A 72,089-nucleotide genomic window follows, 5' to 3' on the forward strand; every position below is an offset into this window, starting at 1 on the left:
TGACTTAAGTCTTATGAGATTGACTTGGTTAGGATTTTAATTAGGGTTTTGACATAAGTCTTATGAGATTGACTTGGTTTCTTTAGATTAGGGTTTTGAGTTATGTCTTATGAGATTGACTTGGTTTATATTTTTAAATTAATTTTATTAGGATTTTACTGTACATTAATTAATTTATTAATTTAGAATTTAAAATTTTTATAAATTGGGAAATTACTGTTTTGCCCCCGAAGAGAACGTTTGTTTTTCAAGTCGATTTTCGATCTTTCAGGATGTTTTGGAATCGATTTTTCGTAAGAAATTTAATGGGATATATTGATTTATATTATTTATGAATTTTTTTGGCGTGAAATGATTGTCAACCGTTATGAGGGGCATTTTCGTAATTTTATCGAATTTGGTGAAAATTGGAGAAATGATTATTTGATTTCATTTTGTTGTTTTATATATTCGAATAGATTTTCCTGAGCATAAGGGGGCTCTAAGGATGTTTTGATGTTAAGGGTATTTTGATAATTTGGTCATTTTTTAATGATTTTTATCGTAAAACTTCTTTTTGTCTGTAAGATGATGATTTCTATGTTTTTAGAGTTATATTTTTCTAGCGTAGCGTGGCTTCTACAATTTTGTTAGTTTGAGATACCTCATCCGAATTTCTAAAACATATCTAGTAACAAAATAAAGCCTTTGAATAATCATCCATCATTGGGAATCGTTGTGATCGGGTTGACAAGTTGATTAATCAGGTGAATGCAAAAATGGGGTGTCTACAATCCAAGAGATCCCACGCGGAACATTTCAATACGTATATCTTCTCATTCAACTATTCAACCAGAGCGTGTTATCAACAAAGTTCTCGAAGACGTCAATTCAGCAACAGTTCCATCCAGCAACAGCAGTAGCTGCACGTGGAGTACTTTGTCATACAGGAGAACATGCCAGAATTTGAAGCTACATAGGAGAATGCAGAGAACCTACAACCTTTCAATTCAAAGATTGAAGAGTTTGTCAAGACAATGTAACGAGGACATCTGCAGAATAGGTGGGGGAGTCTGTGACGGCCATAATTTCTGTCACCTAGAGTTAGATGTAAGCTCGCCCCGGAGCTACCCGGGAGTACCCATGTAACAGTATGTAAGGCTCAATATGAAGCCATGTTAGCCCCCGTCTAGGGCATATCACTACTAAATCTAAGAAATAAGGGAGCGCCGAACTTCTTCGCAAGAGGCACATACTATTCCACCTCGGGACTCATTACCACAGGTCGTGCCTTTGTAAAATGAGAGAACTCCCCAGCCCAAACGATAGGTATATCCAGAGATGTAGTTGTAGAATTTTCAACGATTACGTCAACCGAGATTTGAAGGTTTTTTTCGATCTGGTTAAGGTCAATGAGTGGGTTTTGAAGACTTGAAAGATTTTGAGTGTCATGTAGTGCCCAAGAGATATTGGATGACGGTAACTACATTCCAGTTGGATGGGGGTGCTAGTCATCAGTAACGTTTTGAAAGAAAAGTATTAGGAGATAGATCGTTTGAATGGGTAGACTTCGGAAGGATGTTTGTTGATAGATTTATATTCGAGACTACTCAAGAAATCAAGCACTAAGAGTTTTTGAGATTAGTGTAGGGTAATTTATCAATTACAAACTATGATATGATGTTCACTAAGTTGTCTTGATATGTGTCTGAGCTTAACCTAACAAATCTGTAGAAGGCCGTAGATTCTTTAGAGGACTATAACCTTATTTAAGGGCCAGGAGGTCGATGATTGAGATAACTAATTATATAGATACGATGAGTCGAGCTTAAAGGGTAAAATAAGAGGAGATGGAGTTACAGACTTCCAAAGGACAAATTATTCGACCTTAGACTTATTTTCCTCCCAAATCAGATCCGACCAAGAGGCCGATGTATTCAAGGCAAATTTGACCCGGGTCAATGTATCCACAATATAGAACTCCTCCACTACCGAGTTGTAGAGTTCTCCTATCATTGAGTTATAGAACAGCTAGAGCTCCAATAATGCCAACAGGGCCAAAAGATCCAACAAGGCAGGTTCAGAGCATGCAATCTCTAGTTACTAACTAACTACTCCATAGAAACCTATGAAAATAAGATCGTTGACATGTTACGCGTGTGGTCAGGTGGAACATATCAGGAGAGAATACCTTCTATCATAGTCACGAGCAAGGGTTGTGACCTAGAAAAAAGAGGTGTTGTTTATTACATATGTTATGTCAGTGTGGTGACGACGAAGTTTGATAAGGTATGACTTCAATTTCGATAACGAAATTTTTATTAAAAGGGGGAGAATGTAAAACCTTGAGTTTTCGATTCGTACCTCGAGAAAAAATAAATAGTAAAATTTTGAAAAAAATCCTGAAAATGGGACCTAGGGTAAAACTGTAAGATTTTGTTCTAATCATTTTTAATGAAATCTGACCTCACCATTGGATTCAAAATGGTTGAAAAACATACTTTAGCCTATAAGCAAACTCAAATGAGAGCCCAAACAAAAAAGTTATAAAATTCGATCATACCATTGGGTTTGTAATAAAAAGTTATTGAACATGAATTATTTACTTGTCATTTTTAGAGATCAAAAAGTCGAATTATCGTTAAAATAGAAAACGACGTCAATTTTAGGGTCCCATTGGGCCAAAAATATAATTTTTTTTAGAGACATAATTTGTAAATATTGATCATACCATTAGATTAAAAATAAAAAATTAGACAAAATACAGTATTCATTCGTCACTTTTGGAGTCTGAACGGTTAAGTTATCGTCAAATGAAACAATAGGTAAAATATCGATTTCATCCCAAAAATTTATATAAATAAATTTTTAAAAAATTTCACTATTCATCGTCATTTAAAACCATCCAAAAACTAGCCAACATGTTCTTTTTTTAAATTTTGATTTTTCCCTCGACTTTCCAACTCAGATTCGTCGCAAACGGTCCGTTTACAACCTTCGACGCAGAAGGGAAAAACGTTCGCAGCCTCGACCTCTATAAAATCCATTGAATTTTCTTTCATTTACTCAAATTTTTCATCCCGTATCATCAAAAAATAGCCGTATGTGATAAGGGGGTTTCGTACCTTTGACCGTAGATTTCATCTGTTCTGGGGCCAAATCGTCTTCCGTCACAGAAGATAGAAAAGATGATGATATGAACCTTCTTGGATTAAGACCTTCTCTTAATGATCTCTTCTAGGAACCCTTTTATTCGAAGGCTTCGAATATTCTAGAATTGTTTTAAAACAAATTAAAATGTTGATCGGACTAAAACCCCAAGGAAACTAAGTCCTTGAAACCTCAATCTAATGACACCACAAGGATTGATCACTTCCTTGATAAGTCGAAGAGTCATGTCTTTTCTTCAAGAACTCGAATGAAAACTCATAAAGAACCTATAAAGAAAACATGAAACAAAACTAAAGTTTCTTTGAATAAACTTCAAAATCTCATAAGATGTAAATTATCAATTGTGTTTCAATTACAAAATGAGGTGTCCTTTTATAGACAAATTAGATCAAGATTAATTCTAATTAGTCCTTGAAAAAATAAAGAAAGTCTAATTAGTCCTTAGGAAATAAAGAATTCAAAACTAAGGACAATTAGAACATAACAATTCCCAATTAACCCTGGCATTCAAATTGATCTTCCAAATTGATCTCTTGCATAAAAAGATAGTTGACCATCCTTGATGAAACTTTGACATCTCCAAAATTAGCCTTAGAATCTTCTAGAATGGCCTCTTTGTATTGGACTTCCACAATCAAGCCTTGCAATGCCTCTTCCATCTTCTTTGTCCTTGTCCTAGTCATCGGACCGCCAATTCCTTGCAATGGTTCTTGAGAAGACTTGGAAACAGCAACTCGATCTCCATTAGATGATATCTATAAAATCCCTAGTTTTGAATTCGTATCTCGAGGAAAAATAAAATATTTGAATTTTCAGAAAATCTTGAAAGTGGGACTTAGGGGTAAAACTTTAGGATGTTTTTGATCATTTTTACTAGATTCTGACCTCATTATTGGATTCAAAATGATCGAAAAACATACTTTAGCCTATAAGCACGCTCAAATGAGAGTCCGAATATAAATTTTACAAAATCCTCGATTATAGAGTTGGACCAGGCTAAAATAGTGACTTTTCGATTACATCATTAGGTTCGTAACAAAAAATTATTAAACATGAACAATTTATTTGTCATTTTTAGAGATCAGAAAATCAAATTATTATCAAAAACGAAAATGACGTCAATTTTAACTGTATGTAAATTTTTGTTAGAGATAAAATTTATAAAAAGTGATCATACCATTAAATCCGGAATGAAAAATTAGATAAAGTAAAGTATTCATTTGTCAGTTTTGGAGTCTGGATGGTCAAGTAATCGTCGATCAAAACAATTGCCAAAATATCGAATTCGTCCCAAATTTATATAAATAAAAATTTTAATTTTTTTTTTTAATTATTCGTCTTCTCCAACTCATCCAAAACAGCCAACGAAATAACAAATTTTCTTCGATTTTTTCCGATCTTCTACCTCAGATCCCTCGCAAACGACTCACCGTCGACGACCAACGCAGAAGGGAGAAACATCCGCAGCCTCGACATCTACAAAACCAGCTCAAATTCCTTTCGTTTTCTCATCTTTTTCACCCCGTATTGTCAAAAATTAGCCGTATGTATATACAGGGGTTTCGAAACTTCGACCTCGGATTTCGCCTATTTCGGGGTCAAACCGTCTTCCACCGCGTAAGGGAGAAAAGACGAATGCATCGAGATCTTTAAAACCACAGGGTCAGTTTTAAAAATAAACTGCCTCGAAGTACTATCCACCTCGATTTCCATATTGTTCGTCTCGATTTCCACACACACGCTTCGATCCTATCGCCTAGAGATTGTAAAGAACTCTCAATTTCTATTAGTAATCATAGATTGTAAAAATTACATTTAGGATTTTATTAAAATTTGTGGTGAGTTTCCAAAAATATAGAATTCAATTGGTAATTTTGAATTCACGTCAGAAATTGCATGTTTGATATGTTTAATTGTATTTTTTAACAAATTATACGTGTGTAGGGTATTTTACAGGGTAATTCCGCCAGTTGGGTTCTATGCACTACTCGGATCCCATTTTGATATAAATTTTGTATTTTTAATGTTATTGATAAAAATGAATTTCATAGTTGAAAAAATGATTTAATATTCAATTAACTCAATGAGTTGATGGATATCAGAAAGTGGATATTTTGTTTAAGAGATTGAAAACTGTAAAATTCGAAAAAAGGGAAAGAGGGTATGAAACGGTAAAATGTCAGAGTCACACCTGAGGGGTGATGTCTGCATTTTACATTATTGTGTTGTGTGTAGGTTGGTGAACAGATATCCGGGGATAAGGTTACTGGTTACATGTTTATTTACTTTCTGTTAGCGCGAGGTGCTGTTTACTTTTTCGTTCTGTTATTTATTTTAGGCGGATTGGCCACACTTTCATGGTAGGAAACTGGATATCCATTCTCAATCTTTTATTGTTAATTTCTCTTTTCCTTTCAAATGAATATATATATATATATATATATATATATATATATATATATATATATATATATATATATATAACTATTTTGTGAGCTGTTAAAGAGTCTGTGAATGCCTGAAGGAATAGTGCGTCATATCATCCGAAGTGGTGTACTATCCTGGGATGTACGGTAGGGACTACTAAGCTCATACGTGGTATGGAACGCGTATGAGAGTGGAATCACAACTAGAATTCGGGTTTATTCCCCTCTATCTTTACTAGAGAACTTGTAATGTAAAGGTGACCGTATACGAATGGTTTCTATATTTGGGAATCACATGTACGCCTAATAGGCATAGACGAAGATCATTAGTTAGTGATTACTAACAATCTATAGTAATCGAACGTTTTGACACATCGAAAAGAGACCCATTGCTTACAGTCCCGTCAACACAGCCAGCCTGAGCGGAATAAATGGTCAACCAAACGTGGTAAATGCAGCGACCAGTTACAAAATCAGGAACTAAAAGCCAATAAAGAATTGTAACATCATGTCCGGACTGGGAGCAGTCCAGTCGTAAATCTCAACTCTCTAATTCCACTACTCCACCATGTGTATTATGTATATGTTGTCTGATTTTAATATATAAAATGAAATACAAGTTTAATATTTCCAATTGATCAATTAGATTTGTATAAAAAGAAAATACTATAGTGAGTACTGTTGGTTGATGTAATATCAATTTTAAAATGTTTAGTTGCTCATCTTTGACTATATGTACCAGTTAATCGTAGTTTCTTCTGTAAAATTTTGTATATTTTAAAATGATTCAGTATGTTTATTCGTTCATGTTAGGAGAGGTTATTGACAGAAATTATTTTCTTCCTTACTGGGTAACCATTGTTACTCACCCTTTCCTTCTCTAATTTTTTTAGTTTCAGATCTAAAGCTTGGCGAGACAGGTGTAGAAAACGAGTGAGAATCATCTGGTGGGTCAGATAGACAGCTAGAGTCCGTCACTTGATGAGTATTGGGGTTATACCCCTAATGGTGTCAGATTCGTCTAGGAGTATTATAGTTTTTTTTTATCGAGCGTTAGGAATTTTATTAGAGTCAGGAAATAGTTGTATAATTATGTATTTTGCTATCCTTTCGCACTCTGATCTATTGTACGTTATTAGATTTATCTAGGCTTCCGCTTTTGTTATATTTTGTATATATATATGCAGGATTGTATGTCATTTATTAGATACAGGTTGAATGCCTTGGAATGCTAACATAAACAGAGAAGACTATGCCGAAATTTCGAGGTGCTACCTAGTACCTCGGGATCTGACATGGAGATTTGTATTAGCGTTTGGTGGAGTGCCACAGATGGTATCTGAGCATAGTATTAGATCCGTATGGGATACTGATCTGCTATGTTTTGGAGAGTTGGCTGATACCATAGATATTAGAGCGATAATCGTAGAGTGTCATTAGAAATTCGTTATCTGAGCTCATTAGTAGTTCCATATTGGAATTATGAGTTCTTCCGTGTCTAGAAGTCTATAGAGCCTAGTAAGCCTAGGATAGGATTCTAGGTTTGTTCTGTTAGTAGTGGAAATGGAGTCCATTACTAAATTTCAGGCTACGATAGCAATTCATAGTTACATAGAAGCGATTTTGGCCTTATTCTCATAAGTGCCTTGTTACGGATAAACACAAATAAGAGGAGCTAATGAGGCAAAGGCCAAAATGCAACAGAGTCGAGGTAGATTCTTGATCAGACCACTGACTCGATAGCACAGTTAATGTCATTGATGAGATAGATGGCTAAGTCTCATGTCAAGTTCAGAGAGGAAATATGAATAATACAACCACGACTACCTCGAAACCAAATGGAAAGAAGACAATTAGTATCTATTAAAAGATAAACAATTACGAATCTAGCAAATTCATCGGAAAAATACCAACATGAGGAGTGAGATTATAGACATACCTACTCAATGGATGGAAGACTTTTATAAGAAACAACAACATATTGTAAGGTGCACATATTGTAAGGCAAGACTAGCAATCGAAAGCGAGAAATGGTACAAGACTTATCACAATTGTAAGGTGCACCACTAAATCCAAGAAATGAGGAAGTACTGGACTTCTTCGCAAGAAGAAAATACTATTCTACCTTAAGGACTACTACTACAAATCGTGCTTTTGAAGAATGAGAGAATTCCCCAACCCAAAGGACAGGTAAATCCAAGGTTGTGGTTGTAGAATTTTCAACGATTACGTTTACCAAGATTTGGGGGTTTTTTCAATCCAATTGAAGTCAATGAGTGGGTTTTGAAGACCTAGGAGATTTTGAGTGCCATGTAATGCCCGAGAGATCAGTGGGTGGCAGTGATTACATTCTAGTTGGATGGGGATGCCAGTCATTAGTAATGTTTTGAAAGGAATGTATTTGGAGATGGATTGTTTGAGTGGGTAAACTTCGAGAGGATAGATTTATATCCGAGACTACTCGAGAAATCAAGCACTAGGAGTTTTTGAGGTTAGTGCAAGGAAATCTATCGATTATAGACTATGGTATGATGTTCGCTACGTTGTCACGATATGCGCTCGAGTTTATCTTGGCAGTTCTGCAAAAGGTCCATAGATTCTTTAGAGGACTATAACCCTACCTAAGGACCAAGAAGTCAATGATTGAGACTACCAATTATAGAGATACGGTAAATCAAGCTTAAAGGATAGAACGGGAAGAGAGAGAGTTACAGACCTCCAAGTGGCAAATTAGTTGACTTTAGATTTCTTTTCTTCCTAGATCAGATCCGGACAAGAAGTCGATATATTCAAAGCCAACCTTCCCCAAATCAGCGAACCCATAGTATAAAACTCTTCCACTATCGAGTTGTAGAGTTTTTCCATTACCAATTCATAGAACAATTAAGACTCCAATGATGCCAACAGGGCCAAAGGAACCAACAAAGCAGGTTCAGAGCCTACAGACCCCAGTCCACCAACTGCCCACTTCCCAAAGATCTACGAAGACAGGATCGTCGACTTGTTACGCATGTGGTCAGGTGGGACATATCAGGAGATAATGCCCTCTATCACAGTCGCGAGCAAGGGTTGTGACCCAAAAGAAAGTACTGGTCTTCGACAAAGTTTTGGAAGTAACAATTTTTAATTATAATATTAAAAAGTGGAGTTATATTCAACACTAGTTCCTCTAGATCATATAATTCTGCTGAAAATTTGCATAGTTGCTAGAGCTAGAAATTACTGACACGGATCGAGTAATGAAATTACCTATACCATTGGGAGGCTTGCGAAGAAAGAATGAGATTTTTGGAAGATCCTTTAAGAACTTGCAAAACATAGGTGTTAGAATAGTTGTAAAGTATGAGAAGACGGATGCGATTTGTAAGGCTAGTGATGTGATTATATAGCAAGTGAAAATATGTGTGATGTGGACAAGATAAAGTTAAATGAATAAGGTTTAATCGACATTACAATGATATTTAAGTAGTATCTAGTAGAAGTTGTAATTTTGGGAGTAGAGTAAGAAAGTGTGTCTTGCAGTATAATTCTACCACCGCAACTTGAGCAAGCCTTCAAGGTGTTCTATGTGTCCATGCTGAAGAAGTATTTGCCAGATCCTTCACACGTGGTTAATTTGCAAGATAATTTATTGGATGTGTTTAAAGAAGAAATGTAGTATCATTCTATTTTGTTAGTTTCGTCTCAACTAGTTAACTCCAACTGATTTCTAGTTGTAGTTTCGTCAAGTGCTGTTCAATTGGTATGCTAGTCTTTATATCAGTAGTCTAGTCAATTACTCTGTATATTATACGAGTAGATAAGCAGGTGTTTCTTGTATATCCTTCATGTCGAGAACTACTTCCTCGAATATCAACATAGGGAGTCGCGTATCTTTCCTTTCAATTGAAGATAGCTTAACTTTGGGAGGCCTAATGACTGAACTATTAGATGAAGCAGTTCTTGCTTTACGACTTCTTGAATCGATTCTCCTCCTTTAAAAAGATAAATCCTCCTTTCCTTTTCATCTTTCTATCATCAGTGTCGACTCTAACTCTTCTTTTGCCTTCTTCTTTCACGATCGCCTTCCAGTAGAGAAATTCATTATTCTCGTTTTCGTTACATGATCAATGCCTTCTACAGACAAGCACTCACTTTGAGACTTCGATCGTGGCTCATTTTTACTCCTCGAAACGAAAGCGCTATAAGTAAAGATTATGACTCCGTAGAAGCAGCGGCTACCACCTGTCTGTGCCCACATCCATCCTAAAGAGAGAAGGTCTACAATCAAGACATACCCTTCTTATAAGATAAGGTCTATTTGTTTATACGAGAAAAAAAAAACACACGCGTGATCTGATTAAATATTGGCTTTTCATATGCGAGTCACAAAATGCCCTTGGTTATACGGTAAAACTATACATTGAGAAGTAATATTCATGCAAGTAAGGGTAAAACATAATAGACGGTGTAATTGATGAGAAAAATAAGATAAAGAATAGAAAAGGTGTGAGAGAATTGTTGTTGATAGACATTGGTGGGGGAAGTGATACAAGGCGAATTGATTGTTATCTTAGGGTTATACAAATAATGGATTAGTTGGAGTATGAGTTTGAATTAGAGTGATTAAATTAATGAATATGTTGGGTTGATGAAATATGGGAAACATAAATCTACGAGTTATAAATGAGATTGGCTTGGGATTAAGAATATATGATAATTGAAAATAGGTGTTGTTTAATATACATGCCGTGTTAGTAGAATCACGACAAAGCTCGATAAGGTATGATTTTAATTTCGGGATGAAATTTTTATTAAGGGGGGAGAATGTAAAATCCCAAGTTTTCAATTCGTATCTCGAGGAAAAATAAAATATTGGAATTTTGAGAAAATCTTGAAAGTGGGACTTAGTGGTAAAATTTTAGGATGTTTTTGATCATTTTAAATGGAATCTGATCTCATCATTGGATTCAAAATGATCGAAAAACATACTTTAGCCTGTACGCACGCTCAAGTGCGAGTCCGAATATAAAATTTACAAAATCCTCGATTACCGAGTTGGACCAAGCTAAAATAGTGACTTTTTGCTAGAGAAATAATTATTAAGATTCGATTATACCATTGGGTTCATAACGAAAAATTATTAAGCATTAACTATTTATTTGTCATTTTTAGAGATCAGAAAGTCGAATTATTATCAAAAACGAAAATGACGTCAATTTTAGAGGTCACCTTTGGCAAAAAATGTAAATTTTTATTAGAAATAAAATTTATAGAAATTGACCATACCATTAGATCTGGAAAGAAAAATTATATAAAATAGAATATTCATTTGTCAGTTTTGGAGTCCGGATGGTCAAGTTATCGTCGATCAAAACAATTGGCAAAATACCGAATTCGTCCCAAATTTTATATGAATAAAATTTTTAATTTTTTTTTAATTATTCGTCTTCTCCAACTCGTCCAAAACAGCCAACGAAATAACGAATTTTCTTCGATTTCTTTCGATCTTTCACCTCAGATCCCTCGCAAATGGCTCGCCGTAGACGACCAACGCAGAAAGGGAAAACGTCCGCAGCCTCGACATCTACAAAACCCACCCAAATTCCTTTCGTTTTCTCATATTTTTCACCCCGTATCGTCAAAAATCAGCCGTACGTATATATACGGGGGTTTCGAAACTTCGACCTCGGATTTCGTCAATTTCGGGGTCAAAGCGTTTTTTGCCACAGAAGGGAGAAAAGACGATGGCATCGAGATCTTCAAAACCATCGGGCCAATTTAGAAAATAAGTCATCTAAAGTATGAGCCACCTCGATTTTCGTGTTGTTCGTCTCGATTTTCATGCACGTCCTTCGATCCTATCACTTAGAGAGTGTAAGAAACTCTTAATTTCTATTAGTAATCCTAGATTGTGAAAATTTCATTTAGGATCTTATTAAAAAATTTGTGAGTTTTCAAAAATATAGAATTCAATCGGTTATTTCAAATTCAAATCAGAAATTGCATGTTTGATATGTTTAATTGTATTTTTTAACAAATTATACGTGGGTAGGGTATTTTATAGGGTTAATTCCGTCAGTTGGGTTATGTGCACTACTCGGACCCCATTTTGATATAAGTTTTGTATTTTTTAATGTTATTGATAAAAATAAATTTTATAGTTGGAAAAATAATATAATATTCAATTAACTCATATTGAGTTGATGAATATCAGAAAGTGGATATTTTGTTTAAGAGATTAAAAACTGTAAAATTTGAAAAAAGGGAAAAAGGGTATGAAATGGTAAAATGTCAGGGTCACACCCAAGGGGTGATATCTGCATTTTACATTATTGTGTTGTTTCTAAGTTGGTGAACAGATATCCAGGGATAAGGTTACTGGTTGCATGTTTATTTACTTTCTGTTAGCGCGAGGCGCTGTTTACTTTTTGGTTCTATTATTTATTTTAGGCCGATTGACCACACTTGCATGGTAGGAAACTGGATATCCATTCTCAACCTTGTATTGTTAATTTCTCTTTTATTTTCAAATGAAAATAACATATATATTTAACTATTTTGTGAGCTATTAAAGAGTCTGTGAATGCTTGAAGGGATAGTACGTCATATAATCTGGAGTGGTATACTATCCTGGGATGTACGGTAGGGGCCACCAAGCTCATACGTGGCATGGGACACGTATGAAATGTAGTCACAACTGGAATCCGGGTTTATTCCTCTCAATCTTTACTAGTTAACTTGTAATGTAAAGGTGGTCGTATACAAATGGTTAGTATATTTGGGAATCACATGCACGCCTGATAGGTATAGACGAAGATGATTAATCAGTGATCACTAACAATCTATAGTAGTCGAACGTTCTAACACATCGAAAAGAGACCCATTACTTACGGTCACGTCAAATGACTAGCCTGAGCTAGATAAATGGTCAACCAAACGTGGTAAATGCAGCGATTGACTACAAAATCAAGAACTAAAAGTCACTAAAAAATTGTAACATCATGTCCCAACTGGGAGCGATTCAGTCGTGAATCTCCACTCTCTAATTCCACTACTCCACCATGTGTATTATGTATATGTTGTCTTATTTTAATATATAAAATGAAATTTAAGTTTAATGTTTCCATTTAATAAATTAGATTTGTATAAAAAGAAAATGTTATAGTGAGTACTATTGATTAATGTAATATCAGTTTTAAAATGTTTAGTTGCTCATCTTTCACTATATGTACCAGTTAATCGTAGTTTCTTCTGTAAAATTTTGTATATTTTAAAATGATTCAGTATGTTTATTCGTTCATGTTAGGAGAGGTTATTGATATAAATTATTTGCATCCATATTAGGTAACCATTGTTACTCACCCTTTCCTTCTCTAATTTTTTTAGTTTCAGATTCAAAGCTTGGCGAGACAGGTGTAGAAAACGAGTGAGAATCATCTGGTGAGTCAGATAGACAGTCAGAGTCTGTCACCTAGTGAGTATTGGGGCTATACCCCTAATGGTGTCAGATTCGTCTAGGAGTATTATAATTTTTTTTTATCGAGCATTAGGAATTTTGTTAAAGTGAGAAAATAGTTATATAATTATGTATTTTGCTATCCTTTCGCACTCTAATCTATCGTACGTTATTAGATATATGTAGGCTTCCGCTATTATTAAATTTTGTATATATATATATATATGCAGGATTGTATGTGATTTATTAGGTGCAGGTTGAACGCCTTGGAATGCTAACATAAACAAGGGAGACTATGCCGAAATTTCGAGGTACCACCTAGTAGGGATCTGAGATAGGGATTTGTGTTAGTGTTTGGCGGGGTGCCACAATGTCATCAAGATCTTCGAAATCTTCTCGTAATCATTGGGTCAAATTCAAAAATCAACTACCTCGAAGTTTGATCTACCTAGATTTTCATGCACGCGCTTTGATCATCTTGCATAGAGATTGTGAGGAACTCTCAATTTTGATTAGTAATCGTACATTATGAAAATTACATTTAGGATTTTATCATAAATTTGTTATGTATTTTTAAAATATAGAATTCTTTTTATTATTTAAAAATTCATGTCAGAACTTGCGTGTTTGATATGTTTAATTGTATGTTATAAAAAATTATACATGGGTAGGATATTTCACTAGGTTATTTCCGCCAATGCACTGCTTAGACCTTGTTTTGATATAATTTTTATAATTTTTCAATGTTATTGATAAAAAATTGAATATCATAATTGAAAAAGAATGATTTAATATTCAATGAACTCATATTGAGTTGATGAATATCAGAAAGTAAATATCTTGTTTGACAGATTGAAATTGAGAAAATTGAAAAAAAATGAGAAATAAAGGATGAAACGGTAAAATGTTATAATCACACCCGAGGGGTGATGTCTGCATTTTACATTGTAATGTTTAATATAGGTTGGTGAAGAGATATCCAGGGTTAAAATTGGTTGGATATTTATTTAAATTCTGTTAGCGCAGAGGCTCCAAGTTTTGTTATTTATTTTAGGCCGGGTGACGATAATTACATAGTAGGAAATTGGATATCCATTCTCAACCTTCTATTATTAATTTTTCTTTTATTTTCAAATGAAAATAATATATATATACACGTGGTATGGGACGCGTATGAGAGTGGAGTCACAACTGGAATTCGATTTATTTCTCTCTATCTTAACTAGTAAACTTGTAACGTAAAGGTGGTCGTATACAAATAGATTGTATATTTGGGAATCACATGCACGCCTGATAGGCATAGAAGAAGATGATTGGTTAGTGATCACTAACAATTTATAGTAGTCGAACATTCTGACACATCAAAAAAAGACCTATTGCTTATGGTCACGTCAAACGACCAGCTTAATCTGGATAAATGGTCACGCAAGTGTGGTAAACAACGACCAGCAAAATATCAGGAACTAATACTTTATTATGAAACATCATGTCCCAACTAAGAGCGATCTAGTCGTGAATCCCAACTCTCTAATTCCACTATTCCACCATTGTGTATTATATATCTATTGTCTTATTTTGATATATAAAATGAAATGCATGTTTAATATTTTCATTTTGTCAATTAAATTTGTATAAAAAGAAAATGCTATATTGAGTATTGTTGATTGGTGTAATGTGAGTTTTAAAATATTTAGCTTCTCAGGGCTATATGTACCAGTTAATCGTAGTTTCTTCTATATGTTTATTCGTTAATGTTAGGAGAGGTTATTGGCAAAATTGTTTACTTTCCTATTAGGTAGCCATTATTACTCACCATTTTCCTTCTCTATTTTTTTAGTTTCAGATTGAGAGCTTAGTAATGCAGGTATAGGGCACGAATGAAGATCATCTGGTGGGTCAGATAGACAATCAGAGTTTGTCACCTGGTGAGTATTGGCGTTATACCCTTTAGTGGTGTCGATTTGTCTAGGAGTATTATAGATTTTGTACTGAGCGTTAGGATTTTTGTTAGAGTGAAGAATGTTTATATAATCCTGTATTTTGTTTATCCTTTCGCACTCTGATCTATCGTACGTTATTAGATGTATATAGGTTTCTACGTATTATATTTTGTATGTATATATGTAGGATAATGTATGTTGTCTATCAGGTGCAAGTTGAACGCCTTGGAATGTTAACATAAGTAGAGGAGACAATGCCAAAATTTTGAGGCGTCACCTAGTGCCTCGAGACCTGACATAGAGCTTTGTGTTTGCGTTTGATGGGGCGCCACAGGTCAAAACCCTTACTCGTGACTGTGACAGAAGGCATTCTCTCCTAATATGTCCCACCTGGACACATTGTAATACGTCGACGATCTCGCATTCATAGGTTTCTGTGAAGTGGGTAGTTGGTAAACTGGAGCTTGTAGTCTCTGTACTTACCTTGTTGGTTCCTTTGGCCTTGCTGGCATTACTAGAGTCCCAATTGCTTTATAACTTAGTGATGGGGAAACCCTATAACTAAATGGTAGAGGAATTCTACACTGTGGATACACTGATTTAAATTTGATTGGTCTAGAATACATCGACCTTTTGGACGGGCCTGATTTGGGAAGAAAAGAAGTCTAGAGTCGATTGATTTGTCCCCTGGAAGTTTATAACTCCATCTCCCTTCTCTCCACCCTCTGAGCTCAACTCACCGTATCTCTATAACTGGTGGTCTCAATCACCAACATTCTAACCCTTATACAGGGTTGCAATCCTCTAAAAAATTTGTAGGCCTTTTACAAATCTATCAGAATGAGCTCAGACGCATATCATGACAACTTTGCAAACTTTAGCTCATAGTCTGTAATCGACAAGTAACCCTACACTAATTTTGAAAGCTCTTAGTATTTGATTTCTCAAGAAGTCTTGGATATAAATCTATCGAGAAACATCCTCTTGAAGTTGGCCCACTTGAATAGTCCATTTCCCAAAATATTCTTCTCGAAATAGCACCAATGACTAGCATCCCTGTCTATCTAAAATTTCTCCACTATCACCCACTAATCTCTCGTGCACTGCATGACGCTCAGAATTTCTCGAGTTTTCAAAACCCACTCCTTAATCTCAATCAAGTTAGAAAAACCTTTAAATCTCAATAAACGTAATTGTTGGAAGTTCTGTAGCCACATCCCCAGATCTGTTTGTGCCTAGGACTAGGGAATTCTCTCATTCCTCAAAGACATGACTTGTGGCAGTGGACTCTATGGTGGAACCTAGGGTGGAATAGTATCTGTCCTTTGTGAAGAAGTTTGGCGTTCTTTCAACTCAACCACCTCCTCAACTATCTTAGCCTGTGACTCAATTATCTCCTTTCTAAACTTGGCCTCAGACTTAGTCATCTGTCCAATGACTGACATTAGCACTATTGGGTTAGTGGTCTGATCCAGAACTTATCTCGTCTCTGTTGCGATTTGACTTCTACCTCGTCCACTTATCTCATTTGTATTTATTCGTAACAAAGTACTTATCAGAATAAGGTCAAAATTGCTCTTCATAACTATGAATTGCAACCGTAACCTTGAACGTAGTAATGGACACCATTTTCATTACTAACAAAATAAACCTAGAATTTTATCCTAGGCTTAGTAGGTTCTACGGATTTCTAGACACAAAAGAGTTCGTAATTTATAGACCATATTTTTAGTCATCAATACACCCTATAGAAGATTATAGTAAAGTGATGAGTAGGGTATCGTTATTGACCGGGGATTGCGGGTACTCCTATTCTAAAGAGTCATAACAAATTTTAGTTAGTTTAATTAACAAGTTGGAACCAAACATATTACACAAATTTAAGGAGTTTTCAACTTTGGCGATTCGGATTTAAAAATAATAAAAATAATAAAAATAAAAATTAAAGAAATAAATATTTACAATTGATCATCTTCTCTCACAATTCAGAAAATCAAATTCATTAAATGACTAATCAAATTGCTTCAACATAGACAACGAATTTTATGCCTTAATTATATATCCGAATTGAATCAAAGTGCAAGCCTAAAGAGATCATGAATCTTATAAATTCCTTCTTAGATAAACCCTAGGATTTTGGAAAAGTCCATCACCTAGTTATTTTGATTAAGCAATCAAGTTAATACTCAGCGTATCCTTACAACTTCTTAAACAAATCATTAAGATCAAAAGGAATTATAATTCAATAACCTACTCTTCAAACCTATGGAAAAGTCTATGGCTAAAGAACATACAATTTTACATATCACAACTATTGTTCATAGTTTTTACCACTTTTAACTCATATTCCAAATCAATTAGGTGATTAGAGATACAATTATGGCTTCAATGACTGTTAATATCAAAGTTTTCAATATGACCAAACTGAAAATTCAGCATACATAATTAAAATTCACTGATTCATGTGTCTACATATCACCAATCCGAAAACATCAATTAATGAATCTAAAAGTCACTAACTCATTGAATTAAATATTTCCAAACTAAGAATCCAACAAGATGTTCTTTAATCCAATAGCAACCAGGGTTGAAATAATAAAAATAAATAAAAGTCATAAAGCTTATACTTTTTAACACAACCAAAGAAGTTTGAGATGTGTTGATGGTGATGTTCCTCATGGCGATGATGTTGATGATTGAAAACGAATACAAACAGCAACTTCTCCTTCTTCTTGGCAATAACTCGTTGGCCCCTAGTTCCGCAAGTTTCTGGTTCTTCTTCTTCTCAAGAAAAGATTAAAATCAAAAAATACAGAGAGAGAGAGAGAGATATAGAGATCCTTCAAGTCTCTTCCTTTTTCTTTTTTCTTCTACCCGTTCCTTTTTTTTCTTTTCCTCCTTAGAAGCCTACAAAATCTCCTAAAAATATTCTAAATCTTATCCTCCAATAACAATATCAAAATCTGACTAATTAAGGAAAAATTATTAAAAAATAAAGTTCTAATATAATTAGGAAAGTAGTATTTTCAGTTGGAATTTTTGTGCACCAAATTTAGAGACTTTCGAAAATACATCGAATCAAATCCTTGTCAAATTCGTGTCAAATTCGCGTCAACAGGTACAGTAACTTGACCTTGATACAGTCAGTATCTCTCAAAACTCAAAACACAGAAGTTGTAGATCTTTTTCTCAGCGTTTCACATCATTTTGAATCATCTCAATCGAAGTTCAGATGAGAAAGTTATGCCCAAATTACAAAGCGATGTCGAAACTGTCTAAAATCGCCCAATTAATTTCGTTTTGCACTTAACACCTCCATTTGCATCCTAAATCAAAATAAAATAATAATGAGTACATTTAGGCACAAAATATGTGTAAAGCACTAAATATTAAAAGAGAAAAATATGACATTTTGCATTCTTATCAGTAATCTTAATATAGTACTATTAATGAACTCGGATATCAAATTCCTAATATTACTCTGATATCTACGATATCAGCTAATTGTTCAAAATATAGTAGACCTGTATCGCATATGGATCTAATACTATGCTCTGATACCATTTGTGGCGCCCCTAAAACACTAACACAAAATCATGTTAAATCTTAAGGTACTAGGTAGTGCCTTGAAATTTAGGCATGGTTTCTTCTAATTATGTTAGCCTTCCAAGACACTAAATACCTGTTTCACTTGATAAACAATATGTATTATATCCTGTATATATATAAAAAATGGAAGTAATAACGGACGCCTATATACATCTAACAATGTAAGGTAGATCAGAGTGCGGAAGAAGTAATTAATATACAGGATTTTACTAAAACTCATCTTTTTAACCAAATTCTTAACACTTAACTCAAAATCTATAATACTACCTAGATGAACTAACGTCATTAGGGTATAACCCAGTACTCGTAATGAAAAGGACTCTGGTCATCTACTTATCCTACCAGATAATCATCACTCATGCTTTACACTTACCTCACCAAGTGCTAGATCTAAAACTAAAAACTGAATAAGGAAAAGGGTGAGTAACAATGGTTATGTAGTAAAAAAACAAACAATTCCAACCAATAACCCCTCCTAACATGAACGAGTAAGCATTTTGAATCATTTCAATACATGCATAGTGTTACAAGATAAACTACGATTAATTGGTATATATAATCAGGGATGAGCAATTAAACATTTTAAAACTCCCATTACATCAACCAACAATACTTACTATATCATTTTATTCTTATGCAAATCTAATTGAACAAATAGAAACATTAAACATGCATTTCATTTTATATATCAAAAATAAGGCAATAGATACATAATACACAATGGTGGAATAGTAGAATTATAGAGTTAGGATTCTACAACTGGATCGCTCCCAGTCGGGACATGATGTTCCAATAATAAAGTGTTAGTTCCTAATTTTGTGATCAATTAGTGTTTACCACACTTACGGGACCAATTATCCAGCTAAGGTAGGTCATTTGACGTGACCGTTAGCAATGAGTCTCTTTTTGATGTGTTAGAATATTCAACTATTTAGATTGTTAATAATCATTGACTAATCATCTTCATATATGCCTATTGAACGTGAATGTAAATCCCATTATACATCCCCATTCTTGTACGACCACCTTTATAGTACAAGTTTACTAGTAAAGATAGAAAGAAATAAACCAAGAATTTTATTGTGACTCCATTCTTATACGCATCCCATACCATGTATGAGCTTGGTTGTGCCTACCATACATCATAGGATAGTATATCACTTCGGATGATATGATAACTATCATTTCAGGCATTTACAAGCTCTTTAACAATTCACAAAATAGTTATATATATATTATTTTTCTTTGAAAATAAATAAGAATTAACATTACACAATAGTGGCTTACCGGCCTAAAATAATTAACAGTACACAATACCTAATCGTAAATGAACATGCAAGTTAGCTTGTGATAATTGAAAGTAAATTAATCCTGAATATCCATTCATCACCCCACACATAGCATCACAATGTAAAATGCAGACATCAATCGTTAGGTGTGATTCTTACATTTTACCGTTTCATCTCTTTTTCTTTTTTTTTTCAATATTTTTACTTTTTCGTCTTTTCAAACATAAAATTCATTTTTCGATATTCATCCACTCAACATGATTTCATTGAATATTATATCATTTTTCAAATTTTGAAATTTATTTTTATCATTTAAATTGAAAAATTACAAAAATTTGATTAAAATGAGATCTGAACAGTGTACATAACCAAATTGACGGAAATAATCCGCTGAAATGTCTCACCCACATATAATTTGTCATAAAATACAATTAAACACATCAAATATGAAGGTCTTGGTGTGAATTGGAAATAACAAAAAGAATTTTATGTTTTAAACACATCACAAATTTTCGTTAAAAATCATAAATGCAATTTTCACAATCTACATTTACCAATAAAAGTCATAAGTCCCTACCAATCTCTATACGATAGAATTGAAGAATATGCATAGAAATTAAGGTGATCAACATGGAAATCGAGGTAGATCTAATGTGAAGATGGCTGATTTTTAAATCAAGTCCGGTGGTTTCAAAGATCTCGATGACACCGTCCTATTTTCCTTCTACGGCGAAAGACGATTTGGGCTCAAAGTATATAAAATCTGAGGTTGAAGGGTCTAAACCCCCATTATATTTTCAGTGGTTTTTCGATGAAACATGGAAAAAAAATGAGAAAAAAAGGAAATGGGTGGGGTTTATAGAGTTCAACGCTGCGAACATTTTTCCCTTTTTTGCCAAGCGTCAACAATATCCCAATCGCGATGAATCTAGGATCTTAATTGGTAGAAAACTAACGTTTTCTTTTATATTACATTCGGTTGCTTTTAAACTGATTTTGGAGACAATGAATAGTGAATTTCATTTAAAAAATCTTTATATAAGTTGGCGAAAAGAAATCGATATTTTTGACATTGTTTCATTTGATAATAACTCGACTATTCAGGGTCCAAAACTAACGGGGAAATACTTCATTTTCTATATTTTTCGTTGTAGACCTAATAGCACAATCAAATTCTAAAAATTCTCGCTCTAGCAAAAATTCACTTTTTCAGTTTAGTTTGACCCGAAAATCGAAGTTGTTTATATTTTTGAAGATAAGTAGACTTTTTGGGCTCCAAAAATTATGAGTAAATATTCTATTTTTTATAACTTTTTATTGCGGATCCAATAGTATGATTAAATTTTAAAATTTCTTGCTCTACCAAAATGTCATTTTTTTAGCTTAGTCCAACTCAAAAATTGAGGATTTTGTAAGTTTTTTCTTTGGACTTGCATTTAAACGTCTTTATAGGTTAAAGTGTGTTTTTGGACCATTTTGAATCCAATGGTGAAGTCATATTTCATTAAAAATGATCAAAAAAATTCTAAAATTTTACCTTATTTCCCTTTTTCAAAATTTTCTCAAAATTCCACAAGTTATTTCTTCAAGAGAAGAATAAAAAACTCAGGGTATTACAAGGTGTTTTGGTGTCCTCGTGCGTAGTTTAGTGAGAATATTGGGAATTTTACGATTTACAACAATTTTATTCCCAAATGTCTCCAAAAATCTTATAAATATGAGACCAATCCAAGGCAAAGGAAAAATGAGTTCAAATGATCTAAAATTCTACCCAAATCATTCCTCGAGACTTCTAGTCTACCAATTCTTTGTCCGAATCACTCCCTAAAGTCCAAGAAGCCTAAATAAAAAAGAAAAGAAAGAAATAAGAAGAAGAAGAAGAGACCAAGGTGGGATGTACTATATAATAGTATTATTTTCCCTTTAACTCCCCTGTCCAACCTTCCTATTTTTTATTTTCAAGCTTTACATTATATTCATTTACTTTCATTTAATGTTGACTTATAGTTTCCTTATCTTGAGGCTTGGATTTAAAGAGTAATTCCTTTTTGAGAGCTAATCATTCCATTTAAGTCAGTAATAAACTATTCAAGAAAATTTAAATTCCTTGCATTTTACTTCAATTCATTTACATTTATTGTAATTTATTTCAATTTTATTTACTCCTAGAACTTTTAAATTCCAAGAGTAGGATCTTGCTAGTTTATGATACTAAAGGGGAAAGAGAGTAATCCCTCACCTTGGTGAAGTTATCTACTTCTCATAAGACCATTAATAAGTTCCTCTTAGAAAATTCCAAGTGAAACCCCTCGACTCGTTTTGCTAAATAACAAAAAGGAATTCGATAAGTAAATAAGAGATTTTCTAAGAATTGGGAGTCACACCTAGTTTAGGTCTAGGAATCAAAAATAACTTCAAAATGGATCTAGATTGGTCATCAGATAAGAGAAATGGGTAGGGGTTAGATTACAAGTTGTAGAAGGTGTAAAGCACCGAACCAGTCCGATCAAAATGATCGATCTCTACTATGTCCAAAACCATCCTATAGGGTGTAATCATAATAAATTTATATCGGATTTGCCAAATGAATCTTATAGCTAAAATTCTCCCAAATACTTAAATGATTCTTTAAATTTTGCACAAAAAGGGAATATTGTGAAAAAAGCCATAATTATAGCCCATATGTGGCGCCCCGCTAAACGCTAACACAAAACCCAAAGCCAAATCCTAAGGTACTAGGTGGAACCTCAAAATTTTGACATGGTTCCCTTTGCTCATGTTAGTGTTCCATAGAATTCGAAAACCTGATAAATCAATAACCAACAAATCCTATATAAAAACAAGCCAAAGGTATACAAAATGCGGTAGACGATAAATTGACAATAACATAGAGTTAGATCAAAGCGCCAGGATTACAAAAAATACCTCACTCTAACATAAACCTATTACTCGGCCCAAAAACTATATATACCTCATGGACAAGATGACTCCTAGTGGAAGTAATCCCAAGGCTCACCGAGTAACGGACTCTGGTTGTCGATCTGACCAACCAGATGCTCCTCGACAGGCTCTACACTTGCCTCACCAGTTGCAAGCTTTGTGACTAAAAAATTGGAAGGAAATGATAAGTAACAATGGTTACCCAGTAGGTCCACAAATCATTCTTACTAAAAACCTCACCTAACATGATCAAGTAATCATATTAAATCATTTCAATCTATGCAAAGCTTTTACAAATTAAACTACAATTAACTGGTACATATAGCCAGGGATAAACAACTAAACAGTTTAAAATTTCACATAACATCAGTCATCAATACTCACTATACATTTTAATTCTATTACAAATATAATTAAAAACATTGAAATGAAATGCATGTCTTTTAGTTTATGATTCAAAATAGAACAATAGATATATATTACACAATAGTGGAGTAGTAGGACTAGAGAAATGGGATTCACAACTGGATCGTTCCTAGTCAGGACATGATGTTCCATAATAAAGTATTAGTTCCTGATTTTGTGGTTGGTCGTTGTTTACCACACTTATGGGACCATTTATCCAGCACAGGCTAACCATTTGACATGACTGCAAGCAATAGGTCTCTTTTTGATGTGTTAGAACGTTTGACTACTTCTAGATTGTTAGTACTCTCTGACTAATCATCTTCGTCTATGCCTATCAAGCGTGCATGTGATTCCCAAAATGTATAATTTGATTCATATATAACTATCTTTACAATACAAGTTCATTGGTAAAGAAATATAAGAATGGACCCGGATTCTAGTTGTGACTCCACTCTCATATGCGTCCCATATCATATATGAGTTTAGTGGTCTCAACCGTACATCCTAGGATAGTGTATCACTCTGGATGATATGACGCACTATCCTTTCAGGTATTTACAAGCTCTTTAATAACTCACAAAGTAGCTATATATATAATTTTTCTTTAAAAACAAAAGAGAAATTAACAATACAAGGTTGAGAATTGATCTCCAATTTCCTACCATGCAACTGTGATCATGCGACCTAAAATAAATAATAGAACTCAGCGCCTTACGCTAATAGAATTTAAATAAACATGCAGTCAATCATTATCCCTAGATATCCCTTCACCAACCTACACACAACACATCAATGTAAAATGCAGATATCACCCATCGGGTGTGATTCTGGCATTTTATCGTTTCTTCCCCTTTTTCCATTTTCTCGATGTTTTCACTTTTCAACTTTTGAAATCCAACATTTATATTTTCAATCTCTCAATTTCATTTTGATCATTCAATAAAAAAATTATCAAATTTTTATTAAAATGGGATCCTAATAAGTGTGCGAAGTCAAACTGCCAAAACTATAAAAGCTGGTGAAAATTTTTCGATCATTTTTTTCTGATTTCTCTTTCGTTTCTCTGAATCCCTTGACCCACCCATAAAATTAATGTTAAAACTTGATAAAACACATCAAATCTCTAATTCTAAGCATGAATTAGAGATTAAATAAAGTATTTCTACGATTTATAAATACCACATATGTTCGATAAACATTCCTAAATGCATGTTTTGAAAACTATGGTTACGACTAAGAATTGAGAGTTCCCTATCGAAGTTCGTGGATTTCAAAGGTGATGAGCTAGCATGAAGGTCAAGGTTGGATGGCATGAGATTCGAGGTTAGGCAAACTTGGTTGCAAAATGAACTAGGATTTTGCGAAGCTTTCAGCGACGACACTTTCCTTTTCTTCTACAATAGGAGTCAAGCCTTCTACTAACGAGATAAAGCTCCAAGTTAGTTGTATTCAAGCTCGCTCACTAATTTTGATGAGGTATGAAAAGAAAAAAAAGGGAAATGAAGATCCAAGGTAATGAGAACGTGGAGATCGTCGATGCTAACGATTTCTTCTTTTTCATTAATGATCAACTTGAACTCGTTTGCGATAGAACTTGATGAGAATGGGTCAAAATCTTGGGTTGAGAGTGGGCTTAATGGAGATCAAGTTGATGTTTCCAAGTTTTCTCAAAAATCATTATAAGGAATTGACTAGGGCAAGGACAAAACGGATAAAAAAGACATTACAAGGCTTGATTGTGGAAGTACAATACAAAGAGATCATTCTAGAAGATTCTAAAACTAAATATGGAGATGTTAAAGCTTCAGCAAGGATGGTCAACTATCTTTTTATGCAAGAGATCGATTTGTAAGAACAAATTGGATATAAGGGTTAATTGGGAATTTGATATTTTAATTATCCTTAGTTTTGGTCTTTTATTTCCTAAGGACTAATTATACCCAATCTTGATTTAATTTTTCTATAAAAGGGCACCTCATGTCGTATCTTGCATACAATTTTACAATTCTAATTCTAAGATTTTGAAGTTTATTCAAGAAGCTTATGCTTGATCGAGTGTATGAATCTTCAACTTATCAAATGAGTGATCAAACTTTGTGGCGTCTCAAGATTAGGGTTTTAAGGACATAGTTTTCTTAAGGTTCTAATCTGATCAACATCAATTTGTTCCTAAGCAATTTAAATCGTTTCAAAGCCATCAAATTTAAGGGTTTCTAGAGGAGATCATTTAGAGGAATCCATATCCATGGAGATCATCTAAAGGGGATCATATCATTTGTATGAATTTTCCCAAGAAATTCCTAGCAGGTCTTTTTTCGTTATGCCCTAACTTTTGCTTAAGTCGTCTTTTTAGGTTTCAAACTTAGAAGGCTTCTTTCTTCTTGATGATCTCAAATATTTGACTCAACAACTTTTTGGTTCCTTGGACCTTAATCAAATCAATTAGCATTCTGGAGGACTTAATAAGTAGGCTTAGGACATGATTTAGAAAGATAAGGTATAAAGCTCAACTTTCCAAAATGCCCTTAGTCTGATATTCTCATTTTTTCATCAACTCTTTTGAGTCTCTCTCTTTTCTAATGCCCCTAGTTAAGCATTCTTTTCCTTTCTGTCAATGCTTTTATGCTCCTTTTTTCTAATGCCCCTAATTTGGCATTATTTTTTTTTTGAATCTTTCAATAAGAGATTTTCTTTTGGATGACACTTTGCTTAAGAGAATATATTTTAATTTTTTTTTCTGTGATTGGGCCTGAAGTAACTTCTCGGGTTGCTTACGTACTCCAAAATTTTCTTTTCTCTTTTAGGATCAGGTCAAAATGTAGTTCATACCAAGACTTCTCTTTCAAGGTTGGTTGGTGTGATTTAAAAAGAAGAGGCTATCGATTTTTCAAAGGCTATAGAGAGCTAAAAAAGTTATTTTTTTTTCTTGATAAGATGTGAGAATTGTTTGATCAAAGAAGACCTCCTTTAATGAAATGTTACTTGATTTGGTCAAGATTCCAGAACTTGATATCTCGGTTACTTTGTCGAGTAAAATCTTCTTTTGAGAATGAGTCGCCTTCAATATTCTTTTGTGAAATCAAATATGATCGAGTTTTTTGGATTCGACTGTTCAACTTTTCTACAATTTCGATTATCCTTTTATGAATGAGAACTCTCTTTTCTTGAGTGAAAAACATGGTTGATCTACTTGTGGGTCTTACCACCTTTGTCGATGGCTTCAACTGCATCACTTTTGACCTTATGTCTTGATATATTTTGGAACAATCTGTTCTGATGAAAAGTAACGTAGTACTTATACTTAACATATCTTTATAAGACCATGTGAAAATATTGTTGAATTTCTTAAGTAAGTTTATTATTCTCTCATATTCCCTTAGGGATAATGTAGTATCAATTTTTACTTCTCAAGTGCACTCTTTAATTCCAATATTTATCAAGTTTATTATTCTCTCATTCCTCGTGTTAGATTTCATGTTCGCATTATTATTGCACTCATGATAATCAAAAGCTTCTTTAGTATTGGAATTAAAAAAACATAAATTAACAAACTTGACTAAAGCTCGATATTAAATAAGAAACCTAACATAACCAAAAAAATTAAAGACTGACGTGACAAAAACTAAGAAAAGAAGACTCAAAACGAGGATATTACTCTAAATGAAAGGATACAACGCTAGGGTCTATGCCACTTTGGATATCTTTACGAGAGATGATTCGGGCTCGTCTGTTTTTGCTACCTCTTCATATTTTTATTCAAACATGATTGATGCTAAACAACTCATTGCTTCATTACTTTTTTTGTTTTTCAATTATGTCACTGCCTTAAGGTAGATAGACTCATTTTGGCATGGTGAGGATGCACTATTAAGACCAGTTAAGTGAAAAAAGGAAATTGGGTCAACTAATTCAGGTTTAGATATGGATATTAGGTTCAAAGTAGGAGGGGGTTGATTTTGAATGGTAGGCATTAATTTTAATAAAATGATTAGTTTTAATATTGGACACAGTAGGAGCGGGTATACTAACCTTTTCTCGTTCAATAAAGTCTTGAATAGCATGGTAGAAGGTAATGCACCTATCAAGAACATGATTGGACCACTTGATGGAATTCATAGAATTGCCTATTGTCCAAGTTTGGAGGAGAGGGTTAGGTAGAGGCTTAGGTTACAATGGTGTCAACAGTCCCATTTTCATCAATTTTTGATAGGTAACATTAAGGGACATTCCAAGATTGGAGAATTGTCTCCTAGGCTTGGTTTGTGAAGATTGAGGGGCTTAAGGAGGTAGTACGAAAAAGGTGTTGGCCATTTGTAAGGAATTAACACTGGGTTTGAAATATTTGGATTTTGATTCAGACGAGTTACTCAAAAATCCCAAAGAGAAGGCATCCTCAACTTGGTTTACAGCCTCAAGGAGAGATTGAAAAGTGGAAAAATATTGAGGCATCAAGTACTTGGTATAATTTGAAGTAAGATTCCTACGGTTGATCTTGACTTGTTCCTTTTCCTGAAGTCAGTCCCATAATTGAACGGTTTTAACTCTCCATCAAGCAATGAACTCAGTGAAGGTTTTCCCTAGTTTCTACTTTGTCGTTTCTAAATCTCTTCTTGTGGGTTCGATGTCCGTATTAAATAAATATCGACCAATAAACTCCTTCCTCAATTCATGCTATGTTCTTACCCGAGATGAGTCTAGTGAAATTAACCAACGTAAGGCAGGACCTGTAAGGGTTCTATGAAAAAGTTGGGCCATCTGTTTTTCACTTTAACCCTAAGATTGTGTGATGCCAACATATACTTTCAAGTGAGTCCTAGGGAATCTAATCCTATCAAACTTCTCCATATTTGGCATTGTGAACTTCTCTACAAACGGATCGTGGGGAATAACATTATTGCCCTTAATCCAAGAGTAAGATCATCAGGGTCTTTGATATCCTTCAAGGTAGTTTCGACTTGAGTTATTCGATGAGCTAAGACAAAGTCGACAGGTAATTGATCCTCTTCTAGGTCTTTGATAAGGTCAAACATAGCTTGAGGTTCTATAGCTTTATCTTTTTTTCTTTTCAGTTTTCAAGGCCTCAATTTGTGTTTGAATAGAAGTAATAATCTATGCTTGAAACGATTCCAAAATCTGACGGAGTGATATTGCATCTATGGTACTTATTTCTTTCTGTGGTAAGGGTTGATTAGTTGGATTTGACAAAGGTACTTTAGTAAGACGACTCCTTTCACGGACCCAAAGTAGTACAAATTGTGATTTAGAACATTTAGGAGCCATTATTACCTGATTAGAAGTAAACCAAGATTAACCATTGACTCTTAACCACATGATAAAAAATTTGAAATAAATTATACCAAGTTAGGCGGTAAACATTGAGTCCAAATGCATTATAAGTCTATAAAGACCACAAAAGTGAAAAAGGTTAATCACGGATCTACCCCTAGTTGGGGTTGAACCTTGGGTCAAACTAGTTAGTTTGACTAGTTTGACCTCCTAATTGCATCTTCTTGGCACAAATTAGGTTGAGTCTTTGAACCTTTGGTATTGTCTGGTTAGATCCATTTGCCAATTGGGCCAACTGGTTTAATAGGTTTACAATGATCAGTATCTTTTTTGTTAACCAATTGAATTTATTGAGTCGGACTGATATTATAGGTTTAATTTGAATGGTCTGGACTCACTTACCTGTTGGTTAGATTAGATAGAACAACCCGAGAGCACTCATATAGTCGATTTGAGTCATGGCTTAATGGGACTGCACTTAAGTTCAAGGTTCTAAGCTCATTATATGATTGAGACTAGGTTAGAACAAAGCTTAGGTTACTTCAGCCCGAAATACGAATATACTATCTTAGTCTCACCTGGTCAACTAGTACGTGGTGTTCTAGTTTGATATACTCGAAGGTACTATACTAAAGTTGTAGTGTTTATTGTCATCCCCTATGTCCAGAAGGACCAGGTTAGCTTGGATCCGACTACGGGGTTTATAGGGACATGTCATGATGTAAACATGAATATGCATGCTCATGAGTGTGTGCGAAGGGATAAAGTGCACCCGGGGCATTTTTACGAATATTCAATCATACATGCCACATGCATTTAGGCAATCCAATCATAAGAAATAACTAATGATAAATTATCAATCAATTATATCCAATCACATACCTATGAAAGAAATGAAAAAATCTAGCCTAATAAAAAAATCTTTTTGAGTCAACTGGGTTGACTTGAGGGAAAAGTCAACCTAGGGATAGTTTCGGATCAGATCACATTTAACCATAAAATCCCCAGCGGAGTCACCATTGTAATCATTTCGACCTGTTTTTTACTAAATAGTGAATAGAGATCCGATTGGTTAATTAGACATTTTCTAAAAATTGGGAGTCGCTACCAAGTTTAGGTCTAAGAACCATAAATAACTCCAAAATGGATTGAGTTGGTCAACAAGCAAGAGAAATGGGTAAGGGGCCAGATTATGGATTTCGAAAGGGGTTAGGCACTAAACCCACCTGATCAAGATGATAAGTCTTTACTACGATCCAAAATTATTCTATGGTCAACATACCAAGATTAAAGTCAAGCTACGGTCCCATCATCATCAATTTATATCAGATGTGCTAAACAAATCTTACAACAAATATTCTCCAAAATATTACATGATTTCTCGAATTTCACATAAAAATAAAAATATTTGAAAAAACCTTAATTCTAGCTCATCCTTCAAAGCTCATGTGGCAATATGTTTCAATTATAAATCTATATACGCAAATATTTTCCCAATTAATTAAAATAGGAATTTGTGAAAATTTTATAAGTTAAAAAATTATGAATATGAAAATTTTAATTAGGTAATCAATGGAGTTTCTAAACTAGAAATTTAAAATTTCTTAAATTAGAAGTTATGGATACATGAAGAGCTCCCAAGTAGGAAACTTGAAAAAAATTAACTTCCCAAAATAGACAATTTCAAATGCGACGAGTCTCAAATTAGAAATTTGTAAAAATGATTTTCCCCAAATAGAGAATTGTGAATATTGGATTTTTCAAATTAACAATTTACAAATATTAATTTTTCAAAATAGAAAATTATGATATTATAAAAGTCACTAAATCAATGAAAAATCCAAAGTTACATAAATCCTCAAAATTGGAAAATTATGATGATTTAAAAAAATATATTTTTGTCACATAAATTCTTCGAATTTTGCATAGTGAAATCTCATGATTGAAAAAGCTTACATGGCACCAAGAAAAAGTTGAATTGATTCAGTCACACTTTGGAAAAAAGGAAATCAATTTTAATGCCACGTGCATACAAATTAGTGAGTCAACTCATTGATGACATTTTGAAAAGGAAAAAAAATATTTTTCATCCCTTATGTTCGCAAAATCAATAAGTTAACTCGTGTGTCAATTTTATAAAAAAAAAAAAAATCTGATTTTGAATTTCCTATGTACACAAAAAACAGAAAGTCAACTCATTTATCACATGAAATCTCAATGTTCCACTCAATGCATCCCCCAAAATAGTGAGTTGACTCAAACCTATTTTATTTAAAAAAAAAAAGGAAAAAAACCAAATTTACTTCCTACAAAAAATCAGTGAGTTGACTCACGTGATGTTCTTTAAAGAACAGAAATTTTGAAATTTTGCTTGAATATCAACGAATCAGTTGAGTACTCCTGGTCATCCTTATCTTCATTATGCCTTATATTAACATGAAATAAGAACATCGCTCAATAAGAAACACCCTTCAATGTTAAAGATGATACCAAGCGTAGCGGATGCATTACAATAAAAAGTATGAATAAATGTGAATAATCTTACCTTGTTCGCAAATCTATCCATATCGATATTCCAACCCTCTTATGAAATATTGGAGAATGAGTTAATCGTCAAACCCAATAAAAAGAATGGAAAGTCGGAAAGATAATATCAGCTTGCATCGATGGTTAATAGCAAAACAGATATAAAAGTATTGTATCCACTCAAAAGGCATTAAAGCTAGTCAGTGGCATTATTGAAGCAACCTGTTTCCCTTATTCAAGGTTGAACCTTTGCTCACGAACACACCCAATGCTTAGTTTCGCATTCCAAGATGAACAAGAGGAACAAAGAGTATTAGAAATATACCTGCAATTTGAAGTCCCTTACGTTTAGAATAAATGCAATGGTCCAGTTGTTGTAGCAGTACTCCTTTAGAAAATCAAAAGCTAGGCTTCTCCAGAGCACCTGGTAATGATAACTTGAAGAAAATATCTAATCTTGAGTAGAACCGAGATCAAAGGAGCCTTGATAAGGACGATGAGAGGAAGATGGACATTGAAGGAGATAAGGGTGACTATGGGGGCTTTTAAGATTGAATAGTTGGGACAAGAGCAGCTGCTTGAAGAATGTGTTAGCCACGGAGAGGGCTGTGAGAGGGGGTTGAAAATGGAGAATGTTTGGGCTATGAAGATGATGTAATAGAGGCTGTCAATGGAGGGTGTTTGGGGGTTGAAGATGGAAAATGTTTGGGCTTTGAAGATTCTGTAATACGGGATGTCGATGGAGGGCGTTTGGGGTGTCAAAGATAGCAAGGCGAGGGGTTGTTGGGCTACTACGTTCGGATGTTAAAAGGAGGAGACAACAAATTATTGGGGCTGCTGTTTTGGGGGCTGTTATGTGCTTTAATGGTTGAGGGAGGTGTACTTATAATGGAGGTTTCTATGTGTGTTAATGGTTAAGGGAGGTGTGATTATAATGGAGGTTGTGAGAGAGAAGAAGAAAAATGTTAATGCTGGAAAAAAATGTGGAGAAAAAAGGGCGAGATAGTGGAGAGATTATTAAAGGAGGTCAATGAAAGAGGAAGTTGAACCTTCTTCTCTTTAGTTTCTTATTCCTTTTTTTCTTTTCTTTCTTTCTCCTTGTTGTTATTGCAAAAACGTGAGAATCCCTCTTTTTCTATTTTAAGACAGCCCCCCTCCCAAGATATAGAGAAGTCCCTTTCTTTATAGCACATTGTTTCTAGTTGTTTTTCTATTCTTTCTCTTTCTTTATTTCGTTTGTTTTTTCATTCCTTCTTTTAACTTGTTCCCCTTTGATCAAACCAAAGAAAGACTCTCTTTCTCACTATTGGAATTTAAATGGCAAAAAGAAAAGGGACCATGATCCCCTGCTTTGCAATCCGTTGCACAATGGTGGATCATTGGTGATTAATTTTTAATTTTTAATTTTGATTGATTGATTAAGTTAAAATTTCAAATGACTTAGGTAAATTAATTTTTAATTTTCAATTTTAGTTTGATGAAGTTAAAATTTTAATTTGATTGGTTGATTGCATTTTGATTTGAATATTGGTTGGTCGATTGAGTTTTATATTAATTTGATTGGTCGATTGGATTTTAATTTTAATTTTAATTTTAATTGATTAATTGGATTTTAATTTGAATGTTAATTGGTTCATTGGATTTTAATTTCAATTTGATTGATTAATTGAATTTTAATTTGAATGTTGATTGGTCGATTGGATTTTCAAACAAAAAAAGTATTGCATGGCATAATTTTCAAATCATTGCATAAGTATCACATATCATAATCCATCAATTTGAATAATTATCCATTCATAAACATGCAAATTACAAAAATTAAAGCACGACGATAATGATCATGGTGAGAAAAAAAATTTCTAATCTCATTAACATATGAAATAATGGAAAAAATAATAAGAAAAATAATAAAAAAACAAAAATTGACTTTCTCCATTATAGATTATATGGTGATTATAACTTCAGAATAAAAAAAACATATCAATGATGGATCGATGACAAAACAAAAGAAAAAAATAAAAAAAATAAAAGGCATATATAAAAAAATAAACATGGGGAGAAAAAAGAATAAATAATCCAAAGATAAAAATAAAATAAAAATATAACGAAGATGAACTTACCTTCATATTCGATACGACAATAACTTGCGATAGGTAGTAAAATAGAATAAAAAGAAATAGTGGTATTGATGTTGAAGACTTTGATAAAGAAGAAACACTGATAAAAGGTATTGCTAGTATTTTGTTAATGGTGGAGAGTGAAGATATGGCTGGAACATTAGTGTGTATGGGGGTGTTGTATGAGTTGAAAAGAATAGAGAAGAAGAAGATGGAGAAGGTGATGGAACAACCGGTTGGGACTGTTAATGGAGGAAGATGAGCTGTTATGGTTGGTGTAGCACCCTCCAAAACGTTAACACAAAGCCTCATGTTAGATCTCGAAGCGCTAGGTGATGCCTCGAAATTTCAGCATAGTTTCCTTTTATGTTAGTATTCCAAGGTACTTAACCTGTTTCACCTGATAAACAATATACATATATATATAAGGTCGGGTTCCGTAGACCCCCATTACGACCCCCTTTGCGACACACCATTTTGTCTTATATGGGCAAAAATATTTGGAATGGGCTGATTTTTTGTGAGGATGATCTCTATGCCAAAAATCAACTCATTATGAAATTTCTAGCCCCATGTTTACAAGTTGAAAAATTTTAGACCGTCCAATTTTTGTAAATCAATTTTGATGGGGTTAGAAGTTTTGGAATGGGATGATTTTTTGCCAAGATGATCCCCTCATCACAAAGATCATCCTCACAAAATATCAGCCCATTCCAAACAGTTTTGCCCATATAAGACAAACGGTGAGTCGTAATGAAGGTCGTAATGGGGGTCGTAACAACGCCATCCATCCATATATATATATATATATACAAACTACAATAATAACAAAAGTCTATATATATCTAATCACGTATGATAGATCAGAGTGTAAAAAAAAAAATTAATATACAAGATTATATAAAAACTCATCACTTTAATAAAAGTCTTAACGCTCTACCAAAATCTATAATACAACTTGGACTAATTGACGCCGCTAGGGGGTATAGCCCCAGTATTTAATAGGAAATGTTGAGTAACAATGGTTATCCAATAGGTAAACAAACAATTCCTACCAAAAACCTATTTTAGCATGAATTAGTAAGCATTATAAATCATTTTAATGCGATGTAAAATTTTACAGATTAAACTACTATTAATTGGTAGATATAGCTAGGGATGAATAACTATACATTTTAAAACTCACATTACATCAATCAGTAGCATTAACTATAATATTTTTTATACAAATTTAATTGACCAAATGGAAATATTAAACATGCATTTCATTTTATATATCAAAACAAGGCAACAGATACATAATACACAACGGAAGAGTAGTGAAATTAGAGAAGTGAGATTCACGATTGGATCGTTCCTAGTCAGGACATGATGTTACAATATTTACTGGTGTTCAGTTCTTATTTTTGTAGTCCGTCGATACACTTACCACAGTTGGTTGATTATTTATTTGACTCAGACTGGTCGTTTGATGTGACTATAAGCAATAGGTCGATGTGTCAGAATGTTCAACTAACTAGATTGTTAGTAATTATTGACTAATCATCTTTGTCTATGCCTATCAGGCATGCATGTGATTCCTATTATACATCCTCATTTGTGTACGACCATCTTTGCATTACACGTTTCTTGATAAATATAAAAAAAAATAAACCCAGATTTTATTTGTAATTCAATTTTCATACGCATTCCATACCACATATGAGTTTGGTTGTCCTTACTATACATCCTAAGATAGTATAGACTCCAGATGATATGACAAACTATCCCTTCAAGTATTTATAAACTCATTAACAGTTCACAAAATATATATATATATATATATATATATATATATATATATATATATATATATATATATATATACTACGTAATTGTGATCCAATGGCCTAAAATAAATAACAATATACAACGCATAATCGTAAATAAACATGTAAGTCACCTCGTGACAATAGAAAGTAAATTAACTTTAGATCTATTCATCAACCCACACATAGCATCACAATGTAAAATACAGACATCATCCCACGAGTATGATTTTAACATTTTATCGTTTCATCCCCTTTTTCCCCTTTTTCCTTTTTTTTTTTTCAAATTTTCATACTTTTCAACTTTTCGAATACAACATTCATTTTTCAATATTCATCCACTCAGTATGAGTTCATTGAATATTAAATAATTTTTTAAAATTTAAAATTCATTTTTATCATTTTAATTGAAAAATTATAAAAATTCGATCAAAACAGGGTCTAAGTAATGCATAGGATCAAAATAGATGAAATAATCCGGTTAAATGTCACACCTACGTATAATTTGTCATAAAACACAATTAAACACATGTGACTATCATTATTCTTCTCACCGGAGTTAATATTAATCTTACTTCTACCTTACTTGTGGGGCAAGTAGGGGATCGAACCCCAAAAGAAAGGGGGAGTAGAGTTAAGCTAAGAGGAAAAAATTCGAATTAATCAAAAGGAATTAACGTTATTTTTCTTTGTATTTTGAACTTATCAAGAAAATTTAAAGTTGCTAGAAAATTAACCAAAATAAATGAAGTTAAAAGTAAATAAACTTATGAAATTAAAGTACCATTGGAGGTGGATCTACTTAGAACATGTTGGTGAGTAATTCCTAAGCTCTAGCCTTTTTATAACTTAATTGTAAGGGCTTAGTGTTAGCTCCTTAGATTAGAAAGTTTAGCAAATGAAATCAAATGAGAGAATATAAATAAAGTAGAATTCCTTGAACTTCCTACTACCAATTATCTAGTTTAAGCATACTTTATCTTAATATAATTTAAGCATAAAGTATCTATATTAAGAATAAAAGGTACAAGAAATCTTAAAAAGAACTCATGAGCATTTTAGATAAAAGAAAGGTATGAAACTAGAAATAACACAAGGACTTATTCTAGGCTTTTCCACTATCCAATGGAGAAGAGTTTAGCCTAATGTCATTGCAAGATAGGAAAGAGATGAAAGAACTTTTTTTCATTTCATGAGAAAACTTACAAATTCTTCTTCTTCTTCTTACAAGACTATTTAGCCAAAAAGAAAATAACTAGAAGATAAAAATATAAAAATATAAAATAATAGGCTAAAAGTCTTAGATTAAAGAAGTTTTAGTTAAGAGAACCAAGAGGGAGACTCTAGAGATTGAAGTTCTATTTATAGATAAAAATGTGTGTAGAAGAGTCTGAAAGTAGCCTCCACTTTTTTTGTACAAAAAGATAAAAGATGAGAATATGAGTTAAGGATTAGGGCATTCCAAAGGATTAGGACATTCCAAAGTGGGCCCAAATATTTTTACTTTAAGATTTTGATTCTTGATTTTCTGCACACGAAACACACGTAATTAGATTTATCTAGTAAATGAATTGATCTATGTATAATTAAGCCAAATTAACATGCAACATAGTGTTTCGAGGCTTATAATGATTATTACTTTAATACGGAGAAATATGGACAAAAATCAAGATAAATGTCTGGGAAACGTGTGTGTAATTCAGTGTTTCGAGACGCATCACACCACTAAACTTGCATTTTTTTCTAGTCCATAGAAAATAAAAATGTATAATTCGTAGGCACCACGACTGCATTTAGCGAATGCAACAAGCCCTTGAACCACTAGGTTACACCTAGTGGACAAGTTTTACTCATGAGGGTTTGTAGAGAATATATCCACAAAATTCCAATACTTTAAAAAAAATTCAAAATCAAAATCAAAGTATGTAAGGCGAATATAATAATATTTCACAAATCAATCAAATTTTATTTACGTTTGAACAAAATTTTAAGTTTTTATTCCTCATTTTAGAAAATTTCAAAAATAACTTGAGTGCTTGTGTGATTTTCTGATATTTTTTCTTTTTAAAAGTAACATATTTTTTCGGAATAAGATTTCACATCCTAATAGCTAAGAATAGTTCGTTTTACCTAAGTTCTAACTCGAAACTAAGCATCCTGTCTGGGATTGTGAGAGGTGTGGATGTTCACTTTAATACCTCTAAGGGGCTTTATCTATGACATTTTAGTTTACTCACGATTTTACCATTGACGACTTTCACCCTATTGAACTAAGTGATCTCATTGGACCCTTTTTCATTTTTGTACTTTTTCAGTTCTAACCTTTTTGCTTTACTTTGGTCTTTTTCATAATTTTTTACTTTTTATTTTCTTAAAATTTTCATATTTCACCATTTTTTGGCATTCTTTTTACAAAAAGCAGGTAGCCCTTTTTCAAGGTACCCAGTTTAATCCTATGGTTGCTGTCCAAGTCATATTAATCCCAGTTCTATTTTTCTTCTAACTAGCCAACCAAAGGATAAGGAAGTCATAGTTCACTAGACTAAATTTCGCCTAACACCCTAGATAAAGAAGAGGTGAACTCTTGTTCCATAAAATCTTATTTTTCTAAGTACTCAATCAAAAGTGAATTTTTCAAAGTAATTTTTTCATGATTTTACTAATAAGGAACAACAAAAAAGAACTTATGATCAAAATTTAGGACCTGAACCTGATATTTGAAATTCATATGTAAAAAACACATACAAAGATTTTGAAAAAAATATTTCGAAAGTGTTAAATATTTTTGAAATTTTTTTTTTTGAAAACATGAAACTAAACTAGAATGATCTACAATGCAATTGTGAGCTGACCTAATACCCCAAACCTAAATAAAATATTGTCCTCAATATACACGTAGTAAGGAAGGAGAGAAAAATGTTAGATCACACCTAAAATGGATTGGACATTAATGCGCAAAATCTTGTTACAACTGATCTGAAAAGATTGAAAGTTAGAACAATTATAATTTTTGAAATACTTTTGTATAAATAAAATCCTATCTAAGAATTAAGAAACAACCTAAAAATGTCCTAATATAAAAATGAAACCCATCCTAATCTGAATCCGAACTTTCAGTGACCTGTGCCTTCTTCTCTCCAATATAGGCCAACATCTATCTCTGTTACTCAATTAACAATTTGATAATTGATATATATGTTTTAGGTATAAGGATGGTTGTAAAGTGTGAGAAGGCGAGTACGATTTATAAGACTAGTAATGTTACTATATAACAAGTGAAGGTATGGTAATAACTAATACTATTTATAGTTGAGTTGAGGAACTTGTGAAATTTGAAAAAGGTATCGTACAATTTTGAAAGAGCATGTGGCATGTAAAAGAAAAAAGATTTAGTAAAGTATAAGTTAGGAGGTGAGTCAATGTAAAATGTGAGAAAGAATAATCTTGTGACAATGTTGCATTAATGGTGACTTAATAGAATTGTGAGAAAATAGATGTAGGATTTATCCCCTAGAGTAAGATTTTAAATTATAAAGGTTATGACAGAGGTTTTGAGGAAATATCACAATAAGTAGAAAATGTAATATTGAATTGAATATAAAGATTTAGTATGTTTGCGGTAAGATTATGCATTGATGAATAATATTCATAACAATTATGAGTAAAACATAATAGACAGTGTAATTGGTGAGAGAAGTAAAGATGAATAATAAAGAAAATGTTAAAGGATTGTGGTTGATAGACATTGGTGGGGAAATGATACAAAGTGAATTGATTGTTATCTTAGGGTTATACAAATACTGGATTAGTTGGAGTATGAGTTTGAATTAGAGTAATTAATTAATGAATGTGTTGGGTTGACGAAATATGGGAAACATAAGTTTACAAGTTATAAATGAGATTGGCTTGCGACTAAGAATAAATGGTAATCGAAAATATGTGTTGTTAATTATACATGTCGTGTTAGTAGAATGGAAACAAAGTTGATAAGGTATGATTTCAATTTCGATGACGAAATTTTTATTAAGGGGGGGGAGAATGTAAAACCCCGATTTTTAATTCGTATCTCGAGAAAATAAATAGTGAAAGTTTGAGAAAATCTTGAAAGTGGTGATATGATCCCTCTTGAATGATATGAACCCTCTTGAAGATCTCTTTATGATCTCTTCTACGAACCTTTGAATTCAATGTCTTCAAAACGTGTTAGATCACTTGGTAACAAAAGATGTTGATTGGATTAGAGCCTTAAGGAAATTAAGTCCTTAAAACCCCAATCTTGAGACGCCACAAAGGATGATCACTCCCTTGATAAATCGAAGATTCATGCCCTCCTTCAAAAACTCGAACAAGAACTCATAAAGAACTCATAAGGATCTCATAAAGAGTTCAAACTAGAACACATAAAACAAAACAAAGTTCTTGAAGAAACTTCAATTCTCATAAAAAGTAAATTGTCAATTGTGTCTCAATTACAAAAAGAGGTGCCCTTTTATAGACAAATTAGATCAAGATTAATTCTAATTAGTCCTTGGAAAAATAAAGAAAGTCTAATTAGTCCTTAGGAAATAAAGAATTCAAAACTAAGGATAATTAGAACATAAAAATTTCCAATTAACCCTTGCATTCAAATTGATCTTCCAAATTGATCTTTTGCATAAAAAGATAGTTGACCATCCTTGATGAAACTTTGATATCTCTGAAGTTAACCTTAGAATCTTGTAGAATGGCCTCTTTGTATTGGACTTCCACAATCAAGCCTTGCAATGCCTCTTCCATCCTTTTTGTCCTTACCCTAGTCATTGGACCGTCAATTCCTTGCAATGGTTCTTGAGAAGATTTGAAAATATCAACTTGAGTTATTGGGTCAACAACTCGATCTCCATTATTCTCCCCTTCTTCGAAAAGATTCGTCCTCGAATCACCTACATTAAACAAGGATAAATCAGCAACATTAAAAGTTGCACTAACATTACCATAATCACTTGGCAAATCGAGTTTGTAGGCGTTATCATTGATCCGTTCCAAGACTTGAAATGGACCATCTCCTCGAGGTTGCAATTTTGATTTCCTTTGAGTAGGAAACCGCTCCTTAAGCAAGTGCACCCAAACCCAATCTCCAGGGTGGAAAATAACTTTCAAGCGGCCCTTATTGGCTTGCTTAATATATTGCTCATTCTTCCTGTCAATGTTGGCTCGAACTTTGGCATGTAAATCTTTCATAAAATCTACCTTTTTCTTACCATGAAGATTAACATGTTCATTAGTAGGCAAAGGTAAAATATCCATAGGTGTTAAAGGATTAAAACCATAAACAATCTCAAATGGAGAAAATGAAGTAGTTGAATGAATAGTCCTATTATATGCGAACTCAATATGTGGTAAACACTTCTCCCATTATTTTAAATTTTTTTGAATGATAGCACGCAACAAGGTAGTGAGTATCCTATTAACTACTTCAGTTTGGCCATCCGTTTGAGGATGTGCAACAGTAGAAAATAGAAGTTTAGTTCCTAATTTACTCCATAAAGTACGCCAAAAATAACTAAGAACCTTAACATCTCTGTCACTAACAATTGACTTAGGTAGTCCATGCAATCGAACTACCTCTTTGAAGAACAAATCAGCAATATGTGTTGCGTCATTGGTTTTAGTATATATAATAAAATTGGCCATCTTACTAAATCTATCAACAACAACAAATATACTATCTAACCATTTTGAGTCCTTGGCAATCCTAAAACAAAATCCATAGAAATATCAGTCCAAGGCTGATTAGGTATAGACAAAAGGGTATACAAGCCATGCGATCGAATTTTAGACTTTGTTTGCCTACATGTAATGCACTTGTCACAAACAAATTGAACATCATGCTTTATATGAGGCCAATAAAAATGCTCACATAAGATATCTAAAGTTTTTAGGACACCAAAGTGTCCCATTAAACGTCCCCCATGACTTTCGCTTACAAGTAACTCACGAATAGAACAATTAGGCACGCATAATTTATCTTTCTTGAAAAGAAATCCTTCATGCCTATAAAAGTCACCAAACGCACACTTAGCACATGCATTCCATACTTCGTTGAAATCATAATCATTGGCATACAAATCTTTAATCAATTCAAAACCAAGTAGTGTAATTTGCAATGAAGTAAGTAATACGTACCTTCTTGATAATGCATCGACCACAACATTTTCTTTCCCACGTTTATATATAATTACATAAGGAAATGTTTCGATAAACTCCAACCATTTAGCATGTATTTTATTAAGCTTACCTTGGGTCTTCAGGAATTTCAAGCTCTCATGATCAGAATGAATGATAAATTCCCTCGGCCATAAATAATGTTGCCATGTTCGAAGAGTTCTCACTAATGCATAAAGCTCTTTGTCATAAGTAGGATAATTCAAAGCTGCCCCACTTAGCTTTTCACTAAAATAAGCTATTGGCTTAGAATCCTACATCAAAACAGCTCCTACTCCAATCCCAGATGCATCACACTCTATTTCAAAAGCTTTATCAAAGTTAGGCAAACACAACAAATGTGCATTAGTTAACTTATCTTTCAAAGTTTGGAAAACCTGATCATGCACATTAACCAAATTAAAAACAACATTCTTTTTAACAAGTTCATTCAAAGGTGCAGCAATAGAACTAAAATCCTTAACAAACCTTCGATAAAAACTTGCTAAACTATGAAAACTTCTTACCTCGTTCGCATTCTTAGGTGTAGGCCAATCCTTTATTGCCCTTACCTTTTCCTCATCAACACTAACTCCCTGCAAACTAACAACAAATCCAAGAAACACAACAGATTCCATACAAAACGTGCATTTCTTAAGATTAACATATAATTGGTGTTCTCTTAACACACTAAACACAGCACGCAAATGCTTCACATGGTCATCAACATTTTTGCTATAGACTAAAATATCATCAAAGTAAACTACTACAAATTTTTCCATGAAAGCACGCAAGACATTGTTCATTAATCTCATGAATGTACTAGGTGCGTTAGTTAATCCGAAGGGCATTACTAACCATTCATACAACCCATATCTAGTTTTAAATGCAGTTTTCCATTCATCTCCCTCTTTCATGCAAATTTGATAATACCCATTTTTTAAATCAATTTTAGAAAACAAGTGAGAGTCATGCAATTCATCAAACATATCATCTAACCTAGGGATAGGATGCCTATATTTTACCGTTATCTTATTAATAGCTCGACAATCTACACACTTGCGCCATGTTCCATCTTTCTTTGGTACTAAGAGAACAGGAACCGAACATGGGCTGAGACTTTCCCTTACAAATCCCTTCTGCAACAGTTCATCCACTTGCCTCTGTATCTCCTTTGTTTCCTCGGGATTAGCTCTATAAGCAGGTCTATTTGGTATAGCAGAACTAGGTATGAAGTCTATTTGGTGCTCAATTCCTCTTAAAGGAGGTAAATCATGTGGAATCTCCTCGGAAAAAAGATCCTCAAATTCCTGCAATAAAGACACAACAACACTAGGCAAAGATGAGTTAAGATCGTCAGTGGAAAAATAAAAATCTTTGTACATAAGAACTAGAACTTGTGGCCTTGCTATCATTACACTTTTAACATCATGTTTTTCAGCAAGTACACTCAGTACTTTATTCTTCTCTCCATGTTGTTCACTTTGCTCTCCTTTTTGCTCACACCTTTGTTTCTCTCTCATTTTGCACTCATTTGCTATCCTGACCTGGTCCTCATAAGCTTGCAAAGGTTTGAGAGGGGCGAATACAATTTTTCGATTGTTCATTACAAAAGAATAACGATTTTTATACCCATCATGCGACACTCTCCTATCAAATTGCCATGGTCAACCAAGCAATATATGACCAGCATGCATCGGTGCCACATCACAAATGACCTCATCAACATACTTGCCTATTGAGAAAGGAACCCGAACTTGCTTGTTTATCTTCACTTCTCCATAATCATTCAGCCATTGTAGCTTATACGGTTTAGGATGTTTCTGCCATTTCAAATTCAACTTCTGTACCAACAAGGTACTAGCAACATTGGTACAACTCCCACTATCAATAATCAATGTACAGACTTTATCCTTCATGTGGCATTTTGTGTGAAAAATATGCTCACGTTGCTCCATATCTCCTTCATCCTTAGGCTGTATACTCAAAGCTCTCTTAGTGACAAGTAAATCACCATGCACAGGCTCTTCTACTTCAACATCAGAACAATCCTCTAAGGGAGGCATCTCGTTGTCACTTGAACTAGCATTTTCAATGTCACCGTTTGCCAATACAATTATAACCCTTTTGTTTGGGCATTCAGAAGCAATGTGTCCGAACACTTGGCACCTAAAACACTTAATCTGACGTGACTTAATAAGAGACTTTGTTTCAGGTCTATCTTTAGGAATAGAAATCGTAGGCTTCGACTTTGCGTCTTCTTTTGGTTTGAAAGGAATTTTGTTGTCCTTCCAATTTGGTCTCCACGGATTATTAGAAGATGATCCAGATCTGAACCTTCTAGACTTGATTTGCTTTTCCACTTTAATGGCTTTGTACAGTAACTCTTCCATTTCCACATAATGGTACAACTCAACCACATCAGCAATCTCTTTGTTCAATCCGACAATGAATCTCGCCATGGTTGCTTTTCTATCTTCCTCTATGTTTGCTCTAATCATGGCAATCTCCATTTCTTTATAATAATCCTCTACACTCATGGAACCTTGAACCAGCCCTTGCAATTTGATATACAAATCTCGATAGTAATGGCTAGGAATAAATCTTTTACGCATCATCGACTTCATCTCATCCCATGATCGAATAGGTCTCTCACCATTTCTGCGCCTATTGATCACCAATTGATCCCACCATATACTGGCATAGTTTGTAAATTCCATGGCGGCTAGCTTTATTTTTTTATCCTCGAAATAATTATGACAATAAAAAACGTGCTCAACCTTTCTTTCCCACTCCAAATATAATTCAGGATCATTCTTTCCGTGAAAGGTCGGAATCGTCATCTTTATGCTACCCAAATTATTATCTTCTTTGAAATCTACGTTCTTATCCCGTCGATAATGTACTCTCTTCGCTTTGGAATGAATATCTTCTTCTCCGTCGAACTCATGTCTTCGATATGGTTTAGATTCGTTAGAGGATTCCATATTGTCCAACCTTGAATTTAATAATTTAAATTGGTCATGAACGGCCTTGATGAATAATTTCAGGTCAATCTCATGTGGTTCTCCTCCTTCCTTACTCATTGTTGAAACCCTGTAAGTTTAAATAAACAAAAACAACAAAAGAATACAACAATCTTGTAAGTCCCAGAAAGTGATGAAAACGATGGAATTGGAGGTCGAAATGGTGTGGAACGAGACTACGCCTTGTTTGACTTGTAGATCTCGAAAAGAGCTTCGATTTAATATGTACTAATAGTCATTCCGATACCCGGATCAAAAGTTATGGCCGTTTGAAGTTAGCAACTCCAATTTATTGATTTTCTATAACTACAAACAGTAACTAACAAATCCTTTTTTTTTTTAAAGAAAAGAAAACGTGATTAATAGCAAGAAGCAAATATAGTATATTTGTATAGACACGTTGTGGCAGAAATTCAGCAAACACAATCAATGTTTTTGTATGTAACACATCGAAGAATAATCGAATTCGGACAATCACTAGATACACACAATCGTAAAACAAAAGCAAGAACTCAGCAAGAATACATATATTACAGACGAAAGTTAGAACAGTGCAAAAATTCTCAATATACACGTCGCTGTAGAACATCAACGTCAAGGATGATGTTGTTTATTTGATCGAAGGTTACTGATACGAATTTCAGCATGTCACACGTTGTGATTGTCTGAATTCTCAACAATGGAACCAAAGAAAAAAAAAACGTTAAGAGTTCAGATTTCACTTTAACAATAGAATCAATGATTAAACTCCAGCAATGATGTGTTCTTGAACATGTAAGAGATTAATTATTTGAAAGAATTTATTTGCGTTTTATATTCTGTTACCCAAATTAAAGAACGTTCTGTAATGGTCAAGGTTGACGATGAATTCAGCAAGAACAGATTTATGATTTATATCATGTAATGTGTTGCTGAATTCCAATACATCATTTTTTTTTTTTGTAAGAGTTAGTTACAGCAACATTAATGATTCTTGGTTCTTCTTTAATGGCGGAATTGCTGTAACACAGTTGCTGTAATTTCAGCAAGATAACGTTGTAAAACTATGAAGATCTTAAAGAACAGCAATAGTGGTTGTTCGTCGAAGGTGTTTTGTCGTAAGACTATTAAAGAACAACAACAAATGATAGCAGATGGTTTGTTCTTTATCAACAACCTTCAAACAAATTTTCAAACAAGATTCAGCAAAGCTGCTGTGGTTTCTACGATTGGCGTGGATAGAAACAACATCAATAGCAAATACCAATCAGCATGAAGAACATTAACTATTTCATGTTCAACGAAAGAACATTAAAGACAAGAATGAAAGTTTTTTTTTTTCTTTTCAAAATCATCAATTAAAACAGCAACAAATGTATTATGTTGTGGCTGAAATTTTTTTTTCCAGCAAGAACAGTCTATGGTTATCGATTAAAACGCAATTAAGAGATCAAACGTGTGTTCATTCCAATTTTTTTTTTTTTAATGACAAACCCAACTTGCACACGAAATTAAAATTTGAATCTTTTAGAAACAAAGATGATCATGTAGATTATATATCTTAGATTGATTGTTGATGATCGATCACAATTTGTAATTTCAGCAAGAAAAATTTCAGAACTCACAAAGAAAATACCGCAAAGAAAAAATGCAAAATTCACAAAGTACTATGTAAGAACAACTACGAAATTCAATGAATGTTCATGATTTCCAACAAGAACGGATCAAGATGTTTTGAAATAATAAAAACCTGGTTTCCAACCATTGATATGAATTTTGTTGGGGAGCAAGTTCTACCCCGTTTGATCTCCAATTTGAATGTCACCCAAACCAAATCTTCGAAGGATTACTTCAATCTTGATGTATTTTCCAGCAATCTTGATGCTCTGATACCAAATGATATGATCCCTTTTGAATGATATGAACCCTCTTGAAGATCTCTTGATGATCTCTTCTACGAACCTTTGAATTTGATGTCTTTAAAACGTGTTAGATTACTTGGGAACAAAAGATGTTGATCGGATTAGAACCTTAAGGAAACTAAGTCCCTACAACCCCAACCTTGAGACGCCACAAAGGATGGTCACTCCTTTGATAAATCGAAGATTCATCCCCTCCTTCAAAAACTCGAACAAGAACTCATAAAGAACTCATAAGGATCTCATAAAGAGTTCAAACTAGAACACATAAAACAAAACAAAGTTCTTGAAGAAACTTCAATTCTCATAAAAAGTAAATTGTCAATTGTGTCTCAATTACAAAAAGAGGTGCCCTTTTATAGACAAATTAGATCAAGATTAATTCTAATTAGTCCTTGGAAAAATAAAGAAAGTCTAATTAGTCCTTAGGAAATAAAGAATTCAAAACTAAGGACAATTAGAACATAAAAATTTTCAATTAACCCTTGCATTCAAATTGATCTTCCAAATTGATCTTTTGCATAAAAAGATAGTTGACCATCCTTGATGAAACTTTGATATCTCTGAAGTTAACCTTAGAATCTTGTAGAATGGCCTCTTTGTATTGGACTTCCACAATCAAGCCTTGCAATGCCTCTTCCATCCTTTTTGTCCTTGCCCTAGTCATTGGACCGTCAATTCCTTGCAATGGTTCTTGAGAAGATTTGAAAACATCAACTTGAGTTATTGGGTCAGTAACTCAATCTCTATTAAGTGGTACTTAGGGGTAAAAATTTAAGATGTTTCTGATCATTTTTAATGAAATCCGACCTCACCATTATATTCAAAATGATCGAAAAACAAATTTTAGCTTATAAGCATGCTCAAGTGCGAATCCGAATAGAAAAATTACAAAATCCTCGATTATCGAGTCGAACTAGGCTAAAATAGTGACTTTTTACTAGAGAAAGAATTATTAAGATTTAATTATACCATTGAGTTCGTAACAAAAAATTATTGAACATGGACTATTTATTTGTCATTTTTGGAGATCAAAAAGTCTAATTATCGTCAAAAACGAAAACGACGTCAATTTTAGGGGTCACCTCAGGCTAAAAATATAAATTTTTCTTAGAGACAAAATTTATAGAAATTGACCATACCATTAGATCCGAAACGAAAAATTAAATAAAATAGAATATTTATTTGTCAGTTTTGAAATCCGGATGGTCAAGTTATTATCAAACGAAACAATAAGCAAAATACTGATTTCGTCCCAAAATTTATATAAATAAATTTTTTAATTTTTTTGTTGTTTCTTCATCTTCTCCAACCCATCAAAACACAGCCAACGTTTTTTTTTTATTTAAAAATTTATTTTTTTTAAACTTCCACCTCAGATCCCTCGCAAACGGCTCGCTATCGTCGACCAATGCAGAAGGGAGAAATGTCCGCAACCTCATTCTCTACAAAATCCACCAAACTTTTTTTTGTTTCACTTTTTTTTTTCACCCGATATCATCAAAATTAACTGTATTTATATACGGGAATTTCGAAACTTCGACCTCGAATTTCATCGGTTTCGGGGTCAAACCGTCCTCTTTCGCAGAAGGGAGAAAGGACGACGGCGTTGAGATCTTCAAAATCACTAGGCCAGATTCAAAAATCAGCCATCTTTAAGTTTGATCCATCTCAATTTTCGTGCCATTAGTCTCGATTTCCGCGCACATGCTTCGATCATCTCGTATAGAGATTGTAAGAAACTCTCAATTTCTATTAATAATCGTAGATTGTGAAAATTACATTTAGGATTTTATTAAAAATTTGTGGTGAGTTTTCAAAAATATATAATTCTTTTGTTATTTCAAAATTCAAGCCAGAAATTGCATGTTTGATATGTTTAGTTGTATTTTTAACAAATTATACGTGGGTAGGGTATTTTAACAGGTTATTTCCATCAGTTGGGTCATGTGTACTGCTCGAACCCCGTTTTGATATAAAATTTATATTTTTTTAAATATTATTGATAAAAATAAATTATATAGTTGGAAAATATGATTTAATATTCAATGAACTCATATTGAGTTGATGAATATCAGAAAATGGATATTTTATTGAAGAGATTGAAAACTATAAAAATCGAAAAAAAGGAAAAAAAATGTATGAAATAATAAAATGTCAAAATCCATTAACAAATTCGAAGAATTCAGATCCAAGAAAGAAGAGATACCTTGCCTCGGAGATCGGAAATCAAATCCGGAGACAGAACGAAGCAAGAAGTACGGTACAAGAAGTAATTTTTGTCGGATCTGAGGGAACAAAAGTATTTGCTATCGGAAAGGTATAACTTCTTATTTTTATTTTATTATTATCTAGGTTTTTTTTAGCAATGTAACTTATTTGGGAAATTAGTAGAGACCGGCTTCGGCCGGGCGGGGTTGGTGCTTAACACCTTCCAACCCCGTAACATGATCCCCGAATTCAGTTTTTTCTGTTCTACATTAGTTTTTTATCTATTTAGAATCATTGATCGGTTCCTAGACCGTAATAACTAGGTGGCCACTCCCAAACCTCAAGGTTCAAAAGTGGATCCGCGTACCCCGCGGATCGAGGGCGCTTTCAGTGGTGACTCCACTGGGGACTATTGAGGATCAAACTTGAAAAACCCCAAGTATGGGAGCATTGCCAAGATGACCTAGTTTTTTTTTATTCTTTAGTTCGATTTATTTTATTTATTTTTTCTATTTATTTATTTTTGTGACTTGATTGTAGATGATTTTGGGTATTGCATTTTTTTTCCAATTAAGGATCACTTTTTGATGACTCCTAAATAATGAAATATTCAAATTGACATATGAAAATGATGGAATGATGAAGGTTAGGACAGCAATGTTAAAACGTCTTTATAGAATATTCTAGTGAGAATTAAGTTTGGGAACCTCTTAATAAAATGTAGATCTCATCGAGTAGATTAATTTAGAACCTGAGTTCACTCAATTTCATTATCGGAAGCCTTAGATATCATCGATGCAAGTTCAATCTGTAAATCTGGAATTGTTGCTGAATGAAGGTTGGGACAGCAATGTTAAAACGTTTTTACAGAATATTCTAGTAAGAATTAAGTCTGGGAACCTCTTAATAAAACGTAGATCTCATCGAGTAAATTAATTTAGAACCTGAGTTCACTCAATTTCGTTATCAGAAGCCTTATATATCATCGATGCAAGTTCAATCTATAAATCTGAAATTGTTTCTGAATGAAGGTTGGGACAGCAATGTTAAAACGTTTTTACAGAACATTCTGGTGAGAATTAAGTCTGGGCACCTCTTAATAAAATGTAGATCTCAACGAGTAGGGGAGCCTTAGATATCATCGATGTAAGTTTAGATTGTATTTTCCAAATTCATAGAAAATCTGAATTTATCTAATGTTAGCACAATTAATGTTCCTGAGAGTGAGCTCATCTCAACCATTGTCATTCTATCATCAATGTAACATTTATTGGAATCTCGATTTATTTTGGATCACCCAAAAGTAACCCTTGATTGGACCATAGACAACAAATTTGTGGGCCTTTTTAATGTTGGATCAGATTAATTATTATTTGTGTTATATGCCCATATAATGTGCCATGATCTCTATAGATATATTTGTGATGTGTTTGTTTTCATCTTAATTTCAATGTGATGGGTTTTGTATTATTTTATTGATCAATATTCATTTGATATCCATATGTGATGACATAATCTGGCCCATGGGCCCATGTGTTTGAAAAAGGCCTCGGGCACACCCCACCCTGCTTTGCACACACCACATGCACGTTTACTGTTTTACCCACTTACACGTCCAATATAGCCAAAGTGGTACTAGTGCATGGCCCGGTCTCTTCGGAGATGCGACGTCATTCATGAAACCACAACTCCAGTCACGTAACTTAAGGTATATCAAACTGGGACATCAATACCATCTGATCAGGTGATTCTGAGAGGTATATTGATGCATCCAGGCTGGAGCGACCTGAGCCTTTGACCTATTGTGAGCCACACAGTCACATGTCCCGATTGCCAACGTAGTACTTGTACGTGGTTGGTCCCCTCGTGGGATGCCAAACCATTTATGAAAGCTACAACTCTTGACTCGTACCCATAGGCATGTAAAAGATAATCTAAGTATATCAATTGCACTTCTTGGTCAAAACCGGTGCCTAAGCAAGATCTTGCCCCGCTGTACCCTACTGTACGAGGGGGATAGACTACGTCTATTCTAGACGAGAGGTATTTAAGTGAGCCCTTGCTCAGCATTGTGCGCCACCTCTCAACTGGAGATCAAACTGGCTGTATTTGACTTCAGAGAAGTGAGTTGAGATTTTAGATCATCACCTATACGGTATATCAAACCAAGTCACCACGTATCAAGAGGTATATAGGTGTGCTTGGGCAAGGGTGGCCAGATAAAAATGCATTGCATGTAGTAAGCCTAGAGTTTAGAAACCTTCCCTGTAGGTCACGAATCCAACTTATCGTGGGTGTTCCCGGGTTGTTTATTGAATGGAACCTTTTGATTGGTGAATGTATGCGAATGATGTGAATGATGAAATCAGAGTGTATGATTGTCCTCAAGGATCAAAAGTGTTATTTTTGAAAATTAAAATGGGTGCACCGACCCAATAAAAAATCCATCTCTTGCAAATGACCCAGCCCAACTCGATCCAACAATCTTGATGGACCGGGCCATTTAAATCGAAATAGAAATCAAATTTTCAAAGAAGAAAAATAGTTTACAAAGGGAAAGTATTTTCTAGAAAAAAAATATTTTCCAAAAGAAGTATTTTTTAGAAAAAAGTGTTATTCTCTAGAAAAAATGTTTTCTAAGAAAAAACGTTTTTCAAAAAATATTTTCCATAAAAACAAGATTTTCCAAGAGAAAATGCTTTCCAAATAAAAAACTATTTTTCAGAGAAAAAATATTTTCCAGAAGAAAATATTTTTCAAAAGAAAAGAAAATGAAGGAAAAATGATTTACAAAAGATATATTTTTGCATGGAATATTTTTGAAATATGTTTTTTTACCAAAAATCTGTTTTTTACATGGACCTTATAAAATTATCAAAATATGTTTTTCTAAAAAGAAAATGATTGCAAAAAATAATTAGAGTTGTGAAAATTGTTATTTAGTAAAAACATTATTTTCAAGAGTGCAATAAAATTATTTTCCTTCTAAATAATCATTGAATGGATGAATTGTTTAATGGATTGGTGCACAAAATCCAATAAAATCTCAGGATTCATTTAAAATGTTATCAAGGGGGTGACACTGAAATTGGTTAAATTCACCTTCAAAGAGGTTTTAAGGGTTATCATTGTATCTAAGCTCAATCGTCCATCGTCTAGCTATGGTTGTAAATCCGGTCAGTTAGAGTAAACGTCAATATCAAGTCAACAGTCAGAAATGACCTCAAAATTTCTCAACATCATCCAGTTGTTCTTTGAAGATCATAGTGTTTCAATCCTACCGGTTGTAAGCAATATCTCAGTCCTCAGTCCTAATCAAACTCGTGTGGGTACTTGTCTTGAGTTTTCATGAGTCATTTGAGTTAGCTCGAGTCCTTTTTTTCAGCAAGGTCATGTCTTCTTTAAATTGAGTCTACTCTTTTCCTGTTGAGTCAAGTTAGTTTATCAGTTTATAGAGGTGTCTGTCGCCCCTTCTGAATTTGATTGGATAAAGAAAATTTTTGAATACCTCGAGCGCATTAACGAATTAACTAATAACTGGCTTCAAGGAGAAATTCCTCTAATAGGGAACCCTCTCTTGAATGAGAAGATAAATGTCTTGCCCGAAGAAGCAAAGGTCATTGACCTTGGAACAAAAATAATTTCCAAGAAATTCAAATTGGAACTAACTTATCCCTAGACGAGCACAAAGAGATGATGAATTTATTCAGAAAATTCAAAAGACTTGTTTACATGGTCCTAGAGGATATGTCGGTTAAATTTGGAGTGTTGTTCAACATGAAATATATACTCATCCTGTGAGAACACCACATATACAAACCAGAATAGACTCACATAGTCAGAGGAGAGATTACCAAATGTATCAGTGTGGACTTTTAAAATCGATGGAATAGTTGCAGCAGCCACTAAAAATCTCAAGACAACCATCGTGAAAATGTGTCAATCACACATCACACCGGGATTGGCCAGAGAAGTTACCATTCGCGTTAGGGACATATTACACTTCAATACAGTCTTCCACTGGAGTCATTCCCTATTATCTAGTGTATAATATGGAAGCAGTCTCACCAGTTGAAATGGAGATCCCGTATATCAAGGACTTGATGGAAAGTCAATTGTTAAAAACAAATTGAGTCCGACCTTAGTACAAAGAACTGAACATGACTGAAGAAAATAACCTAAAAGCTTTGTACCACGTGCAGGCTTATCAAAGAAGAGTCGCCCGTGCGTTTGACAAAAAGATCAAGGCTCGTCACTTACAAGTCGAAGATTTGGTACTCAAAGAGAATCAAGCACTTATTTTTGACCTTAGAGGGAAGTTCAAACCTAACTGGGGAGATCTGTTCATCATAAAAAAATATTACCTGGAAAAGCTGTCAGACTTCAAGACCATGATGAAATCGAACTATCAGAATCAACCAACTTTGACCAGATCAAGCGGTACTACATTTAAGGAGGCTATCTTTGGTCGAATCAATTTTTCTACTACCCAGTTCAATATCTCATTTCTCAGCCCTTTGCAACCTTTTTCAAAAAATATATATACATTTTTCTTTCTCAGCCCGATCACCTAACCCAGGGGAGGAAAAAATTCGAACTACGTTTTGGTCTGATCCCAAAATTCTGGGGTATGTAGGCAACCTGAGAAATTACTTCAGGCTCAACCATATCAAAAAAAAATAAAAAAAAAAGATTCCCCGACAAAGAAAAAATTTAAAAAGAAAAAAATTCAAAAGTAAAAAATTGTCAAAGTGAGGAAGAAAATTCAAGGAAAAAGAAAATAATATTTAAAGGAAATGCCACACAAGGGGCATTTGGGTTTTTGAGCCTCAAGATTCCTTTCTTTTTAGACTCAGTCTTAAGCCTACCTATAAAAGTCCTCCTAAGTATCGTGTGAAAAAAGTCAAGGAAGGTAGTAAAGCATGATCAGACAGTAACTCCAAAAGTTCAGAAGGGAAAAAAGTCTGCTAAGTTAAAAATTCGAAAAGGGTGGCTTAGGCAAAAATTAAGGTAAGCTCGCAAGGTTGAAAATCTGAAATGATGACCTTGCAACAATCAAAGTAAGGAAAAAAGAAAAAATTGTAAGCTCGCTAGATCGAAAACCTAAAAAGGCGATCTAGGCAAAAGCTAGAGCATGCTCACTAGATTGAAAACCTGAATAGGCAATCTAGGCAAAACTTAGAGCTATCAAAAAATAAAAGAAAATCTCCGTTGAGTTGAAAAGCTGAAAAGGTAGCCCGTGCCGAAATATCAGAAGTCCGAATGATCAAGTTTCAATATCCAGTTTGAACCAAATATAGACTCAGTGGATACAAGTATCTCGTCTATGATTGATCTGAAGAGTTTCATGTCCCTAAGCGAACCGACGGGGAGAAATAACAAATTCTATGATGAATTTTAGAAAGAAATATTTAGTTCCAATGTCTTTGAGCCTGACTCAAAATCTTCAATATAAAAAGTCAAAATTAAAAGTTAAACCTTTATTGCGCTTGCGGTAATCAAGGATTTCAAACTTTCAAAAAAAAAAAAAAATAGTTCATTACTCTTTCACCCTGGGCAGGTAGAGTAGGACTCCTAAAAAATTAGTTCATTACTCTTTCACTCCGAGTAGGTAGAGTAGAACTTCCCAAAAAAAAATTAGTTCATTACTCTTTCACCCTGGGCAGGTAGAGTAGGACTTCTAAAAAGCTTAGTTCATTACTCTTTCACTCCGAGTAGGTAGAGTAGAACTTCCAAAAAAAATAAAAAATTTTCATTACTCTTTCACTCCGGGTAGGTAGAATAGAACTTCAAAAAAAAAAAAAAATTTAATGCATTACTCTTTCACTCTGAGTAGGTAGAATAAGACTCTCAAAAAAATATAAATTCATTACTCTTTCACCTAGAGTAGGTAGAGTAGGACATTTAACTTTCTCTCAACTTTTGCTCAGATTTTTCTCAAATATCATTCAAATATTTGTCTCAAATATCATTCAAATATTTGTCTCAAATATCATTACAATTTTCTCGAGTTTTGTTTTACTCAGATTTTACTCAATTTCACACAGTGCACACACTTGCACATTTGTTCTTTTAGTTAGGGAGAATTCTCTAAAATTCAAGGATCTGACACTGTCAGTGAGAGCTCACGCTCAAGGACCTGACAACCTTTTAGTTCGGGGAGAGCTTTACCCTCAAGGATCTGAACACCCTGACGAATTGCTAAATCAGGCTGCAAAATGAACTGTCACTAGCTTTGGCATTTAGATATCGCACTATCTACCAAAATAGATTTGCTATCTAGTTTTCTTCAACCCTCTGCCAAAGAGGGGCATCTGTAGACACTTCATTTTTGCACTCGCCTGATAAATCAACTCGTCAACCCGATCGCAATGATTTCCAATGATGGATGTTTATTCCATTGCTTTATTTTGTTACCAGAAATGTTTCAGAAATCCGGATGAGGTATCTCGAACTGACAAAACCTTAGAAACCACGCTACGCTAGGAAAATACGACACTAGAAACATAAAAATCATCATCTTGCAGACCAAAAAGAAGCTTTACGATAAAAATCACTAAAAATGACCAAATTATCAAAATACCCCTAATATTATAAGACCCTAGAGCCTACGTTACGATTAGGAAAACTCTTTCGAACACATAAAATAACAAATCGAAATCAAATAAATCATTTCGCCAATTTTAACAGAATTTGACAAAATTACGAAAATGCCCCTCATTAATTTCATAACCATTTCACACAAAAAATTTCATAAATGACACAAACTAATATTTCCATTGAATTTCTTACGAAAAATTGATTCTAAAACATCCTAGAACATTAAAAACCGACTTGAAATGTGAAAAGTCCTCTCCGGGGGCAAAACGGTAATTTCACAATTTTCATAATAAAAAAAATTCGAAATTAATAAATAAAACATTAAATAATTAAAGTGAAACATTGATGAAATTAAATTAAAAATTTGAATTAAAAAAAATCGATCAATCAGGCTTTCAAGTAAAATTGTTGAGGGTTCGTGGGATATTTTTTTAAGGACCCCTCCATTTGGGGGTCCAAAGAATTAAAGAAATAATGGAGGAGGGTGCTCCAAAAATTTAAAGCCAATCAAGCAAGACTAAAGTCAAGGTATTAAAGTCAATCAAGTGAGACTAAAGTTAAAATTAAAGTCAATTAAGTAAGACTGAAGTCAAAATATTAAAAGTCAATCAATTAAGACTAAAGTCAAAATATTAAAAGTCAATCAATTAAGACCAAGAGTCAAAATCATAATAGAGTTCTAATTAAATAATAACTCTATCTAATAGAGTTCTAACTAAAACACAATTCTACCTAAAACAATTCTAATTAAAACACAATTCTACCTAAAACAATTCTAACTAAAACACAACTCTAATTAAAATAATTCTAATTAAACACTAACTCTATCAAAATCAACCCCTAAAAAAATCTATAAATAGAGGTGCTCACATCCTATTTTCGTATCAAATCATAAACCCTAAGAGAAGTAGGTCTAAAAGTCCCCCTAGCCTCCCATAAATCCTAGTTTTGGAGCCCCAACTCCTTACCTAACATCCCTCCTTCGATTTTAGCCTAAAGAACACCTAAAAGCCCTTCAAAAATACCCCAAAATCCATTAACAAATTCAAAGAATTCAGATCCAAGAAAGAAGAGATACCTTGCCTCGGAGATCGGAAATCAAATCCGGAGACAGAACGAAGCAAAAAGTACGGTACAAGAAGTAATTTTTGTCGGATCTGAGGGAACAAAAGTATTTGCTATCGGAAATGTATAACTTCTTATTTTTATTTTATTATTAGCTAGGTTTTTTTAGTAATGTAACTTATTTGGGAAATTAGTAGAGACCGGCTTCGGCCGGGCGGGGTTGGTGCTTAACACCTTCCAACCCCGTAACATGATCCCCGAATTCAGTTTTTTCTATTCTACATTAGTTCTTTATCTATTTGGAATCATTGATCGGTTCCTAGACCGTAATAACTAGGTGGCGACTCCCAAACCTCAAGGGTCAAAAGTGGATCCGCGTACCCCGCGGATCGAGGGCGCTTTCAGATATCCATTCTCAATCTTGTATTGTTAATTTCTCTTTTGTTTTTAAATGAAAATAATATATACATGTAACTATTTTATGAGCTGTTAAAGAGTCTGTGAATGCTTGAAGGGATAGTGCGTCATATCATCCGGAGTAGTGTATTTTCTTGGGATGTACAGTAGGGACCACCAAGCTCATACGTGGTATGTGATGCGTATGAGAGTGGAGTCACAACTGGAATCTAGGTTTATTCCTCTCTATCTTTACCAGTGAATTTGTAATTTAAAGGTGGTCGTATACGAATTGTTTGTGTATTTGGGAATCACATGCACGCCTGATAGGAATAGACGAAGATGATTAGTTAGTGATCACTAACAATCTATAGTAGTCAAAGTTCTGACACATCGAAAAGAGACCCATTGCTTACGGTCACGTCAAACGGCTAGTCTAAGCCGGATAAATGGTCAACCAAGTGTGGTAAGTACAGTGACCCGCCACAAAATCAGGAACTAAAAGCCAGAAAAGAATTGTAACATCATGTCCCGACTAGGAGCGATCTAGTCGTGAATCCCAACTCTCTAATTCTAATACTCCACCATTGTGTATTATGTATATGTTATCTTATTTTGATATATAAACTGAAATGCATGTTTAATGTTTCCATTCGACCAATTAGATTTGTATAAAAAGATAATGTTATAGTAAGTACTGCTGATCAATGTAATGTGAGTTTTAAAATGTTTAGTTGCTAATCCCTGGTTATATGTACCAGTTAATCATAGTTTTTTTTTTAAATATTTCATATTTTAAAATGATTCAGTATGTTTATTCGTTCATGTTAGGAGAGTTATTGGCATAAATTGTTTTCTTCCGTAGTGGGTATCCATTGTTACTCACCTTTTCTTTCTCCATTTTTTTAGTTTCAGATCCGGAGCTTGGCGGAGCAGGTGTAGAACACGAGTGAGGACTATCTGGTAGGTCAAATAGACAATCAAAGTCCATTACCTGGTGAGTATTGGGGTTATACCCCCTAGTGGTGTCAGTTCATCCAGGTAGTCTTATAGATTTTATCCTGAGCATTAGGACTTTTGTTAGAGTGAGGAGTTTTGTATAATCTTATATATTAATTCCTTCTTCCGCACTCTGATCTATAATACATTATTAGATGTATATAGGCTTCCGCTAGTATTATATTTTGTATGTATATATGCAGGATTGTATGTAGTTTATCAGGTGCAGGTTGAATGCCTTGGAATGCTAATATAAACAAAGGAGACCATGCCGAAATTTCGAGGTGCCTCCTAGTACCTTGAGATCTGACATGGGGTTTTGTATTAGCATTTGGCGGGGCGCCACAAGTACAATACAAAGAGGCCATTCTAGAAGATTCTAAGACTACATATGGAGATGTGAAAACTTTACTAAGCATGGTCAACTATCTTTTTATGCAAGAGACCAATTTGAAAAAATAATTTGGATGTAAGGGTTAATTGAGAATTTTATATTCTAATTGTCCTTAGTTTTGGTGTTTTATTTTCTAAGGACTAATTAGACCCAATTTTCATCTAATTTGTCTATAAAAAGGTACCCCATGTTGTAATTTGGATAGTAAAGTCTGTTTGTGACAAGTGCATTACATGTAGGCAAGCAAAGTCTAAAATTAGACCACATGGCTTATATACCCCTTTGCCTGTACCCAACCAACCTTGGATTGATATATTTATGGATTTTGTTTTAGGTTTACCAAGGACTCAAAGTGGTAAGGATAGTATATTTGTTGTTGTTGATAGATTTGGTAAAATAGCCCATTTTATTGCATGTACTAAACCAATGATGCAACCCATATTGCTGATTTGTTCTTTAAAGAAGTAATTCAATTGCATGGCTTGCCTAAATCAATTGTTGGTGATAGAGATGTTAAGTTGTTAAGTTATTTTTGGCGTACTTTATGGAATAAATTAGGAACTAAACTTCTATTTTCTACTGTTGCGCATCCTCAAACGGATAGTCAAACTGAAGTAGTTAATTGGACACTCACTACTTTGTTGCGTGCTATCATTCAGAAAAACTTAAAGTAATGGGAGAAGTGTTTACCACATATTGAGTTTGCATATAATAGGATTCTACTACTTCATTTTCTCCATTTGAAATTATTTATGATTTTAATCCTTTAACACCTGTGGATATTTTACCTTTGCCTACTAATGAACATATTAATCTTGATGGTAAGAAAAAGACAGATTTTGTTAAAGATTTACATGTCAAAGTTCAAGCTAACATTGACATGAAGAATGAGCAATATGCTAAGCAAGCCAATAAGGGCCGATTTAAAAATTATTTTCCAACTTAGAGATTGGGTTTGGGTGCACTTACATAAGGAGAGGTTTCCTACACAACGAAAATCAAAATTGCAGCCTAGAGGAGATGGCCCATTTCAAGTCTTGCAGCGGATTAATGATAACGCCTACAAAATGGATTTGCCAAGTGACTATGGTAATGTTAATGCAACTTTTAATGTTGTTAATTTATCTTTGTTTGATGTAGGTGATTCGAGGACGAATATTTTCGAAGAGGGAGAGAATAATGGAGATCAAGTTACTGATAAATTAACTCAAGTTGATGATCCCAAGTCTTCTCAAGAACCATTGTAAGGAATTGGTGGTCCGATGATTAGGGCAAGGACAAAGAGGATGAAAGAGGCATTGCAAGGCTTGATTGTGGAAATACAATACAAAGAGACCATTCTATATGAAGATGTCAAAGCTTCACCAAAGATGGTCAATTATCTTTTTATGCAAGAAACTGATTTGAAAAAATAATTTGGATGTAAGGGTTAATTGGGAATTTTATATTCTAATTATCTTTAGTTTTGGTCTTTTATTTCCTAAGGACTAATTAGACCCAATCTTCATCTAATTTTTCTATAAAAGTGCATCCCGTGTTGTAATTTGGATAGAATTTATAATTTACATTTTATGAGTTTTCTTTGAAGATTATTCAAGAAGTTTGTTATGTCTTCATGTGATCTTGTTTGAGTTCTTTATGAGTTTTTGTATGAGTTCTTGTTAGAGTTCTTGTGCATGAATCTTCGACTTATTAAAGGAGTGATCATCTTTTGTGACGTCTCAAGATTGGGGTTTCAAGGACTTAGTTTCCTTAGGGTTCTAATATAATCAACATCAAGATTGGGGTTTTGAGGACATAGTTTCTTTAAGGGTCTAATTCGATCATCATCAACTTTTGTTTTCTATAGAAATATAGAAAATTCGAAGCCTTTGAATTAGAAAATTCCTAGAAGAGATTATCAAGAGGAGGTTTTAATCCAAGAGGGTTCATATGAATTGAGGTTTCAAGGACTTAGTTTCCTTAGGGTTCTAATCCGATCAACATCAAGATTGGGGTTTTGAGGACATAGTTTCCTTAAGGTTCTAATTTGATCATCATCAACTTTTGTTTTCTACACAAATATAAAAAATTCGAAGCCTTCAAACATGAAGGTTCCTAGAAGAGATCATCAAGAGGAGGTTTTAATCCAAGAGGGTTCATATCATTTGGTATCAGAGCACAAAGATTGCTGGAAAATGGACTATCATGAGGTTTTCTTCGAAAGTCTAGCTAGTGTGATATTCAAGTTGGAGATCAAACGGTTGGCAGGAAACCAGGTTTTCTTCTTTTATTATTTCAAAGAAAAAAAAATCATTTTTGTTGCATTCTTGAATTGGAAAAAATCATGATCATTCATTAACTTTCAATTAAATTTTTCTTGCTGGAAAATTCAGCAAGTGTGTCTCTATGATTCCGCCTTTAAAGAAGAACCCAAGAAATTGTTGAAACACAAATTACCAATTGTCTTGCATTTCAACAACAAATTACAAGTCTGATTGTTGTTGAATTATAATTGTGGAACGTTATTACATGATCACCCACGATTCGATCTTCTTGAATCCCATTGAATACTGTTTGCAATACTGATTTTTTTTCCTAAAATAAGAATCTAGTTGTGGCTGTTCGGATTTCAGCAAGAACACATTGGGGTATAAAGAAGACATTTTTTTTTCTTTATTTTATTTTAATCTTTATAAAGAACGTTGTGGACAGGCCTCTTTAGAAGGACGTTTATGAATTCTAAGATTGTTGTGGCTAACCTGAAATCTTTATATAAACTAAACAACAAGAAGGATAGCATTTTTAGTTTTTTTTGTTTCATTAAATTTCAACGTAAAGTATCGTTAATGGTCGTTCATTGAAAAAAAAAGGACGAATCATCTGATGGAATTTAAGAACAAATCTCTGTGTTCATCTCCTTTGATGTTGCTTAGTTTTCACCATTGACCTTGCTGTGTTTTTTTTTTTATATTTTTTTATAAGGTTCATAAGGTTTTATAAAATAAAATAATAATAAAAAAAAACTCCAGAATCGTCAAGGTTGCTGTCTCTGATTCATATAGAACGATTTGTTGTTAAATTTTGGAATTGCAGAAAAAAAAATTGTTTGAAAGTTGTTTTCTTTTTTTCTTTGTTTCTTTCCTTGACGTGTTACATTCAACGAAATTTTTTTTGTTTGTTGTTGTATAAACATAAATTCTTTAAGAACATTTTCATGGTGTATACACATAAATTCTTTAAGAACACTTTCATGTTGAATTAACGGCTATAACGATTTCGTGTTATTTTAAATTCTTTGATGTTCTTTAATCTTCACCCCAACGTTACACCCAACGTCTCTTTCTAAATTATTTATTGATTAAGTAACGATTTCTTGTTTTCTTTTAAATATTGAATTTTTGTTGAATTCTAGTTTCTGTTAATAACCATAAAGAAAGAGATAATCATCAATAAAAAAAAAAAAAAAAAAAGGATGGCTATTCACTGTTTGTAGTTGCAGAAAATAGATAAAATTGGAGCTGCTAACTTCAAACGACTATAACTTTTGATCAGCGTATCGGAATGACTATTAGTGCATATCAAATTGAAGCTATTTTCGATTCTTACGGGTTGAAAGGGGCATAACCCAGTTCAACACCGTTTCAACGCCAAACTCCATTTTTTTCATCGTCTTCCGGGACTTCCAAGATTGTTATGTCTCTTGTTGTTTTTGTTTATTTAAGTTTTAGGTTCAACCCATGAGTAAGGAAAGAGGAGAACCACATGAGATCGATATGCACTTATTCATCAAGGCTGTCCATGACCAATTCAAATTGTTGAATACATGGTTAGATTACATGAAATCTTCTTATGAATCTAAATCGTATAGAAGGCATGAGTTCAATGAAGAAGAAGAAGCTAATTCCGAAGTGGAGAGAGTAAATTATCGACAAGATAAGAAAGTTGATTTCAAGGGAGATAACAATCTGGGTAGCATAAAGATGACGATTCTGACCTTTCATGGCAAGAATGATCCTAAATTACATTTGGAGTGGAAAAGAAAGGTTGAGCACATATTGGATTGTCATAATTATTCCAAGGATAAAAAAATAAAGCTAGCTGCCGTGGAATTTACAAACTATGCCAGTATATGGTGGGATCAATTGGTGATCAATAGGCGTAGAAATGGTGAGAGGCCTATTCGATCATGGGAAGAGATGAAGTCAGTGATGCGTAAAAGATTTATATCTAGCCATTACTATAGAGATTTGTATATCAAATTACAAGGGCTGGTTCAAGGTTCCATGAGTGTTGAGGATTATTTTAAGGAGATGGAAATTACCATGATTAAAGCAAACATAGAGGAAGATAGAGAAGCAACCATGACTAGATTCATTGCCGGATTGAACAAGGAGATTGCTGTTGTGGTTGAGTTGCACCATTATATGGAGAGGGAAGAGTTACTGCACAAAGCCATTAAAGTAAAAAAACAAATCAAGTCTAGAAATTTCAGATCTGGATCATCTTCTAATAGTTCGTGGAGACCAAATTGGAAGGACAACAAAATTCCTTTCTAACAAAAAAAAGAAGCAAAGTCGAAGAATTTGATTTCTATTCCTAAAGATAAACCTGAAACAAAGTGTCTTATTAAGTCACATTAGATTACGTGTTTTGGGTGTCAAGGATTTGGACATATTGCTTCTGAATATCCAAACAAAAGGGTTATGGTTGTAATGGCAAATGGAGACATTGAAAGTGCTAGCTCAAGTGACAACGAGATGTCACCATTAGAGAATTGTTCTGATGATGAAGTGGAAGAACCTGTACGTGATGATTTGCTTGTTACTAGGAGAGATCTAAATATACAGCCTAAGGATGAAGGAGATAAGGAGCAACGTGAGCATATATTTCACACAAGGTGCCACGTGAAGGATAAAGTGTGTACATTGATTATTGATAGTGGGAGTTGTACTTATGTTGCTAGTACCTTGTTGGTAGAGAAGTTGAATTTGAAGTAGAAGAAACATCCTAAACCATATAAGCTACAATGGTTGAATGATTGTGGAAAAGTGAAAGTAAACAAAATAAGTTCAAGTGCCTTTTTCAATTGGAAAGTATGAAGGTGGGGTTTTTGTGATGTGGTGTCGATGCATGCTAGTCATATGTTGCTTGGTTGACCGTGACAGTTTGATAGGAGAGTTTCGTATGATGGGTATAAAAATCGATATTCTTTTGTAATGAACAATCGAAAAGTTGTATTGGCCCCTCTTAAACCTTTGCAAGCTTATGAGGACCAGGTTACAAATTTTCCTATGAAAGCACGCAAAACATGGTTCATTAACCTCATGAAAGCATTAGGTGCTTTAGTTAAGCCAAAAGGCATTACTAACCATTCATACAGTCCATATCTAGTTTTAAATGCAGTTTCCATTCATCTCCCTCTTTCATACGAGTCTGATAATACCAATTCTCTAAATCAATTTTAGAAAACAAATGAGAATCATGCAATTCATCAAACATATCAACTAACCCGGGAATAGGATGTCTATATTTTACAGTTATCTTGTTAATAGCTTGACAATCCACACATATGCGTCATGTTCCATCTGTCTTTAGTACTAAAAGGATAGGAACCGAACATGGACTGAGACTTTCCCTTACAAATCCCTTCTGTAATAGTTCATCTACTTGCCTCTATATCTCCTTTGTTTCCTCGGGATTAGCTTTATAAGCAGGTCTATTTGGTATGGCAGAACCAGGTATAAAGTCTATTTCGTGTTCAATCTCACTTAAAGGAGGTAGTCTATGAGAAATCTCTTCGGGAAAGAGGTCCTCAAAGTCCTGCAATAAAGTCATCACAACACTAGGCAAAGAGGAGTTAAGGTCATTAGTAGAAAAATAAACATCCTTGTACATAAGTACAAGTACTTGTTGCCTTGCCAACATTATACTTTAACCTCATGTTTTTCAGCAAGTACACTCCATCTTTGATTTTCCTCTCCATGTTGCTCACTTTGCTCTACTTTTTACTCACACCATTGTTTTTCTCTTTTTGCACTCACTTGCTATCTTTGTAGTAGTTTACTTTGATGATATTTTAGTCTATAACAAAAATGTGAATGAACATGTGCAGCATTTGCATGTCGTGTTTAGTGTATTGAGAGAGCACCAATTATATGTTAATCTTAAGAAATGTCTGGAATTTGTTGTGTTTCTTGGGTTTGTTGTTAGTACGCAAAGTATTAGTGTTGATGAGGAACAGGTAAGGGCAATAAAGGATTGGCCTACCTAAAAATGCGATCGAGGTAAGAAGTTTCCATGGCTTAGCAAGTTTTTATTGAAGGTTTGTTAAGGATTTTAGTTCTATTGCTACAGCTCTGAATGAACTTGTTAAAAAGAATGTTGTTTTTAATTAGGTTGATGTGCATAATCAGGCTTTCCAAGATTTGAAAGATAAGCTAACTAATGCACCTTTGTCGTGTTTACCTAATTTTGATAAAGCTTTTGAGATTGAATGTGATGGATCCGGGATTGGGATTGGAGCTGTTTTGATACAGGATTCTAAACCAATAGCCTATTTTAGTGAAAAGCTAAGTGGGGCGATGCTGAATTACCCTACTTATGACAAAGAGCTTTTTGCATTAGTGAGAACTCTTCGAACATGGAAACATTATTTATGATCGAGGGAATTTATCATTCATTCTAATCATGAGAGTTTGAAGTTCCTGAAGACCCAAGGTAAGCTTAATAAAAGACATGCTAAGTGGTTGGAGTTCATAGAAACGTTTCCTTATGTAATCAAATACTTATCAAATGAGTGATCATCTTTTGTGGCATCTCAAGATTGGGATTTCAAGGACTTAGTTTCCTTAGGGTTCTAATACGATCAACATCAAGATTGGGGTTTTGAGGATATAGTTTCCTTAAGGTTCTAATTCGATCATCATCAACTTTTGTTTTCTACACAGATATAGGAAATTTGAAGCCTTTGAGTTAGAAGGTTCCTAGAAGAAATCATCAAGAGCAGGTTTTAATCCAAGAGAGTTCATATCAATTGGGGTTTCAAGGACTTAGTTTCCTTAGGGTTCTAATCCAATGAACATCAAGATTGGGGTTTTGAAAACATAGTTTCCTTAAGGTTCTAATTTGATCATCATCAAACTTTATTTTCTACACAAATATAGAAAATTCGAAGTCTTCAAATTAGAAGGTTCCTATAAGAGATCATTAAGAAGAGGTTTTAATCCAAAAGGGTTCATATCAACATGGCTTGCCTCCCATGTAGAGCTAAGTTTAACGCTTTCAGCTAGACCTATCAAAAGGTCTGATTTTTAGCCATTTTCCTAACATCTAATTTGATAGACACGGCAATCAACTTCCCACTCTAAATGATAGGCAGACAGATTTTGATCATTGTTAGGACAAAAATAATTTTTTTAAATGATCAACATCCCTCGTTTATTCTTAGTTCTTAGTGTTATCACCTTTTCAAAATAGTTCTCAACCATCGTATTTTCTAAGAGAATAGAAGTTGTAAGACAAGCAGGATTTTTATAATCTTGTGAAAGGATAGGTTGGATGGGGTACGAGGTTATATCAGTAGTGGTCAGAATTAGTGAGACTAACAAATTAAAGTTCATCATTGGTTCTTTCTAAACAACAATTCCTCTGATGGTGGATCAGTTTCCTTGACCAAATTTGTACAATTGATTAGTTTATTGAGAATTTGAAACATTGGTTGGCTCTCAGGAGTTATCTCATTTGAAAATTAACCATTCTCTCTTTCTTTTAAGGGCACGGTAAGCTGACCTAGTTGGACTTCCATCATTACTTCGGTTGGAACTATAACCTCATTTGTTTGAATTTGAACTTCAATTGAGATGGGATTATCAATTATTAATGGACAATTATCGAAATCTTCAAAAGAGTATAACTGATTACTAAGGTTATTTTGAAAGAATTGTGGATTTTCTAGGATGGAAATATCCTCATTTTTTAATTTATCAAAATTTCATTCTTCTAAAGATAGCGCTAATTAACTCAATGGAGATCTTATGCTAGCTAAGACTTGACCTATGTCCTGTTGTTGTTGATGGAGCTGTTATTGTTGGATGAACTGTTGTTGATTTAACAACTTAGTCATCAAGGGCTCTAATGATGAAGTTGGAAGAGAGAACAAAAATGAGTCATTTAATATTGACTATGGCTCTACAGCTTTATATTCGGAGAAATGTTGATAATCATAAGATTGTTGGGGAATTATGGTTGGATTCATCATCGAGGTGTCATGCATATAAAAATCCTCATAGTTACCAAAATGGCTATCTTGAGTAAACTCGTTCTGATTAAGTATGGTATCCAAAGAAAACCAATTATTTATGTGGTATGGCCAATCGAACAAATTAGGTGTAGGCATCCAATAAAATTTTTGAAAATGATGCATATTGGCCTGTGTAGCACGATGCATGGGCAGACTTGGACAATGCTCGGGAGAATAACCGTAATTATCACATAAAATGCATGGAATCCACGATTCTCTCATAAATTTCATAATGACGCAAAATTTGCCCGGGGTTCTATATACAATATTGATTTGCACACAAGAGATGGAGGAATTCACACGTGATATTGGGTTCTTACGACTAAATAGCTCATAACTATTTCATAGTGGTAATGTTAGCTTCCAATCCAAATCTCTGAAATTGCAAACAACCAGTTTAATCCCTAGTTGGGAAGTGACGCACGATGCTTAGCAAATACATTCTTAAATCACCTCTCGTCTAGAATAGACATCGTCTATCCCCTTAGTACATGAGGTATAGCGGGGAGGATTGCGTTTAGGCACTGTTTTCGACCAAGAAGTGAAATTGGTGCAACTTAGATTAGTTTTACCTATTGAGCTCGATAGGACCTAGAGTCAAGTCTAACCAATTTTAATTAATTTTGTGACTGTGAATCCAATTTCCTAGAAAGGTAAGATATCAGTGATAAAATCTGATTCTTATCTTATGGTGCCACCCCTAGGAGAGGGGTGTTCTTTACTACTTAATTAATTATTTCACGTATGTGCAAATTGAAAAAATAACACACAAAAGCAAAGAGTAACCCACTAGCATAGAGAGACGTAGGTGTTTTGGGTTACCTCTAGTGTTAGAGGGGGTGAAGACAGTTTGAAACGACTTAGGCCACCAATTCAAATTTTGTTGTGCGAACCTGAGGAGCCGTGACGGTATTGTCCACCCGTTGTCCTTCCTTAGTCTATTACAATCCAAGTCGTCTTGAATAATTAGAAAAAATATTATAAGGAATCCTATACAAGAGTTTCTAAAATAGAAAAATAAACCTAACTGAAGATTAAAGGAAATTGAAAGAAAAAAAAAAAAAAAAATATATATATATATATATATACACCTACAAAGAGCAAAATAAAAATGTTAGCTGAAATGATAGTAAACGGACTTAAAAATAGATTCTGACTTATAAAAATCTTGCTGACTTTGTATCATTTGATAAAAAATTTTGTTCTACCCTAAATCGATATACTATAATAGTTAATCGGAGATCGGAGTAGAAAATTATAGTAAGTTTTAGTTCTATTATTTGGGGTGAAAAAAAAAATGAGAATAACTTTTTTTCCAATTTTTTTCTTCTGTCTACTCTCTTAAACCCTCAAGAACACTTGAACTTACAGAAAGAAACCAAAATAAAATAAAAATAAAATAAATAAATTTTAAATCAAAACTTACCACTACTATTTTTCCCCGGCAGTGACGTCAAAATTCTGGTGTGATTATCGTTGTTCTTCCCACAAGATTTACTTGTTGGGCAAGTAGGGAATCGAACTAAAGAGAAAGGGGGAGTAGAGCTAAGCTAAGAGGATAAAATTTGAATTAACCAAAATGAATTAAAACTGTTTTACTTTGTATTTTTGAAGTTATCAAGAAGATTTCAGGTTGCTAGAAAATTAACCAAAGTAAATGAAGTTAAAAGCAAGTAAACTTATGAAATTAAAGCACCATTGAAGGTGGATCTACATAAAACATGTTGATGAGCAATTCCTAGTCTCTAGCCTTTTTATAAGTCAATCATAAGGGTTTGGTGTTAGCTCCTTAGATTGAAAAGTTTAACAAATGAAATCAAATGAAGGAACCTAAATAAAGTATAATTCCTTGAATTTTCTACTACCAATTATATAGTTTAAACATACTTTATCTTGATCTAATCTAAGTATAAAGTATCTATATTAAGGATAAAAGGTGCAAGAAATCTTAAAAAGAACTCATTAGCATTTTAGATAAAAGAAAGGAATGAAACTACAAATAATACAAGGATTTGCTCTAGGCTTTTTCACTCTCTAATGGAAGGGAGCTTAGCCTAATGTCATTGCAATAGAAGGAAGATAAGAGATGAAAAAACTTTTCTTCATTTCATGAAGAAACTTTCAAATTCTTCTTCTTCTTCTTACAAAGCTATTTAGCCAAAAAGAAAATAATTAGAAGATAAAAGTATAAAAATATAAGACAAGAGGCTAAGAGCATTAGATTAAAGAAGTCTTGAATAAGAGAACCAAGAGGGAGAGTTTCTCTATAGATTGAAGTTCTATTTATAGAGAAAAAAGTGTGTAGAAGATTTAAAAATTAGCCTTTACTTTTTTTTGCACAAAAAGACAAAAGATAAGAACATGAGTTAAGGATTAGGGCATTTCAAAGTGGGCTCAAATACTTTTGCCTTGAGATTTTGATTCCAAAATGTTGATTTTCTATATAAAAAATACACGTAATTAGATTTATTTAGTAAATAAATTTATTTATGTATAATTAAGCCTAATTAACATGCAACATGATGTTTCAAGGCTTATCATGATTATTACCTTAATACGGAGAAATAGGAACAAAAATCAAGATAAATGTCTAGGAAACATGCGTATAATTCAGTATTTCGAGACACTCATCAAACACATCAAACACATATTTCATATGAATTTGAAATAAATAATGAAAATTCTATGCTTGGAATTAAATCGAAAGATTTATAAAAATCCTAAATACATTCTTCGAAATCTACGATTACTAGTAAGAATCACAGGCCCTACCCATCTCTACGTGTTAGAATTGAAGAATGTGTACGGAAATTGAGGCGATCAACATAAATATCAAAATGGATCTGATGTGAAAATGACTAATTTTTTAACTGGACTAGGTGATTTCAAAGATCTCGATAACACCGTCTTTTTTTATTTCTACAACAGAGGACGATTTGGCCTCAAAGTAGATGTAATCTAATTTTATGAAATTTGATGCTGCGAACATTTTTACCTTCTTCGTCGAGTGTTGATAGACACTCGTTCGTGACAAATTAACGACTCAAAATCTCTTTAATAACTAATAAAAAATCATTTTTTTAGTCTGGTTCGGCTCGAAAATCGAAGTAGATTCTATTTTTTATGATAATTCGACTTTATAGGCTCCAAAAGTGATGAGTAAATACTTCATTTTGGACCCAATGGTGTAATCGAATTTTAAAAATTCTTACTCTAGTAAAAATTCATTTTTTAGTCCATTCGACTCAAAAATCGAAGATTTTGTAATTTTTCTATTTGAACTCGTATTTGAGCATGCTTGTTGGTTAAAGTATGTTTTTTAACCATTTTGAATCCAATGGTGAAATCAAATTTCATTGAAAATGATTAGAAAAAAATCTTAAAGTTTTACCATAAGTCCCACTTTCAAATTTTTTTTTCAAAACTCAATTATTTATTTTCTCGAGATATGAATAAAAAACTTGAGATATTACATTCTTCCCCTCTCAATAGAAATTTCATCCTCGAAATTTTAATATCGTATCCAATTCTTCAAATAGTCCTTATGCTTGACATTCATATTAAATTCAACATCTCTACCTCTCATTCCATATACTACTTATCCTTATATTTCTTCAACACCCTTGTCATAAAACTTATGATTTTAAATCTTACTCAAGAGGATAAATTCGATATCCTAACTTTTTATTAATCATAGTCTCCCAATACTGCATACAAGATCTCCTCATACTAACTCATAAACTACAATACACATACTGCAACCAATAAACTATAATACAAAACACTTCTTATTATTAGAATAATACAATAACACTATATCCAATACTTTACTACTTTCACATCACTTATAAATACTTTACAATAGAAGAATTAGAGAATAATTGTGTCAAGTTTCTTTGTAAGAGCTTGACAGAAACTTATATTAATTAGAAAGGTCAAATTACAAAAAAACCTTTACAAATAAGAATTAAATAGAAGACCATCACTACTAAGAAAATTAAGACTAAAATAGAAACTAACTAAATTATTTTCAATACCCCTCAGGTTGGGGAGAATATGTGAACTAAATCCAGCTTGACAAGATGAGAATTAGTGATAGATAGACCAACAAACTTTGTAAGCATACTAGCAAACTGATTTAAAGAAGAAATAAAAACTTTCTGAAGGTTACTAGATCAAACTTTCTCCTTGAGAAAGTGGACATCAACCTCAATGTGCTTTGTTCTTTCATTAAGAATGGAGTTAGAAGCAAGCATAATCGGAGACTTGTTAACACAAAATAGAGTAGAAGAACCAAAAATAAAAAAAAAATCAACTTTGTTAATAAAGATCGAAGTCAAATTAGTTCACATGTACTAAGGGCCATAGCATGATACTCAGTTTTAGCAAATGAACGAGATACCACATTTCGTTTCTTACTTTTTCATGAGATAAGATTATTATCATAAAAGTACAAAAACTAGAGCTACACATATAATTACCATTTGTAAAACAAGACAAATGCGACTAAGTAGTGAAAGAGTAGAAAACTCCTAAACCAGGATGTGATTTTCAATAGTGAAGAACGCAATAAACTGTATCAAGATGAGAGTATGTGGAGTATGCATGAACTGGTTGACCACACTGATTGTAAAGGACAAGTCCGGTGTAATACCCCCAGTTTCTACTTCATATCTCGAGCAAACCAAGTATTGATATTTAGAGAAAATTTTTGATAAAAAACTTAGACTAAAATACTCAAATTCTATTCGATCCATTTTAATGAAATCTAACTTCGCCATTGACCTTAATATGGTCGAAAAACGTATTTTAGCCTGTAAGTTCGAGTTTGAGTTCGGACGAAAAAGTTATAAAATCCTTGAATTTTGTTTTAAGTGGGACCCAAAAATAGTGAATTCTTGTTAGAGCGAGAATCTATAAAATCTAAATATACCATTAGATCCGCAACAAAAAATTTATAGAGAATGGAGTATTTATTCGTCATATTTCGAGTTCAAGAAGTCAAGTTATTGTTGAAAATATAAACAATGTGAAAATACCAACTTTGCCCTCAAGGTCTTAAATAAAAGAAAAATATGATTTCCTTTCACTTCACTTTTCTTTTTCTCTAATAACCCCCAAGCCCTAACCGTTAGAGAAACAAGGGTTTCCACACTTTTCCCTTCTAGATCCTTCAAAGTAGAGTGGCCATTGAACTTTGACAACCAAGGAGGAGTTGAAGTCGATGTCGAGCTCTACAAACTCACGGTCTTTAAACCCAATTTCTCTTTCGTTTTCTCTACCCTTCACTGAAAAATCAGCAAGTGGGGTTCGAAACATCCCACTCGAGGGTTCACTTACTTGGGAGAAGATTCGTCTTCCATCATACGAGAGAGAGGGAGTATTATCTCTGAGAATAGTAAAATCACCCGAGCATTTAGTATCCAAGACCACAAACCTCGATGTTTGCGCCACTCTTTGCCTCCGTTCAATTGTCGAAAGCTATACAAGTAGGATGCCTTCCCTTCTACCCTCAAGTTATTTGATGTTTTTCATAGAATATGATTCTATTAATTAATGTTATTTTATCTAAACAATTAGCGATGAATCGACAAAGTTCACGTAGTTTCGATTTGAGTTAAACATGTTTTTAGGTTTCTATTCATTTTATTTCATGTTAGGAATAGAGATTTGACATATTTTTATCAAGATTTAACATTAGTTTCATGGGTGGGTCAAAGTATTGGAAGGAAGAAAGAGAAATTTGAAAAATGGATCGAAAAATCAAAATTTGTGAAATGGTTCAGTGATGTCAGCAGGAGCTGGTGGTACCACCAACACTTGCCGAGAGCCATTCTATCGGTGGAATCGACAGAATCATGTTTCCACCACTGACAACCACCGACATAAATTTTTTTATCCAAACTGAGGCCTAGTCATTGGGCTGCTCTCCTTATGTCACATACATGTTTCCCACTCTTCATTTCATTAAAAACAGTTAAGTAATCTACTTTAAGTTCTTTAATAAAATTAAGGTTTTACCCCCCATTTCGGAATAATGGGAATGGTTTTGAGATCCGAAACTCAAAGGTTCAAAATATGATTTTTGGTTTCAAGAAC

The 72,089-nt window shown here is 33.5% G+C and overlaps 1 protein-coding gene across 1 annotated transcript; it reads right to left on the bottom strand.

Moving 5' to 3' along the window:
- Positions 1-22,842: 22,842 nt before the first annotated feature.
- LOC147396373 (uncharacterized) lies at positions 22,843-43,633 on the bottom strand. Its single transcript, XM_086450108.1, has 7 exons — positions 43,500-43,633; positions 43,142-43,289; positions 42,852-42,943; positions 41,909-42,770; positions 41,657-41,773; positions 40,837-41,221; positions 22,843-22,955 (listed from the first exon to the last, which is right to left on the bottom strand). The coding sequence occupies exons 1-7, from the start codon at positions 43,631-43,633 to the stop codon at positions 22,843-22,845; spliced, it is 1,851 nt and encodes a 616-aa protein (XP_086306234.1).
- Positions 43,634-72,089: the final 28,456 nt, after the last annotated feature.

Source organism: Akebia trifoliata, chromosome 8 (genome assembly GCF_017979445.1).
Source record: "Akebia trifoliata isolate Shusen 1 chromosome 8, ASM1797944v1, whole genome shotgun sequence".
Taxonomy (NCBI): Eukaryota; Viridiplantae; Streptophyta; class Magnoliopsida; order Ranunculales; family Lardizabalaceae; genus Akebia; species Akebia trifoliata.

What these genes read in the sequence shown, in the direction of transcription:
- LOC147396373 (XM_086450108.1), bottom strand. Translation starts at nt 43,633, where the DNA reads ATGGAGATTGCCATGATTAGAGCAAACATAGAGGAAGATAGAAAAGCA. An exon ending in TAATGAACAATGTCTTGCGT is followed by an intron (nt 41,774 to 41,908) that starts GCTTTCATGGAA and finishes GTTAATCTTAAG; the next exon opens with AAATGCACGTTTTGTATGGA. An exon ending in ATTGGCCTACACCTAAGAAT is followed by an intron (nt 41,222 to 41,656) that starts GCGAACGAGGTA and finishes AAATTCCTGAAG; the next exon opens with ACCCAAGGTAAGCTTAATAA.